The 72,089-nt window shown below is 36.2% G+C and overlaps 2 protein-coding genes and 1 non-coding gene across 3 annotated transcripts; 2 read left to right on the top strand and 1 right to left on the bottom strand.

The window, feature by feature from the left end:
* Positions 1-17,636: 17,636 nt before the first annotated feature.
* LOC111436388 (NADPH-dependent pterin aldehyde reductase-like) lies at positions 17,637-32,031 on the top strand. Its single transcript, XM_023074165.1, has 5 exons — positions 17,637-17,942; positions 18,009-18,078; positions 18,801-18,994; positions 19,068-19,240; positions 31,726-32,031. The coding sequence occupies exons 1-5, from the start codon at positions 17,658-17,660 to the stop codon at positions 31,865-31,867; spliced, it is 864 nt and encodes a 287-aa protein (XP_022929933.1). The 5' UTR covers positions 17,637-17,657; the 3' UTR covers positions 31,868-32,031.
* A 24,555-nt stretch (positions 32,032-56,586) lies between these two features.
* On the top strand, positions 56,587-59,089 carry LOC111436411. The gene is made up of 2 exons (XM_023074181.1): positions 56,587-58,033; positions 58,161-59,089. The coding sequence occupies exons 1-2, from the start codon at positions 56,587-56,589 to the stop codon at positions 59,087-59,089; spliced, it is 2,376 nt and encodes a 791-aa protein (XP_022929949.1).
* LOC111436506 lies at positions 57,188-57,293 on the bottom strand. The gene has a single exon (XR_002709261.1). It is a non-coding gene; the product is annotated as a Plant small nucleolar RNA R71 (small nucleolar RNA).
* Positions 59,090-72,089: the final 13,000 nt, after the last annotated feature.

Below are 72,089 nucleotides of genomic sequence, written 5' to 3'. Positions count from 1 at the left end.
AACAAATTTCCTAAATTTTCTAAGTTAAAACACTATAATAGAGAATTCACCAACAAATTTCCTAAACTTCCTCTCTAAGTTCAAACCACTGACGAGAATAAATCCCTACCTATTTTACTTATTAAGTTAATAACTATTTTTACAAGTCAAGTTTAATGACTCACATCCTCCCTCGTAACCTTGACTTGCTAGAGATTCTGTTAAAGATAACGTACTTGTTTAGATTATTGTCAGATAGTATCTGATTAAATTTCTTTATAGTTGTTAGGATCGCACAACAACGCACACACTCGGATGAACACAAAGAATAAATTTTCTTATAGTTGTTAGGATCGCACGACAACTCCCACACTCGATCTAGATGAATACAAAGAAATAAGAGAGAGAAAATGCAAGGAGAACTCTGGCTAAAAGATTTGTATTGATGAGTATGTATAAGAGAATATAGAGAATAGAAAGTACATTTACAAATCTTGAGTATGTATAAGAGAATATAGAGAATAGAAAGTACATTTACAAATCTATATGTGAGGGGATATATATATGGTTCAGTTTACTGTATATATCTTTACCAGATTTAACCATCTAATATATATAGCTATTTACCCTATATAGCTTTACCGGATATAACCGTTGACCAATGTATAAATAAGAGAAGCAGGCTCCATAACCTAACAATTCTCCCACTTGGGAGACTCATCTAGTCAACTAAGAATTTCATTCTCAAACAATCACTGTACCATACCAATTAAGGCTTTGCATAATCTCAATTTTCCAACATCAACGCATTTTGTCATCATATCGGCTGCATTCTTTGCACTCTCTATCTTCTCCAAACACATATCACCTTATTCCACTAACCTGCGAGTGAAATGGTATCGCAGTGTTTATGTAGTGGCCACTAGGTTTCTGCTCGAGTGAGCGCACTCGAGATCTCCTCTTCAAATATGGCAATAGCAGCAAGCGTTGGTTCGTCATGACTAAAATCCTTTCTCATTTTTACCCCTCTTGGTTGATGGGTGTTTGTCAGGATAATCTTTTGGTTGGACTCTATTACTATTAAGCATTTTTCTAGGGCATGAGACTGATTTTGTGTTCTAAAAGGAAGTCCATCCATAACACAATGTCGAAGTCATCCATCTTGACTATCACAAAGTTGGTTTGTCCCGACCATGTCCCCCACTTGATCCGAGTTTTCTTTGCAACTCCTAGGACAGGTAAAGCTGCCGAATTGATGACCTTCATTTTCCTTGTGTCTTGATGCCAAAAGATGTTCAAGCATTTTGTTTAGATTTCTGTCATAAAGTTCTGGGTGGCTCTAGGGTCGAAAATGATGTTCTATTTCGCTCTGTGATTAACCCGAACCTCAATATACATAAGACCGTGTTCCACCAGCTCCTCTATCTCTTCGACTCTCTTCTGGAGAGCGGACAAATACCCTAGTGCCCCCATGCGGGGGTGTTCAACATTTTCAACTAACGATGTTTCTATTTTTACTATCTCATACTCGGCTTCTAAGTTCACTACGAGTTTTGCTTGGAAGGAGTATAATGCAACCTTTTGTGGGCATTTAGATTCTTGATGGCCCCCTTTAACGCCCCTAATTTTCTTGTCCAAATCAGAGGCGTCACTACATGCATGACTTTAATAACATATGCAACAATTTAAATAAAAACATTTCAAATGAAGTCATGGAGTTGTACGTTTAGTTTAAAACAAGAAATAGAAATAATATCATTAAAATAAAACCTTAATAAAATGTTTGAGTATAAAAATGAAAAGCCACCTATAAGACTACTAATTGAAAACAATGCATACTATTGTCCTAACTTAGCTTCCATAGCCACTCCAGCATTCACCTTCATCCATGCAGGACGCTTTACCTTTACCCGAAAAATAAGATAGCACGTGGCTTGGGTATTTTAAGAAATACTCAATAACCTCATTGTTGGGGTTGGGTAATGAAAGCACACATGATAGAACATATCCTTTAAGACCGTAGCATGACCTTGAGCTCTTTCCAGTTCCGAGTAAGGTTGGATGTGTGGTACTTCCCCTCACATGGCCCACGTACGCACACATGAATCCACTAAGCAGGCTCGTATACGTACCCTCTAGGTCTGGCTTTGTCAGGAACAACACACTAACGCGTTGTCGGACACCGTAGAAAAGGAAAGACCCACATGATATCATGGCAAAAATAAATATCGAAGGTATGCATTCATACTTAAGTGCAAATATAGACTATCATGAATAGCAAGTAATAAGTAAATTATTGTTTTCATTAAGAGTTTAATACCTTGCCTACTCAATCAATTGAGAACTACAAGCCAAATACAAGTAACATCAATAATGGGTGTTATTGATTTCACTAAACTAATAAAAACCATAATAAAATGTAAACTATATAACGAGAGTATGTTATAACACAAACTAATTGTTAAACACAAATGAAAATGATATTGGTGATATTGGATGGGAGGTAACTTTCAGCTACTTATTTTTATTAATCGTGCTAGCCTGTTCTCTTCTTAGAGTGCCTTTTTGCCTGTACCCTTTTACGATAGATCTTGCCTCATACTTCTCTTTATGTGCACTCATTTTACTCCAAGAGCTTTGTTGTACTAACTTCTATATTTCATTTCTTTTTATTACATCAATCTCTTCTCTACTACAACTTTTCATTTTTATTTTGAATGATCTCATCAAGTTTATAAGATTTGCATCTACAAATGAAGTAAAATCAACACGATCCTCTTCTGTCATCTTTCTTAAAGCATCATAGATCTCTAGCATATTTTTTTGATGATACAGTCAAAACTCAAGTGTTCATAATGAAGTTTATTAGTAACGAAATATCATTTACTAATGTCTCAAACCTAAACGCATCTCATAATACATTTTGACAACACACATCTGGTTGGTAATCATATGTACCTTTGTTACGAGAACTCCAACTTGGATCTAATCTTACACATATTTTGTTTGAATATTACATCATGCCCTTTTGGTAGAATCTGCCCAACATATATTTTTGAATTACTTCAACCGACTTTGTTTGGCTTGGTTACAAATTAGGAAAATAACTCATTGTCAATACCCAAGAGACACCTCTGGAAGACAAATTAAACAATTACATATATACTTATACATTGATGTATGTAGAAATTATAATTGTATCATTAATCTATCTTATTTCTAACATATTATTAATGCAAATTAATTTCTTTGTTGTATTAGGGCTCTGAAAGCAACTTCCATGATTCTAAATATTACCACGGCTGATAATGGTGCAACTCTTATTGTTCCTGATCCGGGTGTTCTGCCCAATCTTTAAGATAGAGAGAAAAGACCCGAAGTAAGTAATAATTGAATAACATGATATATTATTGGTCTCGCTTGATTTTCTTACTTTCTACTTTTCGTTTTCAAGTACTTTAAACTGTTGTAATTTTTTATTTTGACGATCTTAATGTCTCTTCATTAATCAAAAGTACTCTTAAGTTTATAAAAAGAAAACAGACTTCTTGTATTATGACCAAAGATTTAGTGATCTCGTCAAGCTTGAGTAAAACTTGGGTTTGCACGGCATGAGCCTTGTACATGATGTTTTTAATTCATGTGTTTGCATCAGTCGAGTACATGATGTTTATGATTCATGTTTGAGCATAATACATGACATTACTTGTTTTTCGAGCAAAGTGTCACAATCGCACTTCGGGGATAATATTGGTGCTTGAGTCTCGAGTTACGTTTGAAAGAAATGTTTTAAAAATGTGAGCGAGAAATGAAAAAAAATTTTAAAGAAAGAACTTTTATAAGCTAAAAGCAAGTAGGTAACAACAATGACTTTGATGGCATATAATCCGAGTAGGAAGAATTGACAACTAGTCACATTCTCCTATAGTATATTTTGGGGCATTTTTGCCTTGACGGGTGTTGACATGATTTTGGTGAGCGGTCATATACCCTCGTATTGACACAACAATAATAGTAAAGACCTATCTAAAGTGAAAGCAAGTAAAAGAGGTTTAGAACGGGCATGCAGCAATAGACAATACGTCCTGGACAAGCATGACCGGGACGTTCGACATGTGACAGCATGCAATACACCTTGGATAAGCATGACCATGACATCCTCTTGCACTCCATTGGTTGACGTCTGATGTCTTTTGACTGAGCAATTTGTCGTGAGGAAATCGTCGGAGGAAAAAAGACCGAAAGAACACAAGAGGGAGAGACAAACATATTTTAGATTCTGTGAATACCCGATGATTTGTTTCTCCTTAGATTGGCATATTTAAATAACAATTTATGCTAAAAATGGAAAGGAGTGGGCAACTCAATTAACGTAGTTCCACTAGACGTGACCATCCCACTAACTTAATTATGCGGCTATCCTTACACAGTGATTTATCTAACGTCTCTTTTAATCGACTCTTCGCGATCTTAGCGATGTAGGATGAGGCTGACTTTCAAGGCTTTAGATGCACTTCCACTTGATCTCGATACTGAAGAGTTTCTTCTATCTACTAGGAAGTGTTGAAAACTACTTTTCGGTTCATTGAATTTACAAGTCTTCTCTATCAAGTCCTACTTTCTTTGCTGGAACATTCTTCTCCTTTGCATGATGTCGTGCGGCCTCCTTGTGCTTGATGTCTTCTTGGTTGTGACATGAATAATAGGGCTAGTCTGCATCCATAGAAGCAACTGGATCTTATATGATGCCTTCTCGGCCTTGTGGATAACTTCGACTGGTCTGTAGCATTTTCACACTAGTTTTTGGTTCTTGTTACTTTGAACTCGAAGCTGATCTAACTTCAACTTGATTAGAACTTTCTCTCCTCTTGAAATTGTCGTGGCAGACACTTCCGGCCGGCTCTTCTCTTCATCTAAATGGATGGGATTCCTACGTGAATAGGTGTTGTTTTAGAGGTTTGTCTCTGTCTACCTCCTTCAACGGAAGTGTTGGCTTGGTGTCTCTGCCTAACCTTTGGGTGATCAATAACAACGGGCTTTGTAGGTTTAATGTACCTGGCTGTTAGCAAGTCATTTATCTATTTATAAAATTCAGCTAGCTCAGGTTGAGTCGTATGACATTTATTTGTGGTGGGCGGTCTCGCCCTCAACATAACATCAATCTCGTGATCTTATGCCCATGTATTTTTTGGTCTTGGGTTGCAGTGTTCATGTAGTAGCTACTAGGTTTCTGTTCGAGTGAGTGCACTCAAGCTCTCCTCTTCAAATATGGCAATGGCAGCAAGCGTAGGTTTGTCATGACTAAGATCCTTTCTCATTTTCATCCCTCTTGGTTGACGGGTGTTTGTCTGAATAATCGTCAGGTTGGACCCTGTTACTATTAAGCATTTTTCTAGGGTATGTGAATGATTTTGTGTTCTAATAGGAAGTCCATCCATAACACAATGTCAAAGTCATTTATCTTGACTATCACAAATTCGGTTTGTCCCAACCATGTCTCCCACTTGATCCGAGTTTTCTTTGTAACTCCTAGGACAGGTAAAACTGCCGAATTGACAACCTTCATCTTCCTTGTGTCTTGATGCCAAAAGATGTTCAAGCATTTTATTTAGATTTTTGTCATGAAGTTGTGGGTGGCTCCTAATCACTTGTGGATGTATATAATAAAATGATGTAAAATTCACAAGAATAAGTGCAAGTATACACTATCACAAGTAGCAAGTAATAAGTAAATTATCGATTCCACAGGGAACCTATTTTTTTGGTTAATTTTATGGCCGAAAATTAAGTGAGTTTTTGGGTAACATTCAAATAGGTGTGGGTGATTTTAACTACTTAAACAAAACTAAAACCAAGTGTTACTACTGTCGAAAAAATAGAAAATGATGAGAAAATCAACTATAACGAGGAAGGTCGGCTAAGTGAGATTAAATAGATAAGTTGTTGAGTTTTGTGGTAGATTTTAGTTCCTTTGAATAGATTCCCAAGCCCACTTCTGAGGGTCATGAATGGTGATTATTTCCATAATAGTTATATTTTCTATTAACAAGGCTCTAGGATAAAATTATTCATAACCTTTCTATTACCTTTCAAGACTCCTTGCTATGGAACTAAAGTATTAGAGAGGATTTCATTGCTCCCTCTCTTCTCCCGAATAAGAGAACAACTATGTATGTAAAGTAGCTAATTAAACACACATGTAAATCATTAACAATAACTCTTTAATAAACTAAAATCATACTGTCAACATACTTGAACTATATAAAACTCTCTCACCCCCCTATAAAGTTTAGCTTGTTGGATCGGTATGGCAACCCTAGAGGAGGGGTGAATAGGGTTTTAACAATAAAAATATTTAAACGTGATTAATTTTTCTAATGATGGAACTTTTTACAAATAAGGAGAAGATGATAATTACTAGAGCAAAATAATTCAAGTCAAAACAATAATTAAGTAGAACATGCAATAAATCACAATAATAATTTTGTAATTAAATAGGAAAGAGTTAGAGAAAATGACACCGTAGTTTTACAGTGGTTCGGTCAAACTCGACCTACTTCACTTCCCAAACGCCTCCTTGGGAATTTGAATAAAGAACTTTCTCGACTCTTTCCACGGATCAAAGTCAAACCGCTACACCGCTCTTTTTACAAGTTCAAGAGCAAACTCAGTCCTTTCCACGGTACAAGATCAAACCGATACAAGTATGTGAGTTTGATAGTAACACACCACAACTCTCTCAAATAGTAGATTTACAATTTAGAATACTTACAACTATTTCCTCACAATATAATAATAATCCCTCTCAAGAATAAGATGGAGAGAAATAAGCTTGTAAGCTTGGAGAGAGTAACAAACAATAGAGACTTTGAACAAATGTGGATTGGAGAATTTATGGAAGTTGTGTGTTTGTAACGTGGGGAAGTTGATGAGTTTATATAGGGAAGAGAAGTGTCAAAATGTAAGAATTAATATGGACCATTGGATTGTGTTAGAAATAATGGAAGATGGAGATTAAAAGTAAATGGGATTGTGTTAGAAATAATGGAAGATGGAGATTAAAGGTAAATAAATAAGAAAATTTTCCAAATTCATTTATTTAAAATTTTTAATATAATAATAATAAAAAGTTACGTGGGTCAAATGAAAATTTAAAATTTATTAATAATATAATAATAAAAACGATGTGAGTAACTATCAAAATTTTAAAATATAATAATATAATAATATAATATAGTAACAATAAAAATCGATGTGAGTAACCGTTAGATTTAAATTTATATTTTGTAAAAATAATTTTATTTAAAAATATAATAATAAGAAAAACTCAAAATTATAAATGTCATACTTTTATATATTTTGATTTGTCTATCATTTTGATTTTGCTGCCACATCATCACGTCGGGTATGTTGTATCGACTATAATTTCTTCGTTTTAGCTCTGATTTGAGTTATTGAAAAGTCGTTGAAATCGTTATTCCCGACCTTATACCGTGGACAGTTCAAAATACTGAAAATAGTTAATAATTAAAAGTAGGTTTGTTATCATTAAAACATCAATCAATTAATTGATTGAAATTAATTAAAGTGAGATCAAGGGCCAAAAGGCCAACAATCTCCCCTTTTTTATGATGACAAACCATTTCAAGAAAAATTCATAAAAATCAAGGTAATACACCATCCATGTAATAATATCAATACATGCTAATATATTATCATAAATTTCACTCAACATATTCTCTCCCTATATTAATGACTCAAGAAATTATGAAATATCACAACAAGTAAATGATTCATAAATTATAAAACAACAAACTTATAGCATATTTTTCTTAATTTTCTCCCCCTTTGTAATCATCAAGGAGAACAATCGAAAAAGAATACATTAAGAATGACATAATGGCTCCCCTAAAAACATGCATTCAAAAATTATAAACAAGATTATAAAATTCAAGATATATCACAACGAATAATATCAAGCTCAAGCCTATTTTTGCAAAAATTATCTTCATTCAATGGCTTGGTCAAAATATCGGCGAGTTGATTATTAGAGTTTATAAAATCAAGAATAATATGTCCATTTTGCACATGCTCTCTAATAAATGATGTCTAATGTCTATATGTTTAGTTCTAGAATGATGAATATGGTTTTTGGTTAAATTAATAGCACTTGTATTATCACAAAATATAAGCGCACTATTAAACTTTAATCCAAAATCACAAAGAGTTTGTTTCATCCAAAGAATTTGAGCACAACAACTAGCAACCGCAATATATTCCGCTTCGGTAGTAGATAACGCAACTGAATTTTGCTTTTTACTAAACCGAGAAACTAAGGAACTACCAAGAAATTGACAAGTTCCACTAGTACTTTTACGATCAAGTAAGCTTCCGGCAAAATTCGCATCCGAATATACTACCAATTTAAATTCAACATTTCTAGGATACCACAATCCTAAATCAATAGTTACAAGCAAATATTTAAATATTCTCTTAGCGGCATGTAAATGAGATTCCTTAAGACAAGATTGAAATCTAGCACAAAGACATACACTAAACATAATATTGGGTCTAGTAGCAGTCAAGTAAAGTAAAGATCCAATTATACCTCGATAAGCTTTAATATCCACACTTTTACCTTTTTCATCCTTGTCAAGCTTAGTGGATGTGCTCATGAGAGTTCTTGCAATCTTACCTCCATTGAACTTGAACCTTTTGAGCAAATCTTTAGTGTATTCCTCTTGATTGATGAAGATACCATCCTTGAGTTTTGATTTGAAGTCCAAGAAAGAAACTAAGTTCTCCTATCATACTCATCTCAAACTCACTATGCATACATTTAGAAAATTATTCACATAAGGAGGATTAATAGAACCAAATATGATATCATCCACTTATATTTGCACTAATAGCATATTGTTTTCTTTAATCTTAATAAAGAGTGTAGTGTTGAGTTACCCATTTTTAAATCATTCCCAATAAGAAAATTACTATGTCTATCATACCAAGCTCTTGGAGCTTGTTTTAAGCCATAAAGAGCATTTTTCAACTTATAGACATGATGAGGAAATTCTACATTTTCAAATCCGGGAGGTTGTTCTACATAAACTTCCTCCATAATATAACCATTCAAAAATGCACTTTTCACATCCATTTGATACAATACAAAATTTTTGTAAGAAGCAAAAGCAAGTAACATTCTAATAGCTTCTAATCTAGCAACGGGTGCAAAAGTTTCTTCATAATTTATGCCTTTCTCTTGACAATAACCTTGAGCTACAAGCCTAGCTTTGTTTTTAATGATATTCCCATTTTCATCCATTTTATTTCTAAAAATCCATTTGGTTCCAATAATAGAAGCATTAGAGGGCCTAGGGATTAATTCCCAAACTTTGTTCCTCCCAAATTGATTTAGTTCTTCTTCCATAGCTAAAATTCAAAACTCATCATTTTCGGCATCCTTAAGACTTTTTGGTTCAATTTGAGAAACAAAAGCAAGATTATTAAATAAATTAATAGAAGAATGAGTTTTCACACCTTGTTCGAGATCACCAAGAATCAAGTCCTTGGGATGAGATAAGGCATACCTCCATTCTTTTGGCATTGATGAACCTTTCTCCTTTAAGCTCACCTCTTCCTTACTTGAACCAATTTCTTTGTCTTTGTCATTAACAAGTAAATCTCCAAAATTTCTTTCTAAATCATCACTACAAATAGACTCATTAGAAATATTATTGCAAGATTCATCAAATACCACATGCATAGATTCCTCAATAACTAAAGTTCTCTTATTAAAAACTCTATATACCAGTAGATGAATAACCAAGAAAAATACCAATATCCGTTTTTGAATCAAATTTTCCAAGGTTTTCGTTGTTGTTCAAAATAAAACATTTGCAACAAAAAACTTTGAAATACCAACATTTGGAATTTTGTTATGCCAAAGTTCATAACGAGTTTTATCTAATGAAGGTGTAATTAAAACTCTATTTAAAATATAACAAGCGGTATTAACGGCTTCCGCCCAAAAATATTTAAGTAAGTCATATTCATTTAACATTGATCTAGCAAATTCTTGTAAAGTACGATTTTTCCTTTCAACCACACTGTTTTGTTGAGGAGTCCTTAGAGGGGAAGTCATGAGAAAAACCATTATCTTCACAAAATTTTTCAAAGGCAAGACTATCAAATCCTCCTCCATGGTCACTCCTAATTTTAGTAATTGAAAACCCTTTTTCATTTTGAACTCTTTTTACAATAGTAGCAAATCTTTTCAAAACATCATTCTTATGTTTTATCATCAAAATCCAGGTAAATCTTGAAAAATCAGACTATCACAAAAGCATAATAATTTCCTCTATAACTAGCTACTTTATAAGGGCCAAATAAGTCCATTATGGAGTAGTTGGAGAGGTCTAGTAGTAGAAATCATATTTTTAGATTTGAAAAAGACTTAGTTTGCGTACCCATTTAACAAGCATTACAAATTTTATCTTTTTCAAATTTAGGTTGAGGAAGACCTCTAACTAATGAATTTTTTGAAATATTTGAAATCAAGTGCATATTAGCATGTCCTAGTCTTCTATGCCATAGCCAAGAGTTATCGAGCAAACCGAAAGACATTTATCATTTGTAGGACAATAATTCAAATCAATAGTATACACATTATCATCTCTATTTCCTACAAATAAAACTTTCCTATTACTAGCATTTTCAATTATGCAATTATTCTTATCAAATACAACTCTAAAACCTTGACTAATGCTAAGTAAGTCATGCTTTAAACCATCAACTAACAATACTTTTTCAATGAGAGTATAAGAGTCATTACCTATAGTACCCTTACCAATTATTTTTCCCTTATTGTTATCACCAAAGGTTACTAAGTCACCATCCTTCTTGGAAAGATTCACAAACTTGGATGGATTACCTGTCATGTGTCTTGAGCAACCACTATCCAAGTACCACTTATTTTTCTTGGAGACTTTCAATCAAACCTAAAAACAAAGATATTCAAAATTGACCTTACCCATACTCGTTTGGGTCCTAGAAAGTTAGTCTTCACAAATTTAGGAATCCATTTCATGTTTGCATTCATATTAAAGACATTGTATTTGGATAAGTAACAAGAATAATTTTATGTCCAAACTTACCACACAAGAAACAAACAACATTATGCAAGAATTTATTTCTTGGACTAAATTTGTGTCCTCTATTTTGATTCGAAAAATTATTTTTTAAAACATTGTTAAACTTTGTATTTTGAGAAACTTTTCTTCCTAAATGCATATTTTGAGAATCTTTCAATTTAAAGCACTTAGGTCTAATATGACCTTCAACACCACAATAATGACATATAGACACAAATCTATATTTATCATACTTAGATACAAATTTACATGTGTTAGATTTAGACATGATAGAGGATGCTTTAACAAATATTGTTTGACATGAGAGGGGATGCTTTAACAAATATTGTTTTAGAACTTGAAGGTGTAGAACATTCATCAATATAGTCTAATCCTCTTTTATCACCGGATGACTTACCTCCTTCAAGTATTTTATCAAATTTTTTAGCACCTATTGTTAACATTTTAATAGACTCCTTGGCCTTACCAAGTTCTTGCAAATTATTTGATTCATTTTTTTTGAGAAATTTAATTAATTTATCTTTTTCCCAACAATCATGCTCAAGAGACTTGACTTTATCAATTAATGCATTTTTCTCATTACAATCGAATACATGCTTTTCACAAGGTACATCAATTTTAACAATATTATGATCCTTCTCTTTTAAGCAAGAAATTTCATTTAATAAAGACTTATTTTCAATGATTGAAGCCTTATATTTCTTTTTAAGCACAACATACTTTGAACTAATTTTTTCTAAATCAATTTGCATCTTATCAACAAGTTTAAATAATTCATGATAAGAAAGAGATTCAAGAATTACCGCATCTTCTTGTTCATCCTCTTTGTCACTATGAGCCATGAAGCAAAAATTTGCTACTTCTTCATCACTTCCACTTACACTTTCATCACTATCATCCTAAGTAGCCTTCATTGCTTTCTTCTTGGATTTCTTACATGATTTGAGGAGAGAACAATCCGTTCTTATATGACCCGACTTTTTACATTCATAACATATTACCTTATCGTTTTTGCTCTTTTCACATTTTGACTCTTTTTGATTGGTGAAATGTTTCTTGAATTGTTTCTTCCTTTTAATAAATTTTTTATACTTACGTGTGAAGTAGACGACATCATCTTCATCAAGGACGTCCTCATCTTCAGGGTCAACTTTGATGGACTTGGCTATACTTTTCTTCTTTTTGGATTCTTCTTCCATGTGCCCCTTCATGGTAATCTCATGTGTCATAAGAGAACCAACAAGTTCATCCAAAGGAAGCTTTGTGAGATTTTTTGCTTCTTGAATCGCCGTCACTTTTGCCTCCCAACTTTTAGGCAGAGACCTAAGAATTTTTCTTACATTTTCGAAAGTAGAATATACTTTTCCAAGATTTTTCAAAGCATTTAGAATATTAGTAAATGTAGTAAACATATCACCAATAGATTCATTTTCCTCCATTTTAAATAGTTCATAATTATGAACTAACATGCTAATTTTTGTTTCTTTAACTTGATTTGTTCCCTCATGAGTTACTTTAAGAGTTTTCCAAATTTCATAGGCCGAAGAACGCATATATACTCTATTAAATTCATCATTAGTTAAGGCACAATAAAGACAATTGATAGCACTAGCATTCAAAGAACATTTTTTCATATCTGCTCATCAAATTCCTCTTCTAATTTAGGCACCTCAACATTATTAACAATTTTTATTGGAATGTAAGGACCATTACTAACATTTAACCACAATTGATAATCAACTGATTAATCAACCGATTGCAAATAAATTTTCATTTCTAGCTTTCCAACATGTATAATTTGTTCCATCAAAATAAGGGGGTCTAGAGGTTGATTGTCCTTCATTAAAACCATTTTCAACACGTAGGTTGGCCATAAGCTCGAACAATAAAGTTTATATAAAAAATCTATAAGAGCAACCCGCTCTGATACCAATTGTTGGATCGGTATGGCAACCCTAGAGGGGGGTGAATAGGGTTTTAACGATAAAAGTGTTTAAACGTGATTAATTTTTCTAATGATGAAAATTTTTATAAATAAGTAAAGATGATAATTACTAGAACAAAATAATTCAAGTCAAAACAATAATCAAGTAGAACATGCAATAAATCACAATAATAATTTTGAAATTAAATAGGAAAGAGTTAGAGAAAATGACACCGTAGTTTTATAGTGATTCGGTCAAACTCGACCTACTCCACTCCCCAAGCGCCTCCTTGGGAATTTGAATAAAGAACTTTCTCAACTCTTTCCACAGATCAGAGCCAAACCGCTACACTGCTCTTTTTACGAGTTCAAAAGCAAACTCAATTCTTTCCACGGAGCAGGATCAAACCGATACAAGTATTTGAGTTTGATAGTAACACACTACAACTCTCTCAAAGAGTAGATTTACAATTTGGAACACTCACAACTATTTCCTCACAATACAATAATAATCCCTCTAAAGAATAAGATGAAGAGAAATAAACTTGTAAGCTTGGAGAGAGCAACAAACAATGGAGACTTTGAACAAATGTGGATTGGAAAATTTATGGAAGTTGTGTGTTTGTAATGTGGGGGAAGTTGATGAGTTTAGGAAAGAAAAGTGCCAAAATTTAGGAATTAGTATTCACCATTGGATTGTGTTAGGAACAATGGAAGGTGGAGATTAAAAAGTAAATAAATAAGAAAATTAAAAAGTAAATAAATAAGGAAATTTTCCAAATTCATTTATTTAAAATTTTTAATATAATATAATAATAATAAAAAGTTATGTGAGTAACTGTTGAATGAAAATTCAAAATTTATTATAAATATAATAATATAATAATAATAAAAACTATGTGAATAACTACTAAAATTTTAAAATATAATAATATAATAATATAATATAGTAATAATAAAAATCGATGTGAGTAACGGTTAGATTCAAATTTATATTTTGTAAAAATAATTTTATTTAGAAATATAATAATAAGAAAAACTCAAAATTATAAATGTCATACTTTAATATATTTTGATTTATCCATCATTTTGATTTTGCTGCTACATCATCACGTCGGATATGTTGTCTCGACTGTAATTTCTTCGTTTTAGCTCTGATTTGAGTAATTGAAAAGTCGTTGAAATCGTTATTCCCGACCTTATACTATGGACAGTTCAAAATACTGAAAATAGTTAATAATTAAAAGTAGGTTTGTTATCATCCAAACATCAATCAATTAATTGATTGAAATTAATTCAAGTGAGATCAGGGGTCAAAAGGCCAACATAGCTCTCCATACAAACTGAATTAAATAGAGGAATCCGCATCTTCATCATGTAAAATTGATGGAATAAGAAAAGAGAATAAGGAAATAGAGAGTTATCCCGGTTTGTTGTCGTTCGTCAATGGAAGTTTCCTTCTCTTGAGCTCTCATGTCCACCTCTTTGTCCTAATCAATCATTGTTGGTTTCCTTTTCCTTCTGCTGTCAACGGCTGCTGGATTAGAGTTTTCTTTTCTTCTCTAGTTTCACAGCAATTCACTGCAGCAGAGGCTGCTGCTGTGTAATTCAATTTTTCTCCCAAAGTGTGTCACTCTCCTCTTGGTCTTTTTTTTTTCCTTTTATATTGAGCATAGGTTCCCTCTAGAGCTGAAAAGGAATAAGTTGTCCACATAGAATATTGCTTATTGGGTAGTCAATAATGACCCATTTGGACTCCTGATGTGGATTTAAAATTTCCATGTCATCCCCCATTTGTTTGTTGGAGGGCTGAAAAGGAATAAGTCGTCTACATATAGGATGTTGCTCATTGGGTAGTCAATGACCCACTTGGACTCCTGATATGGATTTAAAATTTCCATGTAATCCCCCATTTGTTTCCAAATTTGCTACTTCCTCATGGTTCAGCATAAATGTCTGAAATTTTATCACATAACTCAATTAAGATCGATTTATGTCAAATCATATTTTTTTCATGTTGGACGGCAATAATCAATTTCATGCTCACTAAGTAGAATAAATGGGGTAATAAATGAGAAAATGGTGAATAAGAGTGCAATATTAATTACAAAAACACTCGATATGACTCTACTTTTAGAGAGTTATCAGCTCCAGAGTCGAAAATGATGTTCCAGAATGCTCTGTTATTATCTCGAGCCTTGACATACACAAGACTGCATTCCACTAGCTCCTCTATCTCTTCCTCTCTTTTGGAGAGCGGACAAATACTTTAGTGCCCCCACGTGGGGGTGTGCAACCTTCTAAACTAACGCCCCTAATGTTCTTATCCAAATTAGAGGTGTCACAACATGCATGACTTTAATAACATATGCAACAATTTAAATAAAAACATTTCAAACGAAGTCATGAACTTACACGTTTAGTTTAAAACAAGAAATACTCCGTAAGTAACCCTATTGTTGGGGTTGGGTAATGAAAACACACATGATAAGACCTATCCTTTAAAGTCGTAGCATGACCCTTGAGCTCTTTCCAATTTCAGGTAAGGTTGGATGTGTGGTACTTCTCCACACATGGCCGACGTACAGGTTGGATGTGTGGTCCGCGCACATGCACCCACCAGATAGGCTCGTATCCGTACCCCTTGGGCCTAGCTTGGTAGGGAACAACACACTAACACGTCGTCGGACGCCATAGGAAGGGAAAGACCCACATGATATCATAGCAAACATAAATATTGAAGGTACGCATCCATACTTAAGTGCAAATATACACTAGCACAAGTAACAAGTAATAAGTAAATTATTGTTTCCATGGAGAGTCCAATACATTCTCTACTCAATCAATCGGAAACTACAAGCCAAGTACACGTAACATCATTAATGGGTGTCATTGATTTCACTAAACTAATAAAAACCATAATAAAATGTAAACTATAATAACGAGAGTATGTGATAACACAAACTAATTGTTAAACACAAATGAATGATATTGGTGATATTGGATGGGATGTAACTTTCCGCTGCTTATTCCTGTTAATGTGCTAGTCTATTCTCTTCTTAGAGTACCTGAGGGTACTGACTCTCGCCCTACACCTTAAATGCACACTCATAAGCTTCTGTGAGTTGAGACTTTCTCATGTCTATTTCTCAACTAATGTAGTATTAGTTTCTATATCCCTATTCACCTTTAAGGATTATCAACCTTAACGCGTTAAGTCTTCTTACTACCATTAATAAGTGTATGTAGGGAGCTCAATAAGGTCAAACTCAATAATGGTATGAATTCATTCTTTATCTGTTTTAAGAAAAATTATTTAGTTATTTTAGAAATAGAAATATCTAATTATTTTAGAAAATGAATTTATATATTTTAGGTATAAATAATTATGATAAGATATTTGATGAATAAATTATCTACCATCAAGTACAATTTTACCTAGTTATGTTTTTAACACGAAATTCCAAATAGTTCAAGTAATATAATATTTTAAATTCAGATATTTTTATACCAAAATTATTTAAATATTCTAAAAATGAAGGTAATTATTAAAAAAAAAATAAGTATTTTAAAAATAAATTATTAGATGTCGCATGGGAGTGTGACAATTATATCTCTCTAAAAAAATTTAGGTATTTTAAAAATAAATTATTAGATATTTTATGGGAGGGTGACAATTACAGTTCTCTCCTAGTTTTCCCCATCTCTTTCTCTTTCTTTTTTTTTTTTTCTTCTTCTAGATTAATTATCTCATTTTCACACTAGGAGAGGGAGTAAAATGATCAAAATATCGGATGGTAATCCCGTCTCCATTTCTATTCAATTTTCCGTACAGTCCCATTTAATATAAATATATTTTCAATTCATTTAAAACATAATATACATTTATATAGATAAAGTAAACCTTGCTTTTTGAAACTTTCAATCTCACGTCATTTACCAGGGACGTTTTACAAAATTTTACAAATATTGATGGTGGAAGAAGAAAAATTTGTGCTACTCTTCCTTTTTAATTTTGAAACTCTATGTTATAATTTTAAATTTTGAATTGAGATTATCTATACAATATATTTTGATATTGAAAATTGAAAACTTAAAACAATTTTTTTTAAGAATAATAAATTGAGATATATTCACTCTAGGTAACTCGATCACCGTGAATTCTCTACCCAAATGTGCTAGTAAAAAATAAATTGAGAATTTCGTGGAGATGAGAAATGTAATAGGTGGCCGTGACAGGCTTTCCCACCCAGCCCCCGACCCGATCTGACCCATATACATCTCTAATCCATACCTCTCACAAAATTCATAAAACAAGGTTCTCATAATTTTTGGAAATGCAAGGTATAATATAAAACAATTCCGTCCACTTACAAACTACCAACATTAAATGGTAAAAGTTTGAACAATTTTTTCATCTGTTCTTAAGTAACCAAATGCTACAACAAAGTAGACGTGGAGATGAAGAACACCACACGGAAAAGTAGATGGGGGAGATGTGGAAATGAAGCACACCCACACAACCGAGTTGCAATAATCTAAAATGAAATAGGAAATTTTGTAGTTGAAGCTGCAACCACTCAAAAGGGAAGTGTTTCTTGTCCATGTCTCTTTCTTCAATTGGTATAAAACCCAACCCTTCTACACCATATCATTTCTACACTAAATTAGCTATTCGCATTCAAGAAGACAAATCCATGGCTGCAACCCAGAAGACAGTTCTAATAACCGGGGTGACCAAAGGGATAGGACGAGCCTTGGCATTGGAGTTGGCAAAACATGGCCATCTAATTATTGGTTGCGGCCGCGACAAAACCGATTTGGATTCACTTCAACTACAACTCTCTAATGCTTCCCCACAAAACCATTTGCTCTTCGTCGCTGATGTGGTTCGTAATGCTTTCTCCTTTGCTATGTCTTAGTGTTTATCTGTTTAATTTTTTTTTATTTTGCAGAAGTCAGATGACAGCATCCGACAAATGGCACACACGGTCCGGGACAAACTTGGTTCTCTTGACATCATTGGTATGTTTGTGCTACAGTTTTTTTTTCTTTTTTTTTTTTTTCATTTTGGATAAAATAACGTAAACACCAAGATTATGATATGAACCAAGAGATATTAATCTTACAATATATTTCGACGAAGATGGAAACAAAATGTTGTTGAAATTATCACAAAAAAATATTTCAATTCATGCCACATCTAATAAGAATCAAGTTTCATTGTTATAAATTCTGGTGGAATCATAATTTAGAGTTATAACCTTTCTTTAATATATTTTAAGGCTTATTTATTAGTTATGATTATAAAGTATACAGTAGAGTGACTAATTATGATCATAAAATATAGTTACAACTCTTGGAATGTCTCACGTAAGGTTAAGAGTTTTTATATTGAAGCTATATAAAGTGATGTATGTTATATTTGTAAAAGAGACTTGGAAAATGTAGTGAAAGAATCATCTGTGCTGGCTAAGTTTCTTTGCAATTCTATGTAGTTTAGGTTGCATGTAAAATCATTCAAGCTCGACAGGATAAATCTTGCTTGTGTAGTGATTCTAATCTCAAACAAGTGTTTTTGGCTTGAGATATTTGATCAACCAGAATCATTGAAGCTAGACATGATCGATCTTGTTTGTGGAGTGATTCGAATCTCAAATAAGTGTTTTGCATATTCGATCAACAAGGGAATCCAAATCTTACTCCTCTTATAGTAATTTCTTATCATTTTTTTTTTTTTTTTTCAGTGAATAATGCAGGTGTGAGTACTGCAAATTTGAAGTTTTGGGAGGTTCCTGGCGAAATGTTTGATAATGTAATCGACATAAACATAAAAGGGGCAGCAAATGTGTTGCGTCACTTCATTCCTCTTATGCTTCCTAGGAATCAAGGAATTATTGTGAACATATCTTCTCTGTATGGAAGAACTGTGGGTCCCCTGGTACGCATTTGCTGCAATCTATATTAACAAAGCTCTCATCAACAATAGAAATGATTAGTTTTTAACTATCCAGGCTTCGGCTTATTGCGCTTCCAAATGGGCGATTGAAGGTTTGAGTAAATCAATTGCAAAAGAGCTACCACATGGAATGACCATTGTAGCGTTAGATCCTGGCATTATCAATACGGACATGGCTGTTGCCTATTTTGGCGATTTGGCTTCCCAATACCAATCTCCTCAAGAATGGTATGCTTACCAAATCCTATACATTTTTTTTTATCAACATTTAGTTAAAGTAAATGAATATTATATCTTTTATTATATCCCCACCTACCACCTAGTTACCTATAGAAAATATGGAGAGAATACAAAAACTCAGTTAGTAGTTTATTACTGGTAAGTTCTTAATTGTACAGTTAACCTAGAGTACTAAAACTTCTCAGAGTGTTGGACTGAGTACATAAAACTTATCTTGTATCATATTACATGATCAACCCGGAAACTTCCCTTAAAATGGTCTATAAATCACTCCCCATGAAAGATCGACATGGTCACATAGTTGGTGCAAACTTGATCATGACATCCGGCTAGTAATACATGACGCAAGGCATCTCATCTAGGTGAGGGAAACATGAGTCCCATCATGACATCCTATTCATGAAACACGGTGAAAGACATTCTCCCCTCAATTTTTTTTGTAAAACTTAAAGATGAAGTGTCAAGAAAGAGTTAGGGATTGATATCTTTCCTTTTCGTGAACTATAGCCTAAGTTATTACCTTCCAAAATTAGTTGGAAACTCGATTCTTCACTTCTGACTCAGAGGAACTTATTATTGAGTAGGACTATTGAGACACTTTCGGCCACATTTTCTTCACTAGAATTCCTCCTTATACTCCCTTCAAACTAAAGGAATTAATTTGGGAGGACGATTTTGTGTGAATGTGGCTGAGTTTGAATTTCAATTTTTGGTCTGTAACTCAACGTGCAGAGTTTGATCCTCTTGACAACTTGATCTCGGACGAATTAGCCCTGGATTCTTTCATCATATATGCTCTTCTTAGTTTCCTAAGGTTAACGAAAACCTCGATTTTGATTAAAATGAGTTGGAAATAAGAGTTTGAGTTTTACCTCCAAAGCTTACCTGATATTAAAATTCTCTAATTGGACACACCCTCAGAGTTATTGTCCTTTAAGGTTTTCTATGGAAATGTATTTTGGAGATGTAGAAATCTATTGGGATAGATCTTACCCAACGAATTCATGTGTAGATTGGATTTTTCAAGTTCCTTGGGACTCCTTGAATGACGGACCGAATTAGAGAAATAGATTTGAGGCATTTTCGACGCTTCCTTCCTTACCAAACTTGTGGATAATCTTATTTAAAAGGTATAGAAATAGGTTTGGAGTAAATAGTGGACTATAGCTCTCGAATTTGGAGAGAACCCGAGAACTTGATACCCAAAAACAAACTCTTATAACTCGCGATTGAAGGCCGACGTTGCTTGTTACTTTCTCAAATGAATGCCCATGACTCATAATTTATAGAGGAAGGATCCACTCCCTTGAAATTTCCAGAACCCCCTAGAATTTTGCCGATTTTAGTTTTGAATTCCCACCATTGGATGTGATAAGCTATTTATGTTCTAAATCATATTCAATTTGGTTGGAAATTCAACGGCTAGATTTCAAGATAAAGTGATTACTGATACTGTGAAGGATCTGATTGATGGTGTCCGTGACAATTTCTTAATATCCTGTTTCTTTAATACCCATGAAACTGCACCCAAACTAATGTCGATCACGTATAAGTATTTTTGTAATCATCAATGTTTCATCCCCAATCATTATCATTTTAACCATGTTCTTATTGTGAATACAATGATCAATAGCTCACAATACATGACAAATAACTCTTTTCCAGCTTCTAAATGATTTATCTTTGGTGATGTCATATAATAGCTCAGCAAACTTTCTGAGAACATAAGATCGAGTCTAGTCGTAGTTTAATATCTCAAACTCTCAACAAAACTTCCATAAATTGTAGCATCTAAATTGTAGCATCGAAATTTTCATTTTCATCGTGCGTTCTCAAGTTCAAACCTACTTCTGTAGGAGTATTTTTTTGAAACCACGACCATCCACAGTGGTATGATATTGTCCACTTAAGCCTAAGCTCTCATGACTTTGCTTTTAGTTTCTCCCTCAGGCCAATGGAGATGTATTCTTTAATTATAAACTCATTATTATCTCCTTAATTACTCGACGTGGGACTCTCTCCCAACAACCCTCAACAGTATTGACATGAAAAGTATGCTCTTACCAGTTATCTCAAATTCATTATTCATGCTCTCTTTGAACTCTTCAAGCATAATGGCCTAAGTTCCCATAAAAATTAAATCATCGACTTAACTGAAACCACATTCCAGTGAGAGCAATTTTGAGAATAGAATGATTAAGAAAAGCATAAAAAGAATTCAAAGTTACTGCCTTTACTAACAAGATGCATATTCTTTTAAAGTGGCTCCATCATAGGAACTTCATAGTTAAGTGTGCTTTGCTTTGAGCAATTCGAGTCAGGTGATCGCGTTGAAATTTTATAAGATGCATGTGAGTGAGGACAAAACATGCTAGAAGGACTTGTGTTGGTTTGTAAGGATAGTTTTTACTATTAGAAGCGAAAAGTAAGTAATATGACCATGTCGCAAGGGATGTAGGAGAAAGTCGTTGCCATCACGTGCTAAATCTGAATTCCAAAGCCTGATTCAAATCTTGAATATGGGTCGTTACAAATAGTATAAGAGCGGTACCTCTTCTAATAAGATGTGGTTCGGGATGAACCAATGCAGAAGCTAATGGGCATGTGACACCTAGGTAAAAAAGTGGTACATCAATGAATTGAGACCACATCCGATTCTGAGGATACTAAGAAATGCTTAAAAAGAATTGAATGTTACTACATATACCAATAAAGTGCACCGTTTTTTTCAATGGCTCAATCATAAGAATTCTATAATTAAGCATGATTTGCTTGGATTAATTTTATGTTGAGTGAACTCTTGAGAAGGTTAATAACTCAGCCTAAAATTTCCTAATATTCCTCTAAGTTGATAATTTCTTTTGCTATGTTAAGCTTATTAACTCGTATTCTCCTCCGTAAGCTTGACTTTGCTCGAGATTCTTCACTTCAAGCAACTTTGGATGTCTGCAAATTTAACCATTTCTAGGGTCTTGGTGAGAATGTCCAACTTTGCTGGGTCCCTAGTTAACTTTGTCTTCTTCCAATTTCTTCCACTCCTCTCTTCCGTGGAGAAAATTTATCATCAGACTTACATGTAGAAACTTCTTGTAACGTATTCCTCCATTTTCAACCTTCTTTTTTGGCCTACCAATAGGTTTCTTTGGTTGAGATGGCAAGTTTGAAGTCTCATTTTTCTTACACCTTAGTGGTCTTCCTCTAGGCCTCCTTGGTTGAGATGGTAAGTCCGATGAAACACAACAACTAGTAGGTTGCACTTCGCTGATTGAGGGAACCTTTGGTTTCTTCTTGGATCTGTACTTCAATTCCTTTTTCTCCCGACCAATTGGTTTCTTCTTCACTTTCTTGCGGCCAACGCCAATGGATACTTTTGGAAGATGTTGATGGTCTTTCAATAGTATCTTATACATGTAGTTTCGCGACCATTTTACCTTCATTAGGGCTCCGACTTTGTTGTATATCCTAAGTAATGGGCCGACTATCTTCACTCTGCTACCTTTTTCTGCATTTGACCAAGGCTAATAATATTGCTCTTCAAACTTGGGATGTAATACACCTTGGTCAGTAGATGTTGATCGTCATTCTTACACTGGAACAAGATAGATCCTTTGCCTTGGATCGGTACAATTGATCCATCGCAAAGCTTCATATTTCCAATTAACTTCTCATCAAGCTTCTTGAACTTTGCTCAATCACGGTTATGTGGTTGTTAGCTTTGTTGTTTAGGCACCACATGCTCGTCTCTACTTGGTCTTCTTCATCTATGGAGGGGTTTGTCATAACCTTTTCTTCTTTGAGTATCAACAGATTGGTTATTTTCTCGGCCAACATCAATGCGGGGTCTTCATCATCCGTGAACATGAGGTTTGCCTCCTCATCGCGCTCCTTGTTGCAGCACTCTACCGATAATGCCCGTATTTTTCACAAGAGTAACACTTGATCATACTCTTGTCCTTCTAAGGTATGACATTGTCATGGATTTATGAGGTATTTTCATGTTTACTACCACATCCGCGACCTCTAATTTCCTTGGTATGGCTGCCACGTCCTCTCATACCTGAAAAAGAAGAGTCGGCTACATCATTCTTTTCCGTCTGTTTGAGCCACTCCTCATGTGTGAATAAGAGATATTTCTCCTCCTAATTGTCTTCGTAGCCATGAAGTCTCTCCTCCTGGACCTTAAGACGACCAACAAACTTTTCAATCAACATGTTCTTGAGGTCCTGAACTGCTCGATGGAGGCAACAATCTACATGCATCTTGGGGAACAACTCGAAGGAACTTCTTAACGACGGAGATCTCATTCACGATGTTGCCTAATGAATGGATGCCACTGACGATTGTCGTCAATTTCATGATAAAGTCATCTATTGACTCACCGTCCTTCATGCAGATAACCTTGAGCTCACTCTTCAAGGTTTGCACCTTTGCTTCCTTGACACATTCCACACCCAAATGCATTGTTTGCACTCTATCCCACGCTGCCTTTGTTTAGTCCTTCTTTGTCACCATGAGAAGAACGTCTTCTAGGACTGCTTGGTAGATGACGGCAAGAGTCATCCTATCCTTCACTCCTCAACATTGTCACCTGTGCCTATAAGTTAACACGCATCTTTATCGACCACGTTGTGTAGTTATTCTATGTGAGTAACAGGTATTAGAGTGTTACACTCCCCTCTCTTCCACTCCTCATCGTTGTCACATCTTCTCCAGTGACTTTGTATGGTCTTGGCATTTGTTTCTGCATCCTAGCTCTGATACCAAATGTTGGATATGACCCACAATCGAAATATGTTAAAATAAATAAAAGAAGCAAAAAGAACAACTTGAAGGGGACATCTTTTTTAACAAAGAAACCTTGATCACTTAGCTTTTCAATTCTGTTTGTTGCTGTGAAAATATCATACATATCTGATAGTATTTAGAGTCAAGGCATAAAAGAGTTCCTAAAACTTTCTAACAAATTTCCTAAATTTTCTCCACAAGTGAGCAATTACTAACAATTTTCTTAAAAAAGACTACCTATTTTCAATTTATTCAAGTCAATAACTACAGAACAATTATCTTAAAATTTCTCTGAATCAATAACTCTTAGACTCTAATTAAGCTTATTAATTAGCAAGCAATAGCTAGAAGAAAACAAATAGCTTATAAATGAGTCATAAGTAGGAAATTTTCTTCATAATTCATAACATATTTTTTTCTTATACCCTTTGACGAAAGGTCTTACTCATACTTCCCAACTTCACCAGTTTGCTCAAGTATTTTTATGTGCAAAATTAACTCCAAGAACTTCAAAGTTCTTTGGTTGTTGTACTAACTGCTATATTTCATATCTTTTTATTACATCAATCTCTTAATCTATTACAACTTTTCATTTTTCATTTTGAATGATCTTATCAAATTTATAGAATTTGCAATACAAATAAATAGAATCAACATGATCATCTTCTGTCATCTTTCTTAAAGCATCATAGATCTCTAGCATATTTCTTAATGACACAGGTGAGATAAATGTCAAAACTCAAATGTTCATGATGAAGTTTATTAGTAATGAAGTATCATTTACTAAATTTTGTGTCTGTGTTGGTAATCATATGTACCTTTGTTATGAGAACTCCAACTTGGATTTAATCTTACATATATTTTCTTTGAAGATTAAATCATGCCCTTTCGGTAGAATCTGCCCTACAATTAAAAGCTTGTGTTTGAGGTTGTAACATAACGAACTTCAGTGGCTCACTTCTCTGACTTTTTTATCCCGAGAAGAGTATATTATTTTCCTTTCGATTTTAATCTTTTTGTTGTCACTAATTTTCACCTCATTATGAAGAGATTCATCCAAGAAAAGAGAAAAACATCCTTCTTTCCCCATCATGTGGTTACAACAACTGCTATCCAGATAGCACATGTCTTTGATACTTGTTTCTTAAACATTTAAAGGGAGGAAAAGAAAGGGAGGAAAAGAAGGTTGGATATGACCCACGATCAAAATATTTCGAAACAAATAAAAGAATGAGGAAGAAAAACTTATGGGGAGAGAACTTTTGAAAAATCTTAAGCACTCAAATACTATTTGTTGTTGTGTTAGAGCATACATCTGAGTATTATAATAGAGAACCAACAAATTTCCTAAACTTTCTTCAGTTAAAACCATTGCAACAGAGAATCCACCAACAAATTTCCTAAACTTTCTCTCCAAGTTAAAATCACTAACAATCGAATAAATTCCTAACTATTTTCTATACTTATTCAAGTTAATAACTATTTTTACCAAGTCAAGTTTAATGACTCACATTCTTCCTCGTAAGCTTGACTTTGCTAGAGATTCTGTTAAAGATTACGTATTTGTTTAGATTACTGTCAATTAGTATCTGATTAAATTTCCTTATAGTTGTTAGGATCGAACAACACACACAATCGATTTAGATGAACACAAAGAAATAGGAGAGAGAAAATGGAAGGAGAACTCTCGTACCGTTGTTAGGATCGAACAACAACACACACAATCGATTTAGATGAACACAAAGAAATAGGAGAGAGAAAATGGAAGGAGAACTTTAATCATCTACTCTATATAGCTATTTACCATATATAACCATCTACTATATATAGCTATTTACCATATATAACCATCTATCATATATAACTATTTACCATATATACCTGAGGATATATATATATATTTGGTTCAATTTACTGTAGGTAGCTTTACCATATATAACTATTTACCATATATACCTGAGGATATATATATATATTTGGTTCAATTTACTGTATGTAGCTTTACCAGATTTACCCTATATAACCATCTACTATATATAGCTATTTACCATATATAGCTGAGGGGATATATATATATATATGGTTCAGTTGATTGTATATAGCTTTACCAGATTTAACCATCTACTATATATAGCTATTTACCATATATAACCATCTACTAGCTTATTTACCATATATAACCATTTACTAGTTACATCTACTATATATAGCTATTTACCATATATAACCATCTACTAGCTTATTTACCATATATAACCATTTACTAGTTATTTACCATATATAACCATCTACTATATATAGCTATTTACCATATATAACCATCTACTATATATAGCTATTTACCATATATAGCTTTATCTACTAGCTATTTACCATATATAACCATCTACTATATATAGCTATTTACCATATATAGCTTTACCGGATATAACCGTTGACCAAGCTATAAACAGTCAACTAAGAATTTCATTCTCAAACGATCACTACGTTGACCAAGCTATAAACAGTCAACTAAGAATTTCATTCTCAAACGATCACTACACCATACCAATTAAGGCTTTGCATAACTTCAATTTTCCAATAGGCTTTGCATAACCTCAATTTTTCAACATCAACACATTTTGTCAACATGTCTGCTGGATTCTTTGCACCCTCTATCTTCTCCATGTTAGACGAACATGACTCTCCACAATGGTATGATATTGTCCACTTTGAGCATAAGCTCTCATGGCTTTGCTTTGGGCTTCCCCAAAAGGCCTCACACTAATGGAGTTAGTATTCCTCACTTATAAACTCATGATCATTCCCTAAATTAGTCGATGTGGGACTTCCATCATCCAACACCTCCCCTCGAACAAAGTGCACCTCCCCTTAATCGAGGCTCGACTCCTTTGGAGTCTTAGTCATTTTTGACTGCCTTCGAGGAGGCTTGACTCCTATTCTTTTGGAGTTATTTGTTCGATAGTTGAGGATTTACCAATCTATTAGCACGACTAAGTTTAGGGCATGGTTCTGATACTATGTTAGACGAACACGACTCTCCACAATGGTATGATATTGTCCACTTTGAGCATAAGCTCTCATGGCTTTGCTTTGGGCTTCTCCAAAAGGCCTCACACCAATGGAGTTAGTATTCCTCACTTATAAACCCATGATCATTCTCTAAATTAGTCGATGTGAGACTTCCATCATCCAACACTCCAAACACATATCACCTTCTTCCACTAACCTACGAGTGAAATGGTATTGCCTTCTAATATGTTTTGTCCTTGAATGATAGACTGGGTATTTCACCAGCTGTATGGCACTTTGACTATCAGTATAAAGAATCTTCTTGCATTGCTTCATGTCTAACTCTTCTAGATAGTTTATCATCCATATCATCTCCTTTCTAGCTTCAACTATTGCCACGTACTCAGCTTCAGTAGATGAAAGAGCGACGCGTTTCTGAAGCTTGGACATCTAACTCACTGCTGTTTCATCTATAGTGTAGATATATCCAAATGTGCTCTTGCTAGAGTCTACATCTCCACTAAGATCAGCATCCACAAAACCTTGCAGAACTACTTTGTCATTGCCATAACAAAAGTGAAGTATTGGATGTATCTCTAAGATATCTCAGAAGCCACTTCACAACTTCCCAATGTTCTTTCCCTAGATTTGTCATGTACTTGCTAACAACTCCCTCTGCATGTGTTATGTTAGGTCTAGTGCAAACCATAGCATACATCAAACTCCCAACTGCAGAAGCGTACGAAACTGATGCAATGTGTTCACGTTCCTCAACTGTCTTGGGAGATTGCCCCTTTGACAATTTAATACGATTTGCCAAGGGGTAGTCTTGGGTTTAGCATCATTCATCTTGAATTTGGACAACACCTTCTCAATGTACTGCTCTTGGGATTGATCTAATGTGTCAGTAGATCTATCTCGAGAAATTCTCATCCCAAGAATCTGCTTCGTTGCACCAAAATCTTTCATCTCAAATATTGAAGACAAGCTTGCCTTCAGGTGGTTTATCTCCCTCATGCTTGATCCAACAATTAGTATATCATCCACATACAGGAGTAGAAACATATAAGAATCAGTGTATTTCTTAAGGTAACAACACTGATTCTTTTCACTCATGTGGAAACCACTCTTGCACATGAAGAAGTCAAACTTCTTGTACCATTGTCTCGGTGCTTGTTTTAGTTCATACATGCTCTTATTGAGCTTACACACCATGTGCTCCTTGCCTGGAGTTGCAACCCCTTCTGGTTGTTGCATATAGATATCCTCATCTAGATCTCCATGTAAAAACACTATTTTTACATCCATTTGCTCAAGGTGCAAATTCTCCGGTGCAACAATACTCAGCAGAATTCGGATAGTAGTTAATTTCACAACCAGAGAAAAGATCTCAGCATAATCAATGTCTTTCCTTTGTAAATATCCTTTAACTACTAACCGAGCCTTAAACCTCCTTCTTCCATCTGGTTCAGCCTTGATTCTGAACACCCATTTGTTCAACAAAGCTCTCTTTCCTGTAGGTAACTCAGTCAACACCCACGTTTTATTCTTTTCAAGTGAGCTCATCTCATCATCCACGGCTTGCTCCCACTTGGTTGAATCTTCCACTTGTAGGGCCTCATCAAAGGACTCTAGTTCTCCTTTGTCAGTCAGCAACAAATAACGTAATGAGGGTGAATATCTATCTGGTGCTCTGATAGTTCTGGATGATCTCCTCAACACCTGCTTAGGTATAACTTGCTTCACATCTGGTTCTTCAGCAACAAGATCAAGAGTTTCTTGAGCTTATGTTGTAACATCACTACGTGAATTTTTCTGCCACTCAAGTTCAACTCTCACTTGCTTTGTAGTGTCAGAGTTTATCTTCTCTTTGTCATTTACAGGACATTTTCATCAAAGGTCACATTGCAGTGTCTTAGAATTTTCCTATTTTTGTCATCCCAAAACCTGTACCCGAACATGTCAGAGCCATAGTCTATGAAGTAGCATTTCACAGCCTTAGCATCAAGCTTATCTCTCTTCTCTAGATCAACATGAACATACGCAGTACAACCAAAAGTTTTCAAGTGAGAGTACTTGAGTTCTTTTCTTGTCCATACTTCTTCGGAAAATTTGAACTTCAAGGGTACTAACAACCCTCTATTAATCAAATATGCTGCTGTGTTCATAGCATCAACCCAAAATGTCTTTGGTAGTTCGGAATGAATCCTCATGCTTCTTGCTCGCTCATTCAATATTCTGTTCATCCTTTCTGCAATACCATTTTGTCTTGCCTTACTGAGAATTGTTCTTATTAATCTAATTCCCTCAGCTGCACAAAATGTTTTAAACTCTGATTTTTTGTACTCTCGTCCATTGTCAGACCTCAGGCATTTGATCTTCAAGCCGGTCTGATTTTCAACTTCAGCTTTCCACTTCTTGAAGGTAGTAAACACATCTGACTTGTGTTTCAGAAAGTAAACCCATATCTTCCTGCTAAAGTCATCGATGAAGGTGACATAGTACCTTGATCCACCAAGTAATGAAACCGGAGATGGTCCCTAGACGTCTGTATGGATCATTTTCAACTGCACTTTCTTCGGTTCTCTGGCAGTCTTTGTGAAACTAAGACGTTTTTGTTTGCCCATAACACAGCTCTCACAAAGACCCATATCAACAGATTTTAAGCCTTCTAAAGCTCCTTTCGCAGTCAGCATCTTCATTTCTTTGACGCTCATATGTCCAAGTCTATTGTGCCATAGACTTGAATAGGAAACACTCTCAGCAGCAGCAATCATGTTTATACACTCTGCCGTAGTGTATAAGGTTTCGGATTTTGTGCCACGTGCAACAACCATGGTGCCCTTCACAATCTTCCACGAACTCTTTTCAAACTCTGCTGCATAGCCTGTGCTATCCAACTGGCCAATAGAGATCAGGTTCTTTTTTAGACCAGGAATGTATAATGTCCACTGATTTCTTACTGGAGTTTGTATGGAGACATCTCCCTTCCCTTCAATCTCCAAGGTTTTGTTGTCAGCAAGATACACCTTCCCGAAATTTTCTGATTTAAAATTTTGAAACAATTTCTTACTTGGAGACGAATGGAACAATGCACTTGAATAAAAAATCCTAAGGGAATTATCATAAATAGTCCCAAGGAAATTTTGGTTATTTTACCCATAATTCTTGATTTTTCTACTTAACAAGTTCCAATGGCTTTAAAACTTTACCACACCATCAAACATCATAAATTAAGATCTACTACAGAGTTTCATAGTATTTGGAGGTTAACTAGGTCATGAACTGTAGGTAGATATTCGTAAGGGCATTATGGTCATTTGACACTATTTCTTGGTTTACCTACTTATCCTTATCCAATAACCACCAAATTTCACATATAACCTCAACATGATATAATATACTAAGCGTTAAAATTTCATAGGCATCAGAGTTCATCTAGTGGGTTATTTTAACATTATCTATTTTTTTAGCAATTTGAACGGTTTAGGGCTAGAACTCATGGTTCTTTGAGTTTTTCTTTCATATATCCTTAATTCATACTTATTTCAGGGTTCATATGAAAATCCAAGTGACTCCTACAAGTATTTCTTAACAAAAAGTCCAAGGTAGCTACTTACCTCGTCGTTGACATTCAGGACTTCTGTTCCCGAGCTTCCAGTATCCGAATTATCTCAAATTTTCTTCCACAGACTCCTTATTGTGTGTAAGTTCTGGAACCTTAAAGTATTTCATAAGGACCAATCTAGAAGGGAATTAAAATTGAGAAAATTTGACGTTAGGTCAATATTTGGCTATTTTTTACTTTTATTGGTCAAAGTTTGACCTTTGACTTCATCTTCTTTCTTGGGTAGGCTGAAAAATCTCGATTTTTCCTTATCAGACCCCTCTGGTTTTGCCTTTGTACAACTATGTATAGATCTTTCATCGACTTGATTTTTTCACAAAACCTTTAAATGAAGTTTCAAGGAAGAATTAAAGACCAAGTTCATACCTTTACGTGGTCTGTAGCTCAAGTTATAACCTTCCAAAGTTCACCAAAAAACATGTCTTTCGCCGGAATAAATCTAGAAATCTTTTGTTGGGTAGCTGATTCTAAAGCTTTTGAGGACTCGATTCCTTCACGAAACTTGTTGGAAATCCCCTATGGAATATATAGGAGTTGGTAGGAAGGAAAATGATTAACCATAACCCTCAAATTTAGAAGAAATCCGAGGAAGAAAAACCCATAATCTAAAAGCTTCCAACTCAAGGTTTAGGAATCCTCACCACTCTATTCTTGTGTTAAAATGTTGCCCAACTTTAGACTTTATAGGGGAAGCTTACACCGACTTTGAAACCTCCATAATTGTTGTAATTTGGGGATTGGAGTTTTTGGATAATTTGTTGGAAATATCCATCCAACTTGAATTCCGACCGTTGGATTTGATGATCTTTGAACATTCTAGATTGTATCCAAATTTGGGAGAAATCTAACGGCTGGATCTGATTTTGAGCAGAATGACACTTTCGTAATTATCTATAATTTTAGAGGTATTTTTGGTAATCTTTCACTTTTCAAATATTATTCATATACCTTGACAAAAGAGTCGTAGAAATTATAAATTGTATCATGAGTCTATCTTAATTGATTTCTAACATATTATTAATCCAAGTTACTTTCTTCGTTGTATTAGGGCCCTGAAAGCAGTTTCCATGATTCTAAATATTACAACCGCTGATAATGGTGCAACTCTTATTGTTCCTGATCCTGGTGATCTTCTAGATATTCCATTTTTGTTGCAAAAGAGAGAGGGAGAGAAAAAAGACCCAAGGTAATAATTGAATAACATAAAACATTATTAGTCTACTTGAAATATTCCCGGAAGTATTCTTCTTTGTCCTACATTTTCATACTTTCTACTTTTAGTTTTCAAGTACTTTAAACTATTGTAATTTTATCTTAATGTCTCTTCCATTAATAAAAACTACTATTAAGTTTATAAAAGGAGTACAGATTTCTTGTATTATGACTAAAGATGTTGAAATAAAAAGAGTACAGATTTCTTGTATTATGACCAAAGATGTTGAAATATGATTCAAAGTTCTGACCAAGTTTTTAAGAGGAGTAGGTTCCTAAACTTGTGAATTTATTCATGCTCAATTGTTGAGTAGGATTTTCTATTTCTAGTTACTCTGTAAGCCTATATATATTGAAACTCTAACTCTTTAGTCATTAGGTGAGCAAACAATAATAAATCATTTCCAGCTTTGATCTATTTTGTCTTTTGCTATCTCTTTCAATATTTTTTCCCCAAAAAAGTTGTATCTGAGCGAAGTTCTTGTTAGCACGGGAAGTGATTATTTTTTTTCAAAACGAAAATGGAAGTAGCTGATTTTTCTTCCTCTGCACCGCTCCTACCAATTTTTAATGGTGAGAAATATGAGTGGTGGAGCATCAACATAAAGACCTTGCTCAGATCGCAGGAGCTTTGGGACTTGGTGGAGCACGAGTTTGTTGATGTATTAGAACCCACAATGGAAGAAAACGAGAGACTAAGAGAAACCAAGAAAAAAGGTGTCAAGGCTCTATTCATTATTCAGCAAGCAATTCATGACTGTTTTTTCACGAATTGCAGCAGCAACCACATCAAAGCAAGCTTGGTCAATTCTGCAGGAGTTTCAAGAAGATTCAAAATTCATAATAGTGAAATTGCAATATCTAAGACGTGCTTTGAAGCTTTGCTCATGACGAATGGTGAATCAATTTTCGATTGTTTGTCCAGAGTAATGGCAATAGTCAATAGATGCGCGTGTATGGAGAGAAAATTTTAGATGAAACAATTGTTACAAAGGAGTTTAGAAGCCTAACTCCAAAGTTTGACCATGTGGTGGCTGCTATCAATACTCTTCGTTCATGAACTGATGAGCTCGCTTCAAGCTCACGAGTCAATAATCAATAGATCATCGAAAAAGAATAAAGAAAAGACACTACAAGTAAAGGAGACAGCCAACAACGAAAACAATGAAAGAGAAAATATTCGTCTAGTAAGTAGAAGTCGTGAAATAGGAGGATTTCGCAGCTTCCATGGTGGTCGTGGTAACAGGGGTAGATGGAGAAATGATGGACAAAGGAAATTCAATGAGCAAAGTAACATAAGAAATGTCATACAATATTGCCATTGTAGAAAGCATGGGCACATAAAAGCTGATTGTTGGTATAAAGATCAACAAATGAATTTTGAATAGAAAATGAAGAAGAAAAAGAAAGGTTTTTTATGGCATGTATGGATATTAATCCAAAAATGAGTGATTTATGGTTTGTTGATAGCGGATGCTCGAACTATATGACAAGCACCAAATCTTTATTCCAAGAGCTTGATGAGACGCAAAAATTTAAGGTGCAACTTGGAAATACAAGAGAGATACAAGTCGAGGGAAAAGACATAGTGAAAGTCGAAACCATTCATGGTAAGATAAAACTATTAGATATTGTACAATTTGTGTCTGATTTAGGGTATTATTTATTGAGTGTTGGACAATTAATGACTAGAGGACATTCCGTTCTATTTGATGACAACACGTGTCATTACAAATAAGAAATCAGGCCATAAAGTTCAAATTGTCATGACTTCAAATAAGATGTTTCCACTGGATGTTTCTAACATGGAGGATTTTGCTCTTGCTGCTAGAATAAAAGATGACTCCATATTATGGCTTCTGAGATATGGGCACTTGAGATATGGACATCTTCATATGAAGGGCCTGAAAATACTTAGGGATGAAGGTAATGGTTTTCGGATTACCAAAAATTGATTCAATTTGTTTATGTGAAGGATGCATTTATGGCAAGCAAACTAGAAAGTCCTTTTCGACCAATATATGTAGCCCAATGCAAACTAAGTCTGGGGGATATATACTTTTTACTATTTATTGATGATTATAGTTGCATGAGCTGAGTTTACTTCTTACAATATAAGTCATAAACTTTTCAGAAGTTCTAGAATTTTAGAGTTATGGTGGAAAACCAAAGTGGCTGCCACATTAAAGTTCTTCACACAGATAGAGGTGGCAAGTTCATATCTAAAGAATTCAATCTTTTTTGTGAAGAAAAGGGCATCCAAAAGGAGTTAGCAGCTCTTTACACTCCAGAACAAAATAGAATCGCTAATGAAAAAATCAAACTATTGTGGAGATGACAAGAAGTATGTTACAAACAAGGAGACTTTCAAACCAATTTTGGGCCGAAGTTGTAGCAACATCTGTCTATCTATTAAATCTCTCACCAACAAAGGCTATTATGAATCAAACTTATTATGAAGCATGACATGGAAGTAAACTATATGTAAGTCATTTACAAGTTTTAAGTTGTGTTGCTTATGCTTTGAAAAATCCTCAAATTCGTCAAAAGTTGGATGAAAATTTTGAAAAATGCATTTTCATTGGCTATTGAACTCAATCAAAGGCATATAAATTATACAACCCTCGTAATGAAAAGATTTAAGTTAGAAGGGATATACTATTTGATGAAAATGTGAGTTGAAATTGGAGTAAAGAATAGAGCAGTAAGATACAAGTGAAGTTTCTCTAGATGAAGAGACAAAGGTCAACTCCAGTGCATCTTTTAGTGTCTCTACTTCAACACAAAATTTTTTAAATTTATCATCTTCAGTATCACTAAAAACAACTCTTCTCTTGAAGAATTTTCGGATAAGACACCTCCAAAGAAGTATAAATCTTTAGCTGACATATATGCATCATGTCAATTTGCTCTTATTGTTTCAGACCCTATGAGTTATGAAGAAGCAGCTGAAAAAGAAGAGTGGCAGAAAGCCATTGTAGAAGAGATGCAGTCAATTGAGAAAAATGAAAATGGAACATGGGAGATGGTTGACTTACCAAATGAGACAAATGCAATCAACTTGAAATGGATGTTCAAGAAAAAATTTGCACCAGATGGAAGCATACAAAAGCATAAGACCCGTCTTGTAGCAAAAGGGTGTGCACAACAATGTATAGATTTTGAAGAATCTTTCTCTCCAGTTGCTCGTTCTGAAACTATAAGAACTATTCTAGCATTAGCAGCAGAATTGTAGTGGTCTTTTCATCAATTTGATGTCAAGTCAGCATTTCTTAATGGAGATTTACAAGAAGAGGTCTATGTAGCACAATCAGAGGGATTCATAAAGAAAGACAAAGAAACAAAGGTATACAAGCTGAGAAAGACATTATACAGATTAAAGCAGGCCCCTCGAGCTTGGTATAACAAGATTGATAAGTATTTTCAACAAAAAGGATACATGAGAAGTGAGAATGAGCCTACTCTTTAAGTGAAAAAGTAAGGTAAAAGTGATTTCATCATTATTTGTCTCTATGTTGATGATACCATTTATATTAGCTCTTCTAACTCTTTTTTGGATAAATTTAAGTCTCAAATGATGAGTGAATTTGAGATGTCAGATATGAGTCTATTACACTATCTTCTTGGTCTTGAAGTATATCAAGTTGAAGATGAAATTTTTATTTCACAAAGAAAATATGTCAAAGATATTAGGAGTAAATTTAGTATGCTTAATTGTAAGCCTGCAGCTACACCCATGAATATTAATGGAAAATTACAATATGAGGATGAAGCATAAATGACAGATGTTAGAAGGTTCAAAAGCTTGGTTGGTGGACTAATTTACTTAACTCACACACTACCTGACATTGCATTTCCTGTTGGTATTATTTATAGGTTTATGCAATATCCTTCAAAAGTTCATTATGGAGCAGCAAAAAGAGTATTACGTTACGTGGTCGGAACTATAAAGTATGACATTTGGTATTCTAAATCTTCTAATTTCAAATTATATGGGTTCACTAATAGCGATTGGACAGGATCATTAGATAATAGATGAAACATTTCAGGCAATGTTTTCACTTTAGGATCAGGAGTGATAACTTGGAGCTCAAAGAAGCAAGCAACAGTGGCGCTGTCAACGTCAGAAGCAAAATATGTTGTAGCAACTTCAGCAGCGTGTCAAGCCATTTGGTTAAGAAGAGTGTTAGCTAATCTTCAACAAGAGCAAAAAGGGGCCACAAAGATATTTTGTGATAACAAAGCAACTATTTCTATGACAAAGAACCCGACATTTCACAGCAGAACAGAGCATATTAAACTTCGACATCATTATATTCGTAATCTTGTTGTAAAAGAAGAAATTGTTCTGAAGTATTGTAACAGCAATTTTGAATTAAGGGAAATGTTGAAATATGATTCAAAATTCTAACCAAGTTTTGAGGAAGTTGTTTGTATTTATGGTCAATTGTTTAGAATAATTTCCATCATTTTTTATTTCTAGTTATTGTGTAAGTCTATATATACTGAAATTCTATAACAATGAGTGAGTAAACTTATAAAGCATTTGCAGCCTTTTGCTATCTTGTTCAATATTCTTTTCCCAACAAAAGATTTAGTGATCTCGTTAAGCTTGAGTAAAACTTGGGTGTGCACGGCATGGGCCTTATACATGATGTTATTCATGTGTTTGCATGTCATCAGTCTAGTACATGATGTTTATGATTCATGTTTGAGCATAATACTTAAAGATTACTTGTTTTTTTCCCATATATTGAGCATGTTTCACATATGTGTACTAAGTATCACAATTGCACTCTTGCGATAGTAAAACAATGATTGTGCGACCCAAAAAACGATAGTAGAAATATTTTTAAAAAACACGAGCGAGGAAATGCGTTAAAAATAATTTTAAAAAAGAATTGTTATAAGCTAAAAGCGAATAGGCAACCTGTAACACCAAAAAAAATGAAAATAATCAACCCCCATAAAGATTTAAGCCGACCATGTAAGACCGTGCATAAAAAAAAAAGTAAGATTTAAGGAAGGAAAATGGTATTAAGACATTTCTATACACTGGCAAGTAATTTTAAGGAACTAGGGTCACAAATGAGGCAAAAATGGCAAAAATGTCATTTTTCGATTTTTTGAAAAAATAAAATAAAATATTTGAAAAATGACAAATTACCAAAATGCCCCTAAAATTCGGCTTAATTGGCATTAAAGAAAATATGCAAACAAATTTGCATTCCAGAACCACCCATTGTTATGAAATCATCCATGCCTTCACATCCAATCGTTGGATTGAGCTTAAATTTGAATATGTTCAAGAAGAATCAAGGTTGTTTAGATCCAACGGTTGAAACGCAAAACTAATATTAGCAACATCCTTATCGGAGTAGATATTTGTAATGTAAATTCCAGAAACGTTAAAAAAAAAGAAAAATTTAACCATGATTCTGAAACAATCAATGGTCATGCAAACTTCATTTATAAATAAGAAGTTCGGGAGAATGTTTTAAAATAAGAATCAAGTGATGAGGATTCCTAAAACTCGAGTATGAAGCTTTTAGATTATGAATTTTTCTTCCTCAGATTTATTCTAAATTCGAGGTCTTTGGTTAATTATCATTCCTCCTACCTATTCTCTACACATTCCATATGGGATTCCCCAACAGTTTTGTGAAGGATTTGGCCCTTGAAAAGCTCTAGAATTGGCTGTCCAACAAACCGTTTCTAAATTTATTCCGGTGAGAAGCAAGTTTTTCAACAAACTTTGAAATGTTATAACTCGAGTTACAGTCCACAAAATGGTATGAAATTGGTATCTACCTCTTCTTTGAAACTTCATCTAAACGTTGTGTGAAGCAATCGAGTCCATTCGAGGCCTATATAGGATTGTACAAGGGCAAAACTAAAAGTATATGATAAGGGCAAATCATGATTTTTGTAGCGGTCAACGAAGAAGATGAAGTCCAAAGTCAAAGGTCAAACTTTGACCAATAAAAGTCAAAGGTAGCCCTATGTTGACCTTTCTACACTTTGTTTATATTCCTCAAACTAGACTCAAAGATGAATCTAGTAAAGAAAATTTTGAATAATTTAGATATCTAAAGCTTGATTATAGAGGTCTCGAACGTCAACGACGAGATAAATAGCCACCTTCGATTTTTCTTAAGAAATATGTCAACAATGAACTTGCTTGGGATTTAAGTAACGTTAAAATAAGCCACTAGATGAACTCTGCTGCCTATGAAATTTCAATACTTATCATATTATGATATGTTAAGATTATGTATGAAAATTGGTGGTCATTGGATAAGGATAAGTAGCTAAACCAAGAAACGGTGTAAAATGACCATAATACCCCTAAGGTAATCTACCTACGGTTCATGATCTAGATGACCTCCAAATACTATGAAACTTTGTATTATATCTTATTTTATGATGTTTGATGATGTTATGAAGTTTTAAAGCTATTGGATAAGGTTAAGAAGCCAAATCAAGAATTAGGGGTAAAATGACCAAAATGCCCTAGGACTCCTTCTGATAATTTAAGGTTTAGACATGCTCCAAATGACTTGCTTCTTCTTAAAAGGCCTACTAACAAGGACATGAAGGTATGTTCAAGATTTCAAGTTGATTAGAGCAAGTTTGGAATCTAGACCAAGTTAGGACCCAAGAAACATCTAAAAGAAATATCCCATGACTCAAGACTCTTCTAGAACCCTTTAGAGAATTTATTATGGCTCTATGACTTTCTTGAATACACTTAGGCTTGTTAATATGATGAGTTCATATTTTTATGAATGTATATTACAACTTATGCCTCAAGGAATTAAGAACCTTAGAAACTTATAAGATTGAGAACCAACAACAATACCACACAAGCTCTACAACTACCAAGGTAAGAAGAATGTTAGGTACCACTCAAAGATAAGGGACCAAGATCCTCAGACACAGAAACTCAAGAAAATGCTAGGCAATACTCTAATCATGTTCAATGTGACCCAAGACCTCCCACCATGCGGTGCTTTCAAAAGCCTATGTTTCCTCTTCTAGGCTGGATGCCCTTCACCTTGTTTTTCTTAGAAAGATGTCATGTTTGGCCTCATATTTTCCTCACCTAGATGAGATGTCTTGCATCATGTTATGGGTACCTGAAGATTTGCAAGATGTCATGTTCACGTTTTTCACCTATCTCGTGACCTTTATGGTCTATCATGGGGAGTAATCTATGGCTACGATGGAACAAGAGGAGATTTAATTACCTTAGCCATGAATCAAAAACCTCCTAAGACCTCATACGGTACAACATGTTCAAGACTCAGACTACGCTACTTGAAACGTATGAAGCCTTGAACGTAGGTATTCAAACTATGCCGCTTGGAAGTATAAAGCCTTGGCATAGGTATTCAGGCTTTATCATAGGGCAAGCCCTTGATGCTAAATCATAGTACATCGCTTGGAACCAAGAAGCCTTGGATGTAGGTTTTCAGACCGTACCGCAGGGCAAGCCTTAGATGCGGGTTTAGACTAGTCGCTTGTAACGCATAAAGCCTTGGACGTAGGTTAAGACTGTGTCACTTGGAACGTATGAAGCCTTGGACACAAGTTTTTTAGGTTCATGATTTGTACCGTAAATCCTAGGGGGAGTGTCTTGGAGAAAAAACCAAGAACAGAAGAAAAACCTAGAAAGTACCAAGAACAAGACAACGGTCAAGGACTAGAACATGGATTAAGATCAAAATTATAAGGACAAGAATAAAGAACTAAGAACCATAATATTAAGGCCTTTATATCAGAACCCACAAGAGTCCACAAGAACAAGAACTAGAGGGACCAAGTACTTACAACTAGATCCAGAACAAGATAAGAAAGAATGTAGTACCCTAGCATATCAAGGACACAATTAAGAGCCTACAAGTAGGCTACTCATTGAGTCTCTATACTCATTCCTTATTTTTCATGTTTTTTAGGTAATAAGGAGCTTGTCGAGGTCAAGAGCAGACTCTAGAGCAGGCGCCATAGACAAGCCTCACCCGTCGTCCTCAACCCTTTTGTTTTAAAATATTTTGTGTTTTAACTGTCATGTCGTATTTTTAAATTGCTAATGTATGAACAATATTTTGTTACAATATAAATATAATATATATTATGTTTCAAATTACTTTTGATATATTTCGTGAAAGAAAAATACCCGTATTTTTGGAGTCATAAAGCCAGCCCTGTCCTTACACAACAATGACTTTGATGACATATAACCCGAGTAGGAAGAATTGACAACTAGCTACCTCCCATATAGTAAATTTTGGGGCATTTTAGCTCTGACGGGTGTAGACATGATTTTGGTGACTGGTCAAACATCTCGTATTGGCACAAAAATAATAGTAACGATCTATCTGATGTGAAAACGAGTAAAAGAGTTTGAAATAGGTATGCGGCCATGGACACTACATCTTGGACAAGCATGACCAAGACGTTCGACATGCGGCGATGGACAATAAGCCTTGGACAAGTCTGACTGTGACATTCTCCTCCACTCAATTGGTTGACATCTCTTTCAACCGACTCTTTGTGAACTCAGTGATGTAGGATAAATGTGGCTTCAAGACTTTCGATGCTCTTCCAGTTGATCTCGATATTGAAGAGTTTCTTCCAATATGCTAGGAACTGTTGAAAACCACTTCTCGGTTCGTTAAGTCTTCATATTTTCTCTTTTAGAGTCTCTCCTACTTTCTTCGCTGGAACATTCTTCTTCTTTGTGTAAGGTTGTGCCTCCTCCTTGTGCTTGACGTTTTCTTGGTCGGGATTGTAACGTTTCAAGTTACTAACAAGGACAATAGAGCTTGTCAACGTCCATGAGAGTAACTGGATCCTATATGATGACTTTTCGACCTTGAGGATAACTTCGATTGGTCTGTAGTATTTTTGCACGAGTCTCTGGTGTTAGGTTATGGAGCCTGCTCCTTATTTATAACTTGGTCAACGGTTATATCCGGTAAAGCTATATATGGTAAATAGCTATATATAGTAGATGGTTAAATCAGGTAAAGCTATATATAGTAGATGGTTAAATCTGGTAAAGCTATATATAATAAACTGAACTATATATATATATCTCGTCCGGTAGAGCTTTGAAATGTACTTTCTATTCTCTGTAATTCTCTCTTACTATACATACGTGAAGTCATCAATAAAAAAAATTCTTTTAGCCAGAGTTCTCCTTGCACTTTTCTCTATCCTGTTCTTCGTGTTTATCTAGATTGAGCGTGTGCGTTGTTGTGTGATCCTAACGACTGGTATCAGAGCTAGGCAAAATTCACCACGATCTGTGAAGATGGAAAGTTCAAAGATTGGAATTGAGAAGTTCGATGGATTCGATTTAGGTTTTTGGAAGATGCAGATTGAAGATTATCTGTACTAGCAAGATCTTCACGAACCTCTGTTAGGGGTGAAGCCGGATACCATGACCACGGAACAGTGGAAGCTCAAGGATCGACAAGCCTTGGGGCTGATCCGGCTGACGCTATCCAGAAATATGGCGTTCAACATTATCAAGGAGAAGACAACGTCAGATCTATTGAAGGCACTGTCAAATATGTATGAAAAACCATCGGCTATGAACAAGGTGTATTTGATGCGGAGATTGTTCAATCTACAGATGTCTGAAGGTGGACCTGTTGCTGATCATATAAATGAATTCTATATGATCATAAGTCAACTGAGTTCGGTGAAAATTAATTTTGAAAATGAAATTAAAGCGTTGATTTTGATGTCATCCTTACCCAAGTCATGGGATACTGTTGTTGCCGCAATCAGCAGTTCCCGAGGATCTGATAAACTGAGGTTTGGTGAAATTCGAGATGTAGTTCTCAGCGAAAGTATTCGCAAACGGAAAACTAGAGATTCATCAAGCAATGCTCTCAATGTTGATCGAAGGGGAAGAAATAAACCGAAGGGCCCAAACAAAGGGCGATCAAAATCAAAGAACCGAGAAAAATCTTCAAATAGACCAAACGTAACGTGTTGGAATTGTGGAGAAAAAGGTCACTTTTGGAGAGGTTGTACAAGACCAAAGAGGAAGCAGAATCACAAATCTGGAGATGATGATGATTCTATAAATTCAGCAGAAGAAATTGGGGATGCTCGAATCCTCAGCGTGGACAGTTATTGAATCCTAGATTTTGGATTCAGGTGCATCTTTTCATTCATCTCCAAATAAAGAGTTGTTCCGAAATTTCAAGTTTGGAAATTTCGAGAAGGTGTATCTTGCCGACAACAAAGATTTGGAGATTAAAAGAAAAGGAGATGTCTGCATAAAAACTCCAGCAGGAAATCAGTGGACATTAAAGGATGTCAGATATATTCCTGGTCTCAAAAGAAACCTGATCTCTATTGGACAGTTGGATAGCACAGGTTATATTACAAAGTTAGGGAAGAGGTCGTGGAAGATTATGAAGGGTGCTACGGTGGTAGCACGTGGCTCAAAATCTGGAACCTTATACACCACTATAGGGTGTATGAACATAGCTGTTGTTGCTGAGAGTGCTTCAAATTCAAGTCTACGGCACAATAGACTTGAACATATGAGCGCGAAAGAAATGAAGAGGCTGGCTACGAAAGGAGTTTTAGAAGGTTTGAAATCTGTTGATGTGGGTCGTTGTGAGAACTACGTTATGAGCAAGCAGAAACGAGTTAGCTTCACAAGGACCGCCAGAGAATTGAAGAAAGTGCGGTTGGAAATGGAACCATATGTGGAGCAAGGTTCGACGAAGCAAGTGGGAATTGAGCTTGAGTTACAGGAAAACTCACTTAGTGATGTAGTAGATACTCATGAAACTCCTAAGACTACTACTGAGGAACCAGATATGGAGTAAGGTTCCAAGACCACGAAGCAAGTAGGAGTTGAGCTTGAGTTGCATGGAAACTCACCTAGTGATGCTGTAGCAGATACTCAAGAAACTCCTGAGACTACTGCTGAGGAACCAGATGTGGAGCAAGGTTCCAAGACAACAAAGCAAGTGGGAGTTGAGGATGAGTTGCGGAGAAAATCACAAAGTGATCTTGTAGCAGATACTCAACAAACTCCTGAGGTTATTGCGGAGGAATCAGCAGTGGAGCAAGTGACACCTGAATTGGTGTTGAGAAGATCATCCTGTACTATCAGAGTACCAGATATGTATGTACCTTCATTACACTATCCGTTGCTGATGAAAGGACACCACAACCCTTTGATGAGGCCCTATAGTTGGAGGATACAACCAAGTAGAAGCAAGCCATGGATGATGGGACATCTAGGCTTCAAAAATGCATTGTACTGAGATTGAGTACGTGGCAATAGTTGAAGCTGGAAAGAAGACGATATGGATGATTGACTATCTAGAAGAATGGGTAAGAAGCAGCACGAAGATATTCTTTACAGAAATAGTCAAAGTGTCATACAGTTGACGAAGGAACCCGGTCTATCATTTAAAGAGAAAACACAGAAGACGATACCATTTCACTTGCAGGTTAGTGAAATATGGTGATGTGTTTGGAGAAGATAGAGGGTCCAAAGAATCCAACAAACATGTTGACAAAATGTGTTGATGTTGGAATATTGAGGTTGTGCAAAGCCTCAATTGATATGGTGCCATGAAGACCATGAAGATGCTCATGGTCGTTTGAGAATGAAATTCTTGGTTGACTAGATCAGTCTCCAAGTGGGAGAATTGTTAGGTTATGGAGCTTGCTGCTTATTTATAGCTTGGTCAACGGTTATATTCGGTAAAGCTATATTTGGTAAAGCTATATTCGGTAAAGCTATATATGGTAAATAACTATATATAGTAGATGGTTAAATCGGGTAAAGCTATATATAGTAAATAGTTATATATAATAAATGGTTAAATCTGGTAAAGCTATATATAGTAAACTGAACTATATATATATCCCGTTCGGTAGAGCTTTGAAATGTACTTTCTGTTCTTTGTAATTCTCTCTTACTGTACATACGTGAAGTCATCAATAAAAAAATTCTTTTAGCCAGAGTTCTCCTTGCACTTTTCTCTATCCTGTTCTTTGTGTTCATCTAGATCGAGCGTGTGCGTTGTTGTGCGATCCTAACATCTGGTTCTTGTTACTTTGAACTCGGAGCTGATCTGACTTCAACTTAATCAAGACTTTTTCTCAATCTTGAAATTATCGTGGCCGGCACTTCCAACCGGTCCTTCTTTTCATCTGTCTGGATGGGATTCCTATGTGAACAAGTGTTGCTTTAGATGATCGGAGATCGAACAAATTTCAAGGAGCTTGATGAGAAGCTCATCGAAAACGTGATATTTGGCAATTGTTCAATTGTACCGATCTAAGAAGCTCATCGAAAACGTGATATTTGGCGATTGATCAATTGTACCGATCTAAGGCAAATGATTCATCTTGTTCTAGTGCAAGAATGACGACCAACGTTTAAAGATCAAGGTATATTATTTCCCAAACTTGAAGAGTAACATTATCAATCTTACCAAGATGATGAAAGAAGGCAGCAGAGTGGAGTTAGCCGACCCTCAAGATGTTCAACATAATTGAAACTTTGTTGATGAAGATAAAATGGTCACATAATCGCCTGTACAAGATACTATTGGAGATCAGTCAACCAACCCTAGCATGGCTACAACATGCAAGACTTGGGCACATGAACATTCAGGCGCTCAAAATGATTGGAGAGAAGAAGATGGCTACGAGGTTACCCACACTCATACACCCGAACTAGCTATGTGAAAGTTGCCTAGTCTCTAAACAAACAAGACTATCGTTTGTTAGATGAAAGCTATGGTTTTTCCTTATTTAGGTTATTCACATGTTTCCTTAAACTTAGTTAGTTGTTTTTTTTTATTTTTGGATATATGAATTAACGCTAAGCTACCCAACCCGTATAATGGAAGAGCGTATTTTTTGCTGGCCATTTGTGCCACTACTACTAAATTTAGGATAAGATGGTTATTTAAATATGTCAAACTAATGAAAATAACAATCCATCGAGTCTTCAGTGCATACTTTCTCTCTCTGTTAGTCTTCCGTTATTTTTTTTCTTCCAACAAATTTCCTTCGACCGTTTTTATTCCGTCAACGATTTCCTCACGATTGTCAGAAGTCAACATCGTTCCCAGCTCAAACCAGTTTTTGTGCTGAGTGACCACTGCAATTGGTTTATGCAGATTTGTGTGGCCCGATCACCCTGTCATTGATTGCTGATAACAATTATTTTATCTTACTTGTTGACGATTATAGTCGTTGGATGTGGGTGTACATGCTCAAAGAATAAGGAGAAGCATTATGTGCGTTTAAGAATTTCAAAAGACTCTTTGAAACCGAGTCTGATCACAAGCTGAAAACTTTAAAAAACGATTGGGATGATTAGTTCTTATCCTAGAACTTCTCAAAGCTTTGCGAAGAGGAAGGTATCTACGCGTCAACTCACTGCACCATACACTCCACAACAAAACGGTGTGATCGAACGAAAAAATTGCACCATAGGACATGCAGCTTATCTTCTAAACTGTTTACCGACAAAGGCGTTAGACACTCGCAGCCCCTATGAAGCATGGTTCGGCAAGACACCTCACTTCGAGTACCTAAGAGTCTTCAGTTGTACAACACATGTTAAGACTACAAAGCCATATATCAAAAAGCTTGATGACAGAAGCCAAAAAGATGGTGTGCTTTGGCGTAGAGGATGGAACCAAGGCACACAAGCTGTATGATCCGCAACATGAGAAAATTTATGTAAGTAGAGATATTATATTCAAAGAAGAGAAGAAGTGGGATTGGTCAGTGTTGGCAATAACAAGCAGAATGTTACAGGGTTCACTACCTTGGAAGAAGAGAAAGACACAACAGACCTAGAAAGTACACCAACAGTGATACCAACAAGTACACACATGTAATCACAAGTGACACTAAAAGGCGTGATGAATTCTCTAGAACCAGAGAGCTCAGGCGAGAGCACAGGAGGATCAACGACAAAGGATGAACCAAAGAAGTTTCATGCTTTTGCTGAAAAATATGCAGATACACTTGAAGAAGAATTGGATCCCGATTAGTTAGTGTTGCTCACGAACGAGGAGCCGACAACTTGTCGTGAGGCAGCAACCAAGACGATGTGGCAGGAGGCCATGCAAAAAGAGTTTGAAGCCATTGAGAAGGATAAGACGTGGACACTAACTAACTTACCGTCCGAGCACAAGTCCATCGGTTTGAAGTGTGTGTTTAAGTTGAAGAACAATAGTGAAGGAAATGTCATCATGCATAAAGCAAGATTCGTGGCAAAAGGATACGTGCAACGAAAACAAGTTGATTTTGAGGAGGCTTTTGTGCCCATGGCTAGACTGTGTTAGATAAAACCTTTGTTTTTTCCTTATTTAGATTCACACGTTTACATTTAATTTCCCTTTGACCATTTGACAAACACGTCGAATGGATTAGCGAATTCTTAGACGTCAATTTTCTAGGAAGTGGCACAGATTCAGTTGGCCACTCTCCACCCATTTTTAGGATACGGTGTATTTAAATAGGAAATCTGTTTACAAGATTTAACAATCCGGATTTTGAAGAGCAGTCAAAACTTTCAGTCCTTCTCTCTCTCTTATTTTACGCATTTTATCTTTCTTCCAACAACCTCCTGTCGACAATATCCTCTCGGTGTTTTCCCTGGCCGATTATCGAAATCCAACAAGTGGTATCAGAGCCTCGTTGAAGCGATCGGTAGTATACCATCACAGAAGAGCCAACCTATCAACAATCAAGTTGAATAGCTCAAGTGGTTAGAGCGTCGACCTAATAACACACAGGTCTTAGGTTCGAGTAGAAGAAAATGCAAAGCGCAAAAATAAATACATCGTGGGGCCCATCTCAAGCAGGCTCGCTCACTCCTCCACGCCGCCAAGTTCCGGCATCTCCATCACCACCACGAAGAGGCCGTGGCCGACATCGTGATGGCGGGCGTCGAGTAGTTGTTGAGCGAGTGATCAGAGAGACAACGACCGCCGTCGTTCAGTACCCGATGTTGACAAGGTCCAACTACAACGAGTGGGCCTTGTTGATACGCGTTAACCTACAGGCGCATGGGTTATGACACGCTCTCGAGCCAGAGGAAGGAGAAACAATCGAGTACCGGGAGGATCGGCTGGCGTTCGCTGCCATATTACGATCTGTGCCCCCAGAGATGTTGGCATCTCTCTCCACCAAGCGCGTGCGGGAATCCAACATTGAGCAGCTGCGGAAGGAGCTCTCGGAGATCTCCTTTAAGGACCGGCGAATTCGTCGATGATTTTTCAATGCGAATCACGGGGCTCGCCAACAGCATCACCACACTCGGTGGCAGCATCAACTAGACAGAAATCGTGACGTGAATGACCTAACGGTGGAAGAGGTGACCGGAAGACTGCGTAACGTCGAGCAGCGGAAGAAAAATACCATTTCAGCCGACAAGGAGGGTCGTCTACTCCTCACTGAGGAGGAATGGCTTGCACGCCTAAAGCTCCGTGACGACACCGGCGAGAGCAATGGGCCCTCCAGCCGCAAAGGCGGTAAGAAGCCGTGGAAATCTCGATGGCGCATGCACAGGAAAGAGGCGGATCAAAAGAACGAGGAGTCGACTGATGACGGGCCAATCCAGTGCTCGTACTGTGGGAAAAGAGGTCACCTGAGCAAGAATTGCTGGAGCAAGCTCAGGAACAAGGAGACGGCCAAAAAGGCCCATGTGGCTCAATCCGAGGAGGATGAGCCGACCCTGAATTGCTGGAGCAAGCTCAGGAACAAGGAGACGGCAAAAAAGGCCCATGTGGCTCAATCCGAGGAGGATGAGCCGACCCTTTTCATGGTGACTGCATCAGTCCTACCTGGCGTCGAACCCGAGGAAGATCTCCCTAAATCCACAGAGGTAATCGACGACGGCATAACTGCTCCGGTGAGCGTCGAACCCGAGGAAGAGCTCCCCAAATCCACAGAGGTAATCGACGACGGCATAACTGCTCCGGTGAGCGTCGAACCCGAGGAAGAACTCCCTAAATCCACAGAGGTAATCGACGACGGCATAACTGCTCCGGTGAGCGTCGAACCCGAGGAAGAACTCCAACTGTGCATAACAAATGCACCTGGGGAGCCAATTCGACTAAAGGAGGAGCGAGTGCTCGCTCAAATCAGTGAAAGAGGCGAGCAGCAAGAGCACCGGCGATGGGTCCTCGACACGGGGGCAACAAACCATATGACCGGGGCCAAGTCTGCGTTCTTCGAGCTTGACTCGGGGATTCGCGGGACGGTGAAATTCGGCGATGGCTCCGTCGTCGAGATCGAAGGGCACGGCACCATCCTATTCGTCGACAAGGGAGGCAGTCATCACAAGCTGACCGACGTCTACTTCATCCCGAGACTCAAGGCTAATATTGTGAGCCTGGGTCAACTCGATAAGGCCGGCTGCCACATTTCCATCAAGCGCGGGCTACTTAGGATCCGCGATGATCGACGACGGTTGCTCACGCAAGTTCGGTGCACGACAAACTGCCTTTACATCCTAAAGCTAGAGATAGAGCAACCAGTCAACTTCTCGGCCAGGTACCGGAAGATGGAAGACCTATTAGGAAGAGGTGAACCACCTGGACTGGCGGCGCGCCAACTCGAAGAAGAGGCGGCCGAACAAGACGTGGAGTCTGGAGGACATGCCGCCAGGGACACCGAGCAACCGGTCAACCTCTCGGCCAGGTACCGGAAGATGGAAAACCTATTAGGAAGAGGTGAACCACCTGGACTGGCGGCGCGCCAACTCGAAGAAGAGGCGGCCGAACAAGACGTGGAGTCTGGAGGATATGCCGCCAGGGACACCGAGCCATAGGGCTCAAAACAGAGTTCAAACGAAACGAAATAAGGCAGATATAACACAGGTTTTAGGAGGAGATTGTTAGATAAAACCTTTGTTTTTTCCTTATTTAGATTCACACGTTTACATTTAATTTCCCTTTGACCATTTGACAAACACGTCGAATGGATTAGCGAATTCTTAGACGTCAATTTTCTAGGAAGTGGCACAGATTCAGTTGGCCACTCTCCACCCATTTTTAGGATAGGGTGTATTTAAATAGGAAATCTGTTTACAAGATTTAACAATCCGGATTTTGAAGAGCAGTCAAAACTTTCAGTCCTTCTCTCTCTCTTATTTTACGCATTTTATCTTTCTTCCAACAACCTCCTGTCGACAATATCCTCTCGGTGTTTTCCCTGGCCGATTATCGAAATCCAACAGACTGGACACTGTAAAATTGATTCTTGTCGTCGCAGCTCAACACTTGAACATCAAATCAAGATTCCTAAATGGTGACCTCCAAGAAGAAGTGTATGTTGCCTAACCTGAAGGGTTCGTCATCAAAGCTGAAGAGCACAAAGTGTACAACTTGTCAAAGGGCATCTACGATTTATGGAAAGCATCGAGGGCGTGGAACAGACGTCTATACAAGAGCTTAAAGAGTCTAAACTTCATGAATTGCTCACAAAAACAAGCAGTGTATACAAGAAACAATGGGACTAAAACACTCATAGTTGGCGTGTACGTTGACGACCTGATCGTCACTGGTACAAGTGTAGAAGGTGTCAAAGTGGTAAAGTAGCAAATGATGAAAAAATTTGAGATGACTGATCTCGGTTTACCCACGTACTACCTCGGTATTGAAGTGGATCAAAGGAAAGCTTGCATCATGCTAAAGCAATCAGACTATGCTAAGAAGTTGTTACAACAATTTAAGATGGTAGAGTGCAACCGGACCAAGTATTCCATGGAAGCAAAGTTACAACTCGGTTAAAATGTTGAAGGAAGCTTGGTGAATTCTACTGAGTACAGGCATATCATCGGAAGTCAAAGGTACTTGACTCATACTCATCCGGGCCTTTCATATGTTGTTGGAATAGTGAGTAGGTACATGAAAAAGTCCACCATAATGCATCATCAAGTGGTTAAGCACATTCTCTGTTATGTGAAGGAAACCACAAGCTACGGGTTGAAGTATCAAAGAGGGCGAGTTCTGAAGAGCTGGTCGGTTTGTCACATCCCATTTTTTTAGGCTTTGAAAACCGAATCAAGACTAAAAAGACAAAAACAAAAAAAATAAAAATCGATGTTAAAAATCCAATAAAATTTAAAACAAAAAAGAAGTAAACAACACCAATATTAAATACAAGATTAAAAAGGATGTTCTATAACATTTCACAAATGGAAAATAAAAATGTAAAAGAAAATACAAAAGGCTTCAAATGTGAAAACAAATTGATGTTTCGGAACGACATCCCTCTGTGATATTGCAGCTCCCGAACACCTCCCACCTCGACCTGTACTTGAAAAAGAAAGGGAAAACGGGGTGAGTATAAAAATATACTCAGTAAGCAAGCTACTTGTAAGCTCTCATTGCTTCCTTCTCCTAGTAGGTTTCCACGACTTTCATTTGGTCTAAACAATGTTCCAAGTGATTCCTCATTATTCATCTGCTCGTGTAGTCCCTAGTCCCTTGTCGAGACTGGTTTACAGTGTCGCCGCGTCGGCCTTGACCCGTTACTACACTCAATATAAGATGTTCATGGCAAACCACTTACCCACATAGTCTTGGATATCTTCCAAGACCGGTTTACGAAGTCGCAGCGTCGACCTTGACTTGTTTTTACGCTCAATAGGAGTTGTTCATGCTAAACCACCTACCCACGTAGTCCTTGATCTCTTCCAAGACAGGTTTATGAAGTCGCAGCATCGATCTTGACTCGTTTCTACACTCAATAAGGGCTCTTATCTTGATACCTACCCGTATAGTCCCTAATCCAACAAGGATTGGTTTATAGGTTCGCCTGTTTCTACACAAAATAGGGCTTTCCACCTACCCGCGTAGTCCCTAGTCCAACCAGGACTGACTTATAGGTTCGTTTGTTTCTACGTTCAATAAGGGGTCCATGTCTTGAGCTAACTACCCATGTAGTCCCTAATTCTTCTCAAGAACTAGTTTAACGGGATTAGAGTGTCGGCTCTGTCCCGACTCTACACTAAATCGTAGCTCAACTAGTTTTGTGATTCTGTAGGCTATTCAAATCATATTAATACACCTGTCTTGAGCTAACTACCCATGTAATCCCTAGTGTTCTCAAGAACTGGTTTAACGGGATTAGGATGTGGGCCTTATCTTAACTCTACACTCAATAGTAGCTCAACTAGTTTCATGATCAAGTAAATTACTTCAATCATGTCAATTTAACTATTAGGTTCTTTGAGGCATTCATGCGGTTTAAAGCATGTGTCCGTTCACATATATTTCTAAGCAGGTATTTCTACCCAGCCTTAAAATGCATGAAAATCTTAACATAAATCATATACACAATCAAACAGTCAAACAAGCTCAGCGGGGAGATAACATCCATCAATCACTTGGAGCACAAATAAGAATATCTCATCCTCCATCATATTACAACGAAAGACATTAAACTAGGCATGTTGCTCAATTCTCTTGTTCTAAGGGTAATTTCGTAATTTCATCATGCACATGTCATAATCACCAAAATTGTTCATTCTCAGTTCTAATTACACATATTCTAACCACCTAAGGTCCATCATGCTCGCATACTAGCATGTCCTAGCGATCCCTACAAGTATTACTTGCTTAAAATCCAGGTGGTTATTTACCAGAATGAAGCATGCCCTTCAAAGCTTGTTTTTTTTTTGCTAGTTGGGAGCCCCAAATTTCTTGAAAGCTCACTGGTAGGTCCTGAATCAAGTTAAGTTTAGGCTAGTATCAAAATCGGGACAAAAACAGTCGAACAGGAGTCAAATCGGGATAAAAAGGAGGCTCATGCATCGATTCACACACCCCGAGCGTTGGAGGTTCTCCCACACGTACACATGCGTGTGTACAAACGTGTATGAGGGAGGGAAGATGCACGCTGAGGTATTACCACATGGCGCGAGCTGAACAGTCAACCGAAGTTAAGGGTGCATGACATGTGGCAATTATGATTAGGTGTCGAATCGGGTCGATATTCTGGGTCGCGCCAGGTTATCAGGTCTGATAGTGGGCACTGGTCTTTGAATCCTACCCGGCATAGGTTTTCTATGATTTTTCTCGACTAATGCATGCTTGACACGTGTCCTTCTTTTCGACGAAGTGCGGCCCTCTCCCTACCGTTCGTCTTCTTCCTCTACAGCGCTGCGATTTTCCAGAAAATCAATTATTTTCCATTTTCTTTGTATTTTTGTATTTCATTCTATATAACTTATATTAACACGATTCTGTCATGAGACTTGTAGAGTTTACATCCATCTACAAGTAGGTCTTTCTTTTTTTGTAATTTAATTCTAAACACACATATAATAAACTCAGTCTAAAGTTGGTAAGAAATATCAACACCTACATCCTTTGGCGAACACCAGAACTCCTATTTTTTATCCGATTCGATCACGACTCCCTTCACAGCTTATGTGTGCAATCCTCTCTAGATTAGCATACTCAAATTTCATAATCTAACTCCCAATATTTCTCACAGATTCAAGGAAAATTCGAAAGCAAAAGTTCAATAACTTGCCTACGGATTTTCTTCGTTCCTTGACGATTTTGGACGATTTAAAGGTCCAGAATACTTCTCATATGTTCTGTGAAGGATTAATGAAGAAATCTCGGCCAAAATCGAACTTCTCATGGTCGAATTGAAATTGTGACGGTTACTTCTCCTTCCCTCTCTAGAACATTCTCTCTCTATTTTCTTTTTCTTTTCTTTTCCTCTCTTTCCTTTCCTTTCTTTCCTTATCTTGTACTAACCTCAATTCAGGTGCTTAACGTGGGAGGAGGGTATAATGACCAAATTATTTCTCCGAGATTCACTTGGACTATTTTTCTAATTTTCCACCATTTTTCTTTTATATACTTCTTGAGTTGTGAGATATTTCTAATCATTTTTCTCTTCTACCTCATCTCAAAATTTGGTCTTTAAAACCCTCAATAAAATTTCGAAAATTTGACTTTAAAGGAGAAAAATTAGGTTTTAAGTTCTTCTACAAGGCTTGGGTATTACATGGTTTTACCGATAGTGATTTAGCTGGAGACATTGACGATAGAAAAAACACCACAGGAATGACATTTGATCTCAATGGAAATTTAATCTCTTGCCAATCTCAGAAGTAGTGAACTGTTGCACTATCTTTCTATGAGGCCGAGTTCATGCAGGAACAGCTGCGTCGAGCCAAGCGTTGTAGCTGAGAAATTTGTCAAGTGGAGTGACTAGAAGTAAACTAAAGCCGGTAACTCTATACGTCGACAACAAATTTGCGATTGCACTGATGAAAAATCTGGTATTTGACGGATATAGTAAACACATTGACACTCGCTTCCATTTCATCTGTGAGTGTGTGAGACAAATCGTTGTGGAGATTGTAGGCACTAGAGAGCAACGTGCTAATATTCTAACCAAGACCCTAGCAAGGATTAAGTTTGCAGAGATGCAGAAATTGATGGGAGTGAAGAATCATGAACAATGTCAAGTTTATGGAGGAGATTGTGAGCTTATAAACTTGACTTAGTAGAATAAGTTACTAACTTATAGAGCAACTATAAGAGAATTGCTAATAGTTGACCAAGTTTTGTGGTTGTAAACCAAGTTTTATGATTTAATTAGGAAGATTGTTAGTGGTTCTTAACTTGAGGAGAAGGTTTAGGAAACAAATTAATGCTTCTCCACTATAGATACTCATGAGATGTATGTTTTTTTTCACCCGAACAACAACGACAAAGAGAATTAAAAGATAAGTGTTTAAGGTTCCTTGTTCCGAAAGATCTCTCCCCTCAAATTGTTCTTTTTGCTCCCTTTATTTGTTTTGACACATCTTCCTCGGAAATTCAGTTATTTCTTACAAGTCTAAAAAGCAAATCAATGTGTCAAAATCATCCGTAGCCAAGTTTTGAGCTACGACAAATACTTGTTTAGAGTTTACTTGGCTAAGATACATTTTTCAAGACTTGAAAATTTCGTTTTCCGGACTTGCATTGTTGTATCATGATAATCAAGCAGCATTGCAGCCAATCCAGCTTTTCACAAATGTACGAAGCACATTTAAATAGATTGCCATATAGTTCGAAAAAAATTACAAATTGAAATTATCAAACCATGTTATGTCTCGACTAAAATGCAAGTTTTGGAAAGAATTGCTTTTCTGAAAGACAAGTTGGGTGTGATTGACATACACTCCCCTACTTGAGTGGGAGTATTATGAAAATTGATTTAAAATATAAAAATATTTGTGGAATATATTTAGTTGTATAAATATAATTAATTAGGGATTATATTTTATAGAGTATATTTTTCCTCTTATGTTTAGGAGTTGGTTCCTGGTGTATTTTCTTCTTATCTTTAGTAATTGGTTGGTAGTATATTTTCTTCAATCTTTCCCATTGGGAGTATATTTCTCTTTTATTGTTAGAAGTTAGTTGGTAGCTTGTATCCTGTTGAAACGCCGTGAACACTAATGAAGATCACACTTTCAATCTCACTTATGTTTCTCATTATTAATAGGAACTCTGCCATCGATCCAATTCAACCCTAACCTTGAATTTCTTCATAAAAGTTGTGGTAAATTGTTATATTCTAGATTAAATAATAATAATAATAACAATAAAAAGAGATATAGAAATGAATAATTGTATAATGAAAAGAAAAAAAAAAAAAAACAAACAAACAAACAGCAGCAACCATGCTACTGTCACGAGGAAAGAAAAAAGGGAAACACGTGGGTCGGGGTTTAATCTTAAGTGGTGTGGAAATAGGTAAGTTGGAAGAAGATTAAGAGACATCAAGGGGTATTTTCCTTTGTAGATTTACGTAAGGTCGAGCGAGAAAACAAAGAATAAACACAGAAACAAAACCCATCCAAAGTTGATTCAAAATCGAGATTCCAGAAGGTTTAGGTGTATTTCAAGAAAATTGAAAATAGAATTAGGTCTAAGGCTACGTACGTGAAGGCGTAATTCAAAGGAAAGGAAGCCAAAACGAGAGTTGAAGCTAATAATTGAAGGTAATTTTGTATGCTAAACTGTGAATGAAAATCTTTGAATTCTTGATGTACAATGGACTAAAAAAATCTTGAAAAATGCAGGGCTGACCAAGGGTGTGAGTTGATAACTATCTAAAAGTAGAGGCATATTAAGTTTTTAACTTAACTATCTAAAAGGAGAGGCATATTAAGTTTTTTTTAGTTAATATTGCACTCTTATTCCCCCATTTTTTCATTTATAACTCCATTTATTCTACCAAGTGACCATGAAATCGTTTATTGCGGTCCAACATGAAAAAAATATGATTTGGCATAAATCAATCTTAATTTTATATTTAATTGAGTGATGTGGTAAAATTTCAGACATTTATGTCAAACCATGTGGGAGTAGCGAATTTGGAAACAAATGGGGGATGACATGGAAATGATAAATCCACGTCATCAGTCCAAGTGGGTCATTGACTACCCAATGAGGAGCATCCTATGTGTACTACTTATTTCTTTTCAGCCCTAAAGAGGAACCCATGCTCAATATAAAAGGAAAAGAAAGACCAAGAGGAGGAGGAGCCAACTTTTGGGGAGAAAATCGAATTACGCAGCAGCAGCCTCTGCTGCAGTGAACTGCTGTGAAACCAGAGAAGAAGAAGAAAACCCTAATCCAGCCGCTGTTGACAGCAGGAGGAAAAGGAGACCAACAAGGATTGCTTAGGGCAAAGAGGTGGACGTGAGAGCTCAAGAGAAGGAAACTTCCATTGACGAACGGCAACAAACCGGGATAACTCTCTATTTCCTTATTCTCTTTTCTTATTCCATCAATTTTACATGATGAAGATGCGGATTCCTCTGTTTCATTCAGTTTGTATGGAGATCTAAACTTAATAGGGGAGGCGAGAGAGTTTTATATAGTTTAAGTATGTTGACGGTATGATTTTAGTTTATTAAAGAGTTGTTGTCAATGATTTACATGTTTGTTTATTTAGCTACTTTACATACATAGTTGTTCTCTTATTCGGGAGAAGAGAGGGAGCAATGAAATCCTCTTTAACACTCTAGTTCCATAGCAAGGAGACTTGAAGGGTAATAGAAGGGTTAGGAATAATTATTCTCCTAGAGCCTTGTTAATAGAAATTACAACGATTATGGAAATAATCATCATTCATGACCCTCGGAAGTGGGCTTGAGAATCTATTAAAAGGAACTAAAATCTACTACAAAACTCAACAACTTATCTATTTAATCTCTCTTAGCCGAACCTTCCTCATTATAGTTGATTTTCTCATCATTTTCTGTTTTTTTTACAGCAGTGGCACTCTGTTTAGTTTTGTTTAAATAGTTAAAATCTCCAACACCCACTTGAACGTTACCCAAAAACTCACTTAATTTCCAAGGATAAAATTAACCAAAAAGATAGGTTCTCTATGGAATCGATAATTTACTTATTACTTGCTACTTGTGATAGCGTATACTTGCACTTATTCTTGTGAATTTTACATCATTTTATTATATACATCCACAAGCGATCAAGTTTTTGGCGCCGTTGCCGAGGAACCTAATTTGGTTATTTTACTTGTTGTAGATTTTTGTGAGCTGGAGCTAACAAGAAGCCATAGTAAGCTGAGTTTTCTACTGCTGTATTTACTGCTGAAGAATTAAGTTTACTGCTGCAGAATTCTGTGTATGAACCCACCTACGGGTTTGGAATTTATTTTGGATCCTGAAATAGAGAGGACATTTAGACGAAGGTTGAAGAAGAAAAAGAAAATGACAGAACAGAATATACAGCAAATAGAACTTGGAGCCCAGTTGAATCGGGAATTTGAAAATCCAGCGATGATGGCTAATCAAGAAAGAATTACTGCTAATCCAATTCATTTAGCAGATGATAGAGAAAGAGCAATCCGAGCATATGCACACCCAGCTGTGGAAGAGCTAAATCCATGCATTATTAGACCCGAAATACAAGGAACCACGTTTGAGCTAAAGCCCGTGATGTTTCAAATGTTGCAAACCATTGGGCAATTTCATGGACTACCGTTGGAAGATCCTCACCTACACCTAAAGTCATTTTTGGGAGTTAGTGACTCATTTCGATTCCATAGTGACTCATTTCGATTCCAAGGAGTGGATAAAGATATGATTAGATTGAGCTTATTCCCATATTTATTGAGGGATGGTGCTAAATCATGGTTGAATACCTTAGCACCGGGAACAATTGATTCGTGGAATAGTCTAGCAGAAAATTTTTTGATCAAGTATTTCCCACCCACTAGAAATGCACGGTTCAAAAATGAGATTGTTACTTTTCAACAATTTGAAGATGAGACACTAAGTGAAGCTTGTGAGAGATTTAAGGAGATGCTTAGAAAGTGTCCTCACCATGGACTACCTCATTGTATACAAATGGAGACTTTCTACAATGGATTAAATATTGTTACTAAACAAGTAGTTGATGCTTCCGCCAATGGAGCTATTTTGTCAAAGACATACAATGAAGCATATGAGATTTTAGAGAGAATAGCATCTAACAATTGTCAATGGGCCGATGTGAGAAGCAACCCAGGAAGGAAGACTCGAGGAGTACTTGAAGTTGATGCTTTGTCTTCTATCAATGCTCAACTAGCTTCGGTGACTAATATTTTACAAAATCTAGCGTTAGGGCAAGACTCCATGATCAAAGCACCAGTTCATACAGCTGCTGCAATTAACCAGACAGCAGCCGAATCTTGTGTATATTGTGGAGAGGAACACACCTTTGATCAATGTCCAAGCAATCCGGCCTCAATTTTTTATGTTGGGAATCAAGCTAGTCAAGGCAACCTGAAAAATAACCCCTTCTCAAATACTTATAATCCGGGGTGGAGAAATCATCCAAATTTCTCATGGAAGGGACAAAGCTTGTACAACCAACAAATGCCACCTAAAGCAAATTACCCTTCAGGTTTTAGATTACAAAATCAATTGGCTTATAGTTCTCAACAAGTCAACACCCAAGGGAAAGGAACTACCCAAGCTCAATACACATCGGAAACATCTATTGAGAGCCTAATAAAGGAATATATGGCTAAAAATGATGCCGTGATACAAAGTCAACAAGCCTCATTGCGAAATTTGGAAGTTCAAATAGGTCAATTAGCAACTGAGTTACGAAATAGGCCTCTTGGAAAGCTGCCAGCAGACACTGAAACACCAAAAAGAGAATGCAAAGAGCAATGTCAAGCAATAGAGTTGAGAAGAGGAAAAAAAATACTCAGGGGGAGAAAAAAATGCAGAACAAGGTGACAGCCATTCCCAAGAAACTGCTGATACACAGCAGAGAAATGAGGAAGCTGCTGTACAGAAAGAACACAGCAAGGATTATGCAGAAGTTGAGGAGCAGCCTAAAATGCAAACAACAGCCAGCAGTGAACAAGAGAGCAGAACATACACACCATCACCTCCTTTTCCACAAAGAATAAAGAGAAAGAAAGAGGAAGCCCATTTTGAGAAGTTTATGGATATTCTGAAGGAAATTCATATAAACATACCACTTGTAGAAGCTTTGAAGCAAATGCCAAATTATGTGAAGTTCTTGAAGGATGTACTCATTAATAGAAGGAAGTTTGAAGAATTTAAGGTGGTGTCGTTAAATGAAGAGTGCAGTGCAATATTGAAGAACAAGATCCCACTAAAGGAGAAAGATCCTGGATCGTTCACTATTCCTGTATCAATTGGAGGAAAGGAACTAGGAAGAGCATTATGTGACTTGGGAGCAAACATCAACTTAATGCCTCTATCTATTTACAAGAAGTTGGGGATTGGAGAGGCTAGACCGACTACAGTCACCTTACAACTAGCCGATAGGTCCATCACTTATCCCGAAGGAAAGATTGAGGACATCTTAATTCAAGTTGACAAATTCATATTTCTTGCAGATTTTATCATTTTAGATTATGAAGTCGATCATGATGTTCCAATTATTTTGGGGAGGCCATTTTTAAAAATCGGAAGAACATTAGTAGATGTCTACAAAGGAACCATCACGTTAAGAATGAGTTACCAAAAAGTTGAATTTAATATCAATGACAGTATGAAATATCCAGTGGTGATAGAAGAATGCTCAGCAGTGTATGAATTGACAAAACAACCAACGACCGAGGAATGGGATGATGAGGAAAGCGAGCAGGAAGAAAACAGCAGCTAGAACGACACAATAGAACAGTTAGCAGTTTTAGGTGAATTCAGCAGAACTTTTGAGTCACTAGAATGTGAAGGAAGAAAGAGTTCACCGATGAGACCATCTATTGAGGAAGCACCGCAGCTGGACTTGAAACCACTACCACCTAACCTTAAGTATACTTATTTAGGTGACAAGAAGACACTACTCATCATCATCTCTGCGACATTATCCTCGACTCAAGAGGATATGCTCCTAGAAACATTGAAGAAGCATAAGAGGGCGATAGGTTGGATATTGGCGGATATAAAAGGAATTAGCCCTTCACTATGCATGCACAAAATACAATTGGAGGAAGGAAAAGTTAAGTCCATTGAGCAACAAAGACGATTAAATCCCATGATGAAAGAGGTTGTTAGAAAGGAGATTCTCAAATGGCTAGATGCTGGAATAATTTATCCAATTGCAAACAGCAGCTGGGTTAGTCCTATTCAATGTGTTCCGAAGAAAGGAGGGATAACAGTAAAGGCAAATGAGAACAATGAGTTGATCCCCACTAGAATAGTGAATGGATGGAGAATTTGCATGGATTATAGAAGGCTAAACAAAGTGACACGTAAGGATCATTTTCCCTTACCATTCATTGATCAAATGCTTGATAGGCTTGCCAGAAAGTCACATTATTGCTTCTTGGATGGTTATTCGGGATACAATCAAATTACAATCAGTCTAGAAGATCAAGAGAAAACTACATTCACATGCCCATATGGAATTTTTGCCTTTAGACGAATGCCCTTTGGACTATGTAATGCTCCAACAACATTTCAACGTTGCATGATGGTCATTTCTACAGATATGGTAGAAACATTTATGGAGATATTCATGGATGATTTTTCGGTTTATGGAGAATCTTTTGAGACTTGTTTGTATAATCTACGGAAGGTTCTACAAAGATGTGAAGAGAAGAATCTTGTACTGAATTGGGAAAAATGTCATTTTATGGTCAATGAGGGAATAGTGTTAGGCCACAAGATCTCAAGAAGAGGAATAGAAATTGATAGAGCCAAGATAGAAGCTATCGAAAGATTGAATCCACCTACGTCAGTTAAAGGTATAAGAAGCTTTCTGGGTCATGCAGAGTTTTATAGGAGGTTTATTAAAGATTTCTCCAAGAATGCAAAACCGTTGTGTAGTTTGTTGGAGTCAGATAGAAAATTCATTTTTTACAAACAATGCATGACTGTCTTCCAAGCATTAAAGACAGCGCTGACCACAGCTCCTATAATGTTAACACCCGATTGGAATTCACCATTTGAGTTGATGTGTGATGCTAGTGACCATGCTGTGGGGGCAATGTTAGGACAGAAGAAGGGGAAGGTACTTCATCCTATCTATTATGCTAGCAAAATGTTGAATGAGGCTTAAGTGAATTATACAATCACTGAAAAAGAATTGTTGGTTGTAGTATTCGCTGTTGAAAAGTCCAGAGCTTATTTATTTGGAGCGAAGGTGAAAGTGTACACTGACCACGCAGCAATCAAGCACCTAATGATGAAACCGAATGCGAAGCCAAGATTAATTAGATGGATTCTACTGTTACAAGAGTTCGAGATAGAAATCATGGACACAAAAGAAGTTAATAACCATGTAGCGGAGCACTTATCTAGAATGGAGAACATGGAAGAAAAGGTCAATGGCAAAAAAATTGATGATGCATTTCCAGATGAACAGCTGCTTGGGATAAACAGCAGTAGCAGCAACTACAGCTGTAGCAGAATGACAGCAACTCCATGGTATGTCGACATAGCAAATTTTTTGGCTTGTGCCATCATACTCAAAGAGAAAAATTATCAACAAAGGAAGAGGTTTTTCCATGAATCCAGAAGTTACATTTGGGATGAATTTTTTCTTTTTAAACAATGTGAAGACGGCATAATGAGAAGATGCATTCCAGACAGTGAAATACCAACAATTCTTGAACAATGTCATGCATCTCCATATGGAGGTCATTTTGGAGGGCAAAGGACAGCAGCCAAGGTATTTCAATTGGGTATCTATTGGCCAACAATTTTCAAAGATGCAAAAGAATTTTGCAAGGGTTGTGATCAATGTCAAAGGACGGAAAATATCAATATAAAAAAATGAGCTACCCCTAAATTCAATTTTAGAAGTGGAACTTTTTGATGTATGTGGCATTGACTTTATGGGACCATTTCCGCCCTCTTATGGGAACTTATATATTCTAGTGGCTGTCGACTATGTGTCCAAGTGGGTGGAAGCAATAGCTTGTCCATCCAACGATGGGAAGACGGTACTCAAGTTTTTAAAAAGAAACATATTCACTAGGTTTGGTGTATCAAGAGCATTAATCAGCGATGAGGGAACACACTTTGTGAACAGATTGATGAATAGTCTTTTAAAGAGATACAAAACATAGAGTGGCGACACCTTATCTATCACCCACAAACCAATGGACAAGCAGAGGTCTCCAACAGAGAAATTAAAAGTATTTTGGAAAATGTGGTACAACCCAACAGAAAAGATTGGTCGGTGAAACTTGATGATGCATTATGGGCATACAGGACAGCCTTCAAAACCCCTTTAGGAATGTCTCCTTACAAGCTAGTTTTTGGGAAGGCATGTCATCTACCCCTGGAATTGGAACATAAAGCATTTTGGGCATTAAAGAAGTTAAATTTTGACTATACAACAGATGGAGACTTGAGGCAAATTCAACTAAATGAATTGGAAGAATTCAGGTACCTAGCCTACGAAAATGCTAAGATGTACAAAGAAAAAACAAAAATGTGGCATGACAACAAAATTAGGCCCAAGGAATTCTACAAAGGACAAAGAGTGTTGCTATTCAACTCAAGGCTGAAATTATTCCCTGAAAAATTAAAATCAAGATGGTCTGGTCCGTTTATAGTTGAAGAAGTCACTTCCTATGGGGCAATAACGATAAAACATGGAGACGAAAGAAGACCTTTCACAGTGAATGGACAGAGACTGAAGCCATATTTGGGTGGAGAAGTAAAAAGAGGCATTGCCTCTTTAAGCTTAAAAAACTGAAAAATAAAACATTTTGGAGCAAACGGGAGCTGACAAGAAACGGTAACTGGTAACAAACTCCCGGGAAGCCAAGTTAGCTTTTCTTCTCATTTTATTTATGCACTTTTAATCTCAGTACAATTCTAAGATAAATAGTTATCTTCACTTATCTTAGAATGGTACTCGCATGCCCCAAGAAAGTAGCTTTTTTTTTTTTTTTTGTAGATGAATTAGGTGGATTCTGACGTGGTTAACAAGGCTAATTTCAAAGTAGTGAGGAGGTTAAACATTTGATACATACTAAGTTGTGATTAGTGTCAAAGTTATTCTTTTTCGGTGTATGCTGCCATGAAGTACCGTGTTCTTCCTCATTTGCATGAATTTGATCTAATTGTTGTGCGCTTTCTCACGAAACCTCAAATCAAAGCACCAACACAAAAAAATGACACCAATTTGATATCAAATAAGAAAAAGGAAAACTTTGGAAAAAAAAATTTTTTTTACAGCAATCTGCTGCATTAAAAAAAAAAAAATTGGTAGCAGTTGTATTCATGTGAAAAAAAAAAAAATTTACAGCGATCAACTTGACTGCAAACTGCTTTCTACCCAAAGTATAGCAGCCTGCTATTGAAATGACAGCAGATTGCTGTTATGAAAAAAGAAAAGAAAAGAAAAGAATATACATTAATAATAATTGCAGCAGCTTGCTGTCAAGAAATAACAGTAGACTGCTATAGGTGCATACAGCAGCCTATTTACCTTTGTGTGTATAAAATAAAAAATAAAAAATAAAAAAAATAAAAAAAAATTTAAAATTTTGGCAGCAGTGAATATAGCAGACTGCTATGTTAATTAAAAAATAATAATAATATAGTATTTATTTCCTCAAGAAGTGATCCTTTGTGTTATTTACAACCTACTTCCATAAGAGATAACAATTCACCTTCACACTTACAAGCAACCAAGGATACAAAAAAAATTTAGCTTGAAACCGACAATCATGACATCGAGAACAAGAGGGAAAAAAAATGGTGCGAGGGAAGGAAGAAGTGCAGCAAGATGAAGTGCAAGAAATAAATCAAGATCTCTTCCCAACAGGCACCGGATCGAAACGAAAAGAAAAGGGCAAGAACAAAAGGGAGAACCTCCCAACACAAAAAGAAATATTCGCAAACGAGGAGGCGTACAATAGGTATGAACTCTTCAAGTCAAGAGTAGTGTTGGTGGAAAGAAGGTTCCCAGCATTTTACCCTACATTCCCAGAGTCCTTTCTTAACACCATCAACGATCTAGGGTGGAAGATGTTCTATCACAAAAGGGAACAAGCTATAGTGCCGATAGTGAAGGAGTTTTACGCAAATATTGATCAAGTAGAAGGGTACACAACATTAGTAAGAGGAAAAATAGTTGATTGGAGCCCTAAAGCCATCAACCAACTGTTTCACCTACAATCTTTTGAGTATGTCACCTTCAACAAAATGGTGCTAGCTCCATCGGATGATCAACTTGAGACGGCCTTGAAGATGGTAGCCATAGAAGGAACACGGTGGCAACTCTCGAGAGGAGGAGCAAGGACGATAATAGCAGCAGACCTCAACCCCGAAGCGAAAGTTTGGGCTGCCTTCGTAAAAACCAACTTACTACCCACTACACATGATACTACATTGTTAGCTGACAGAGTTTTACTTGTGTATGCAATCATAATGAATTTGAGCATCGATGTGGGCAAGATTGTAACGGATGAGATTGTCAAATGTTCAAGTAAGAAAGTGGGGAGGCTGTTTTTTCCACAACTAATAACCATGCTGTGCCTGGAGGCTGCAGTCCCTTTTGATGAGGAAGAAGAAAGACTTGAGGCAAGGAATTTGATGGACTACATAGAAACCCATAGGGATGGCCCCAGCAGTGGCAAAAGGAGGGACAGTAGAGCAACAGACGATATGGATCAATTGCTGAAACAGCAAGAGGCTTTACTTAGCTGGTGTGAAAATAGTGAAGGGAGTTATAAGGCGTATTGGTCTTATGTCAAACAAAGGGATGAGGAAATACATAAAGCCTTAAGAACCAAGTCTAAAAATTCAGCATTCCCAAGTTTTCCTGACCAAATTTTTAAAGAGTGGAGCCGCAAAGAATCATCCCATGCCGTTGAGGAGGAAGAGAACACTCCCTCTAATGATGCCTATAATCAAGGAAATTCTCTTACCACACCTTTTATAACCTTGTTGCCTGATTTACCTTGATGCCTGATTTAGAAGCATACATCCTTATGTTGTGTTTGTTTTGTTGTGTCGACTACATATAATTTTGAATCATGCTCATGCATGCAACCTAGAAGCATGAAGTTCTAGAAAGGGTAATAGATCATGCATATTTTGTTTCATATGTAGTCATGATGTTTTGTGCAAGAACTAGGGATGTATTGTCAAATGCTTTATGGATAAATAAAACGGTAAAGGTGAGTGGTGTGTTTTTCTAAAAAAAAAAAAAAAAAAAAAAAAAGTTAAAATTGAAGCTCACATTGAAGAGTATTCATTAAAGTTAAGGTGAGGATCCAATCTATCATAATCCACCTTAATTAGTAAGAATTCCCATAATTCACCCAACCTTTAAACCATTTTCCCAACACAAACAATAACCAAGAGCTTTTACACCTCAAATTGCTTTCAAGAATGATTCCACACCCACACTAATGCTCATTCAGACAATGGCTAGTTTAAGTTTGGGGGTATTAAAGCAAATTCCATCGCCCCCATATATATATTAAATATATATATATATATATATATATATCCGAGACCACTCCTCTTCAACCTAAAGCTTGAACTCTCAACAAGTCTTAATTGCTCATTGTTAGGCAATCTGCATCACCAATGGAGGTGTCTGAATCGAAGGTAATTGGGATTTAAAAAAAAAAAAAAAAGTTATCCTTATTGTTCAGGTAAGTTGCATCACAAATGTGGCCACACTGAAAACTACAAGATGTTAGCAAAAGAGTCGAGCTAAGGGAGAATGAGTGTTAGCCTATATAGTCATCCCTTGAAGACTTAGGTGATTTGCACCAAAGTGGAGGCACCCAGAGAATAGGGGATGACTTGAAGGATTCTTGGGAAAAAAAATGTAGAAAGTTAATCAAATAAATTATGAAGCCAAGTCACAAAAGCAAAGGAAAGTGCATGGTAATCATTTTAGAAGTGTTTTGGGGAATACGGTGGAAGTGAGGAATGTGTTATTTGTTTTTTTTTTTTTTTTTGCTTGCAAGATTTGGTGATAAGTGTAGGGTGAAATGTGGAAAAAAAACTAATTTGAGGAAGGAATATAAAGAATGTGATCTAAATCATGCCTTTGATGAATACTCTACAAACATTTTGTTAATGAGAAAAAAAGGGAAGAGTGGAGAGAATGATTGCTCAAGGATGAGCAATCTTTTAAGTTTGGGGTGTGATAACTATCTAAAAGTAGAGACATATTAAGTCTTTTTGTAGTTAATATTGCACTCTTATTCACCATTTTCTCATTTATAACCCCATTCATTCTACTTAGTGAGCATGAAATCGTTTATTGCGGTCCAACGTGAAAAAAAAAATATGATTTGGCATAAATCGATCTTAATTTTATATGTAATTGAGTTATGTGGTAAAATTTCAGACATTTATGCCAAACTAGGTGGGAGTAGCGAATTTGGAAACAAATGGGGGATGACATGGAAATGATAAATCCACGTCATCACAGTCCAAGTGGGTCATTGACTACCCAATGAGGAGCATCCTATGTGTACTACTTATTTCTTTTCAGCCCTAAAGAGAAACCCATGCTCAATATAAAAGGAAAAGAAAGACCAAGAGGAGGAGGAGCCAACTTTTGGGGAGAAAATCGAATTACGCAGCAGCAGTCTCTGCTGCAGTGAACTGCTGTGAAACCAGAGAAGAAGAAGAAAACCCTAATCCAGCCGCTGTTGACAGCAGGAGAAAAAGGAGACCAACAAGGATTGATTAGGGCAAAGAGGTGGACGTGAGAGCTCAAGAGAAGGAAACTTCCATTGACGAACGGCAACAAACCGGGATAACTCTCTATTTCCTTATTCTCTTTCCTTATTCCATCAATTTTACATGATGAAGATGCGGATTCCTCTGTTTCATTCAGTTTGTATGGAGAGCTAAACTTAATAGGGGAGGCGAGAGAGTTTTATATAGTTTAAGTATGTTGACGGTATGATTTTAGTTTATTAAAGAGTTGTTGCCAATGATTTACATGTTTGTTTATTTAGCTACTTTACATACATAGTTGTTCTCTTATTCGGGAGAAGAGAGGGAGCAATGAAATCCTCTTTAATACTCTAGTTTCATAGCAAGGAGACTTGAAGGGTAATAGAAGGGTTAGGAATAATTATTCTCCTAGAGCCTTGTTAATAGAAATTACAACGATTATGGAAATAATCATCATTCATGACCCTCGGAAGTGGGCTTGAGAATCTATTAAAAGGAACTAAAATCTACCACAAAACTCAACAACTTATCTATTTAATCTCTCTTAGCCGAACCTTCCTCATTATAGTTGATTTTCTCATCATTTTCTGTTTTTTTACAGCAGTGGCACTCTGTTTAGTTTTGTTTAAATAGTTAAAATCTCCAACACCCATTTGAATGTTACCCAAAAACTCACTTAATTTTCAGCGATAAAATTAACCAAAAAGATAGGTTTCCTCTGGAATCGATAATTTACTTATTACTTGCTACTTGTGATAGTGTATACTTGCACTTATTCTTGTGAATTTTACATCATTTTATTATATACATTCACAAGCGATCAAGAGTGCGTGCAGGCGCGTGAGAGTGCGTGGCGAGCTCAAGTTCGTCCTGATCAACTTCTTTTGATCTATACTATCAATATTTGTCCATATTGACATTGCAAATTATTGATTATAGGTGTAATTGGAATAAATTGTGAATAGATAACCACTTTTAAGAACGTTTTATACGAGAAATAAGTTAAGTGATATTGGTAAGTAGCTTATCAACCATGTGATTTGGAGCTGAGTTATGATAAATGCACGTGAATCGATTGACTTAAATTATAACAATCATAAACGCATGCACAGAATATGAGCATATTAGAGTTCATGAGTAGTATTATGTTGTAGAACTCTAGTTTACGCTTATGAGCTTGACATAATGTATTATTATGTATCATGGTATAGATATGCCATATTGTATGATAGTACAATGTAGACATTAAAAGTTCAAGAAAGAAACTCTAGTAACGAGTAGGCCTCCCGTACACTCCTAGAGGCTGGATGATAGAATTGAGGGCATGTAGCTAAATTAGTCTATTACACCTCGCGAAACCCCTCACTAACGTGTTGAGTGCTAAATTCAGAACATGAGTATTTTTTATCATCAGGCTAAATGTTATTTTAAGGCGTCATAGTGTCTAGTAAATGGACTGTATTTGACGCAAGCAAATTTTACGTATGAATTTAAAATTCAGGAGAAGTTTAAATTAAGTAAATAAATAAAGGATCAATAAGATAATTTAAAATATATAGCGATGCCTAGTTACCTAAAACTTCATTGAAAATTAGAAACTAAGTTTGAACGGTGGAATAGTTTAATTGAGGACCTAATCCATACCAAACACCAATATATGGAAGGTTAATTATAAAACTTAAATAAAAAATAATTAATGTAACCGGTTAAGAATAAGTTAGTGACTTACTATGTAAATTAATTGTTCACAAAAATTATTTTTAATTTCTTTTTTTATATAAATGAGATGCAGTGTGACTGAGACAGTGGAATGGACGAGCTAGAGACTTTAGATCCTACCTATAGATCTGAGTTCGTGTTTTGATGTTATCTACTTTGGTCCTATTTTGAAACTAGATTTTTATGGTTGTGTCAGTTGTGATGTATGTATCTTTATCACAAATATTTCTTTTAACTAGTTTTAAAATATACAATGTTTTTTGAAAAATTAATCTCAGTCAGCCGTAGTGTTCGTGAATCGAGTTCTTGGTAAGCGGGCATTACAAGATTTAATTATTTTTACATCATTTCAAAACCTATAACTTCAATAAACTCACGGATGTAAGAAAAATCAAGACTAGAAATTAAAAATGGTTACCTCTCGATCTGTAATGAATCTACCTTTCCATTCAAAAATTACATGCATGTCATGATAACTGAGTGCGAAAATCCTTTTAAATAATTTACTAAATCATTGCACTAGACTTAAACATTCATAAAAATTCATTGAAATCAACAACAATAGTAACAAATAGCGGAATTTAAATAACAAGATTAAAAAAAAAAAAAAAAAAGCCCTGTGCTAACCAAAGGGCTACAACATGATATGCAAATGTGACTACCCTGACTTCGTTTTGATGGCCTCCACAATGATGTCATCATCCGTACATGAATGCCTTACCTTTACCTAAAAAATAAGTACCACGTGGCTTGGGTATTTAAAAATACTCGGTAAGTAGCCCCACTATTAGGGTCAAAAAATGCAATCACATGTAATCATGGTGAGAACTATCTTTTCATTAAATAACTTGACTTTGGTCTCTACTTTATAGTCTGAGCAGGGTTGGATGTGTAGTACTTCCCTACACACGACTCTAAGAAGATTTGGCTCAGCATGTTCTATTCGATACGGGTAGGAAAAGAAAGTGGCTTTTGCCATTCTCAATTGCCTTCATCGCCCTGGGAGGAATCTTAGGTCGCCTCTCTTCTTCTCCAAGAGAACATTGATTGCCAGCCCCACGCACATACACATGAACTCACTGGGTGGGCTTGTATATGTACTCCTGAGCCTGACTATGGGTTAGAGCACATAGCTTATTCAAGCACATTGCTTATTCAATTGTTATAGATAGCAAAATTATATATGGAAAATATCTAGTAAATGACTATTTATAATAAAAAGCTGGTAGAGAAATATATGGAAGATATTTTATATATAGCAGGTGGTAAAGTTATATATACTAAACTGAAACCATATAAATACCGGGCAGTACTTTGAAGATGTACTTTCTTCATTTTTTGTATTCTCTCGGTGTACATATATAAACTCATCTATACAAAATCTTTAGCTAATATTTCTCCTGCATTTTTTCTCTCCTATTCTTTGTGTTCATCTAGATCAAGTGTGTATTGTTGTGTGATCCTTAACAATTGGTATCAATGCTTGGCAAGATTCACCACGATTTGTGAAGATGGAAAGCTCAAATATTAGAGTTGAGAAGTTCGATGGATCCGATTTCGGTTTCTGGAAAACGTAGATTGAAGATTATCTATACTAGAAAGATCTTCACGAATTCCTGTTGGGGATGAAGCCAGATACCATGACCACGGAGTAGTATAAGCTCAAGGATCATCAGGCCTTAAGGATGATCTAGTTGACGTTGTCCAGAAACGTGGAATTTAACATCATTAAGAGAAGACAATGTCAGATTTGTTGAAGGCGCTATCAAGTATGTACGAAAAACTTTCAGCTATGAACAAGGTGTATTTGATGCGGAGATTGTTCAAATTACAAATGTCTGAAGGTGGATCTATTGCTGATCATATAAACAAATTCAATATGGTTATAAGTCAACTGAGTTCATTGGAAATTAATTACGAAGATGAAATTAAGACATTGATTTTGATGTCATCTTTACCCGAGTCGTGGGATACTATTGTTGCCGCGATCAGCAGTTTCTGAGAATCTAAGAAACTAAAGTTCGATGAAATTCGAGATGTATTCACATACAAGAAATTGGAGATTCATCTGGTAGTACTCTCAGTGTTGACCAAAGGGGAAGAAGTAAATCGAAGAGCCCAAACAAAGGTCGATCAAAATCAAAGAACCGTGAAATTTTTTCAAACAAACGGAATATAACATATTTGAGTTGTGGAGAAAAAGGTCACTTTCAGACAGATTGTACAATTCCAAAGAGAAAGCATAATCACAAATCAGAGGATGACGATAATTCTATAAATTCAGTAGCAGATATTGAGGATACTCTAATTCTGAGCGTGGATAGTCTGATTGAATCCTGAATTTTGGATTCAAGTGAATCTTTTCATTCATCTCCAAATAAAGAGTTGTTTTGAAATTTCAAATATGGAAATTTCGAGAAGGTGTATCTTGCCCACAACAAAGCTTTGGAGATTGAAGAAAAATGGGATGTCTACATAAAAACTCTCGTAGGAAATTAGTATTTATTAAAGGATGTCAGATATATTCCTAGTCTCAATAAGAACCGGATCTCTATTGGTCAGCTGGATAGCACAGGTTATGCAGCAGAGTTTGGGAAGAGTTCATAGAAGATTGTGAACGGTGCTATGGTAGTAGCACGTGGCTCAAAATCCGAAACCTTATATACCACTGCAGGTTGTATGAATATGATTGCTATTGCTGAGAGTGCTTCAAATTCAAGTCTATGGCATAATAGACTTGGAGATATAAGCCCCAAAAGAATGACATTTCTGGTTGCGAAAGGAGTTTTGGAAGATCTAAAATCTATTGATATGAGTCATTGTAAGAGATAAGTTATGAGCAAAATGAAACGAGTTGGTTTCACAAAGGCTGCCAGAGAATTGAAGAAAGTATGGCTCGAAATGGTCCATACAGATGTTTGGGGACCATCTCCAGTTTTATCACTTGGTGGATCAAAGTTCTTCATCACCTTCATCGATGATTTCAGCAGGAAGATATTGGTTTATTTCTTAAAGCACAAATCAGATGTGTTTTCCAACTTCAAGAAGTGGAAAGCTAAAGTTGAAAATTAGACTGGCTTAAAGATCAAATGTCTGAGGTCTGACAACAGAGAAGAGTACGACAAGTCAGAGTTTAAAACATTTCTGGAGCTGAGGGAATTAGATTAATGAGGACAGTTCTCGGTAAGGCAAAACAAAATGGTATTGCCGAAAGAATGAACATAACATTGAATGAGCGGGCAAGAAGCATGATGATTCATTCTGGAATACCAAATACATTCTGGGTTGTGCTGTGAACACAATAGCTTATTTGATCAATAGAGGGTCATCAGTACACTTGGAATTCAAATTGCCAGAAGAAATATGGACAGAAAAAGAACTCAAGTACTCTCACTTGAGAACTTTTAGTTGTACTGCATATGTTCGTGTTGATCCCGAAAAAAGTGATAAGCTTGATGCTGAGCCTGTGAAGTGCCTCCTCATAGGCTATGATTTTGACATGTTTGGGTATAAGTTTTGGGATGTCAAGAACAAGAGAATCCTGAGACATTGTGACGTGACTTTTGATTAAAATGTCATGTACAAGAACAAAGAGAAGAAAGGTTCTGGGACAACGAAACAAGTGGCAGTTGAGGTTGAGTTGGGGAAAGTTCACTTAGTGATGTTGTCGAAGATACTTAAGGAACTCCTGAGTTGTTGATGAACTAGAGGGAGCAAGCCATGGATGATGGGATGTTTAGGCTTCAAAAATACGTTGCTCTTTCATTTACTGAGGCTTAGTATGTGGCAATAGCTGAAGTTGGAAAGGATATGGAATGGATAACAAACTATCTAGAAGAATTGGGCAAGAAGCAGCAAAAGAATATTCTTTATACAGATAGTCAAAATGTCATACAATTGATGAGGAACTTAGTCTATCATTCAAACAGAAAACATAGAAGGTGATATCATTGCACTTGCAGGTAAGTGGAAGATGGTGATGTGTTTAGAGAAGATAGAAGGTGAAAAGAATCCAACAAACATATTGAAAAAATGTGTTGATGTTGGAACATTGAGGCTATGCAAAGTCTCAATTGGTATGATGCACTGATGATGCAGATAGTCATTTGAAAATGAAATTCTTGACTGGATGAGCCTCCAAATGGGAAAATTGGTGTGATATGGAGTCTACCGCCTATTTATAGTTTATTCAATTGTTATAAATAGTAAAACTATATATTATAGTAAATCATTATTTAGAGTAAAAAGGGGTAAGAGAGAGGTATAGTAGATAG

The sequence above is a fragment of the Cucurbita moschata genome, unplaced genomic scaffold (genome assembly GCF_002738365.1).
Source record: "Cucurbita moschata cultivar Rifu unplaced genomic scaffold, Cmos_1.0 Cmo_Scf00054, whole genome shotgun sequence".
In the NCBI taxonomy this organism is placed as follows: domain Eukaryota; kingdom Viridiplantae; phylum Streptophyta; class Magnoliopsida; order Cucurbitales; family Cucurbitaceae; genus Cucurbita; species Cucurbita moschata.
This window is presented reverse-complemented; position numbering and strand designations above follow the sequence as displayed.

Coding starts and splice junctions, on each gene's coding strand:
- LOC111436388 (XM_023074165.1), top strand. CDS start 17,658: ATGTCTCTTTCTTCAATTGGTATAAAACCCAACCCTTCTACACCATAT. Junction 18,079..18,800: donor TGGTTCTCTTGACATCATTG/GTATGTTTGTGC, acceptor TTTTTTTTTCAG/TGAATAATGCAGGTGTGAGT. Junction 19,241..31,725: donor TACCAATCTCCTCAAGAATG/GTATGCTTACCA, acceptor TCGTTGTATTAG/GGCCCTGAAAGCAGTTTCCA.
- LOC111436411 (XM_023074181.1), top strand. CDS start 56,587: ATGAACCCACCTACGGGTTTGGAATTTATTTTGGATCCTGAAATAGAG. Junction 58,034..58,160: donor AAATTTGGAAGTTCAAATAG/GTCAATTAGCAA, acceptor AAAAATACTCAG/GGGGAGAAAAAAATGCAGAA.